Source organism: Equus caballus, chromosome 8, assembly GCF_041296265.1.
Source record: "Equus caballus isolate H_3958 breed thoroughbred chromosome 8, TB-T2T, whole genome shotgun sequence".
In the NCBI taxonomy this organism is placed as follows: Eukaryota; Metazoa; Chordata; class Mammalia; order Perissodactyla; family Equidae; genus Equus; species Equus caballus.
In genome coordinates, this window is record NC_091691.1 from 80,469,812 (window position 1) to 80,522,993 (window position 53,182).

The following is a 53,182-nucleotide window of genomic DNA, read 5'->3' on the forward strand; positions in this document are numbered from 1 at the left end:
AGTGGAACGTGCGCACTTAACCGCTGCGCCACCAGACCGGCCCCTGGAGTTTCCATATTAAGACAGAGTAGGAAGAAGGAACTGGCCCCCCACTTCTAAAAAACTGTCCGTGAAAACCCTATGAATAGCATCTGAACATTGATACAGCACTGTAAGGTGAGAAGGTGAGAGAATGGTGCAAAAAGACCCGGCAGGGTCCTGCTCTGCTGTGTACAGGGTCGCTAGGAGTGGGAATCAACGCGACGGCACTAACAAAAAAAACACATAATATTCTTATAGCATGCATTTTTCTCCTTACACTGTATATTCCTTGTGATCAGGATTGTAACGATAGTGGTTTTGCTGAGCACAGTACTTTTTAGGACTTTAACCTCCATAATTGATAAAGGATTACCATATTGCTTTTATATTTCAAGGGAAAATTTATTAAATTACAAAGAGAAAAATTAAATGACCTGGTTGGAAATCATGGGCTTTCAAATTCTACTATTTCTTGAAATTTGCCTCAGATATAGGAAAACAGATCAATAACAAACTACAGTTGACTTTATCCTTCTTATGTTCAAATGCCCATGATAGTGAGTCAGAGAGGCACACTGGAGGCACAAACTCACATGAAGTGATCTGAGAACTCAATAATTTTCGGTTTTATCATAAATTTATTACCTGTGAAAATGTGTGTCAAATGCTGGATCTGGCCATTCAAACCTTCCCTGAGGACAGTGGACTAACTCTGGTGTGTAGGATTACAGAGGCTTTAGCCCCGACAGACAGTTTGGGGGCCTTCTTAGCTCTAACATTCTGGTACAATTACCCGGAACTTTGTAATTACAGTCTTTTCTCTGATTGAAACTTAGTAATACTTCCTCATATAATTCATTTGAATAGAAAGCTTGAATTAAATAGGGTGCATAGACTTGCTATCAGAACGGTTCAAAAATCTTCTCAGATTTGTGAGCTATGAGCCTTGCCACCTTCTTACTTTTCTTAAATTCTACCAGTGAGATTCTGTTTGAATGGACACACAGTAGATTCAAGCCAATGTCCAAGAGGGTATTCTTCCAACACTCAACAGAACAAACAAATTAATTTGTTGCCTATTTCAGCTACAAATTATGCCAGTATCCTCTTTAATAATTGCAAGTCTAAATTTTTAGACTATTCCTCTACTAACTGTTTAGACTGTGTTAGTGTCTTTGTAATGAAATCAGTTGAAAAATGATGCTTATTGACAGTTTATGTTGGCCATTTATTGGCTGAACTAAGGACTAAACTGTTCAAGCTTAACACAGATCCTAGTTGTTGATGATTTTACAAAACCTGGACCTCAGTGAGCAGGAATGATTTCCTGACAGATATTTCAAATAACGTAAATACAATTTTAAGCCACCTATAATCCTTGTACATTTTCTTTAAATTGTGTCACTCTTTCTAAACTTGTATATTTGTTTATACTCTGCACAAGTGGTGCTTTAAATATATTTGGTTCTTGGAACTGCACTCTTCACAACATCCGATCACACTGCGGGAAGGATAAACGTGAGCAACCTGAGAGGCAGACTCTGTCTAGGAAGACAGGTTGCTGAGATTAAAAAAGCACTGGTTTAGCAACCAGGAAACCTGTTTCTGCCAAACAGCTCAATGACCATGAACAAGTTATTTAATCTTTCTGGTTTTTGTAAACCTCATCTGTAAAATGACCCAGTTCTGAATATTTGAATATATGCTGTTTTAAAATACACTGGCATTTCTTAGAAAGCCCTTTCACATATACTTTATCAGTTTATCCTCAAAAGAATTCCTCAAGTTGACAAGGCAGGTCTTTAGAGAATAGGTCTAGAAATTGGGTGTCATTTTTAGATGCGGTAGCTAAGGTTGTGGGAAATTAAGAGCTCAACAAAGATTATCTATCTGATAAATAGCAGAAGAGGAACAAGAACTCAGGTCTTCTGATCCCAGCAAATATCTGTGTAGGCCACAAAAAGACACAAGAGAAAGCATAACTTCTTGGAGTCATGAATTCTAAGTATGAATTCCTTCTGCTCATGATACTTCCGTTAGTTACTCAAACCACACTAAACTCAAACTACAAGTAAATAACAGAAATAAAAGTAACAAAATGACCAGCGCTCTATTGTGATATGACCATGAGGGTAATTACAAGGGATTGAAAGATAACAACCGAACTCTGGGTGGGTAAATTTGAGGCTGCAGTGTCGAGCAAAGTTATGATTCAGTTATGGCCACTCCTTACCAGAAGTGTAGAGATAAGGTACGGGGGTGGTTGGTGCACAAAGTCATGGGGAAAGACAAGGAATTGGGAAACTCTCACTACTTAGCTAAGTGAAATGAGAAAACTCATAGACTAAAAATATTTGAAAAGCAATAGCATACAAAACACATAAATATCTACCATGTTGGAAAGAATTAAGATTAGGAAAGGAAATAACGTGATCATTAGATTGCAATAAAAAAAAGTTTGTGACTGCAAAATCATATGCCAAAAGGAGTAATAGGATTTCAAAACTACACACTGAAATGTTAAGGGGCAAAGGGCATGATATATGGAAACTACTCCCAAATAGTTCAGAAAAAAAAATAATAATGTGTGTCTACATGTGTGGCAAAATGTTAAAAATTGATGAATCTGAGTAAAGGATATATGAGAATTTTTCCACTATAATATGAGAGTACATTCTACTACTATTTTTACAACTTTTCCGTAGGTCTAAAACTATTTCAAAATTAAAAGTTAACAAAAAAGGACTGATAGGAGCAGTTACTCAGCAATTAAACAATGTGGCGGGACTCAGAGGGGAGAAAGACTTCATATTATATTTCATAAACAGGTTAATAGACCTGAATTATAGTCTACATTTGTCCTCCAAGTGACTATGCCATCTTGGACTACTCTTTGAAAAACTGTGGTTTTGGACTAAATCAAGTGATTTTAAAACTGTTGTGTGGATTCTGGAAAAGTACTCTAAGACCAAAAGAGCAAGGCAGGAGGCACCCCAGACCTGCCTTCCATTCCTGTCCCCATTCAACCAGAGCAGCTCCCCTTTTTTGGGATGTACTGTATAGTCGTATTTGAAGAAAGGGTCCCACTGCTTCAAAACAATTTTTTTCCCAAAGCTACCAAACTAGGTGACCTCTAAGAATGATTTCAATTATGAATTTATGGGCTTCAATTGTTTGGAGGGAACTATGTTATTGCAGAGATGGGCAAAGCAGGACCCACAGACCAAATCTAGCCTGTAGATGGTTTTGGGAGGACCCTCTACCTAAGAATGGTTTTTATAATTTTAAATGGTTGACAAGAAAGAGAGAGATTTTATGCCTCATGAAAATTATATGAAATTCAAATGTCATTGTCCATAAATAAAGTTTGATTGGAACACAGCCACACCCATTTGTGTATATACTGTCCATGGCTGCTTTCACTTACAACGGCAGAGATGAATGGTTGTGACAGACACCAGAGACCTTATGCCAACAGAGCCTAGGTATTTATTATCTGGCCCTTATAGAAAAAGTTTGCTAACTCCTCTGTCTTATAAAAACCAGTATCAATTGTATATTTCAGGGAATCCAGTGACTTCTGTGCAGATACTCAGTTAAAAAGGAAAACGTGTTCTTAGGAAAGCTTGGATTAACTAGGGTAAGCCCTTGAATCCAACTGTGAGGTGACAATGAGCTGTGTTTACTCATTCCTGCATTACAGGCGTCATTACAGGTGTGATTGGTAGTTAATCTTTGCCCCTACCCACAAAATGTGCCTCTTATGCAGTCGACCAAGGAAGCTTCTATTATCAACTCTATAATTTCCCTCAAGGATGTTTGCACTGTAGGAAGAGCTCTACAGGAACCCTTGTCCAGAGGTGGGAAGTTCAGGCATTATGGCGGGACTGTGGAGACTTGGAATGGCATGACGTCCTTGGGCAGTGCCCCTCAGATCTCACCTTTTCCACAAAAGGTCAGCCTTAGCTCTACCTCTCCCTTCATTCGCCAGACAGTCAATTTCTGCACAAACCAGAATAGATACTTTCTGCTTTCTGTTGCTATCTGACACAATTATTACTGACTAGGGAATAAAACCTCACCCAATCCCGTAAGAGTTTGGGTGATCAGCAGAGGTTATAGATGGAAAGTATTAGCAATGTTTCTCTCCTACTATTTGGCTCCATTCTTAAGGGTGACATGCTAAGCTCCTGTCTGGCTCAAGGTTTCTATGAAGATCAAGAGAGTTAATGAATGAGAAAGTACTTCATAATGACAATGAAATAATACAAGGGAAAGCATTCCTGAGTTGTGGCACTATGACTATGATGTATACATAGTTGTTATTAAGTTAAAAGTAATGCAAGGTTAGAACTGAAAAAAATCACCAAATTGGTAGTCTTGTTTTTTAGACTATAAGCACATAACAGACAGTTTAGCTGCCCTAATCCTGATAGATACAGTATCCACTGCTGTTTTCTGTTCTCAGTGACTCATGATGTGTATTAGTTTACTAGGTCTGTAATAACAAAGTATCATAAACTGGGGGGCTTCCAACAGCAATTTATTGTCTTAACAGTTCTGGAGGCTACAAGTCCGAAATCAAAGTGTCAGCAGGGTTAGTTCCTTCTGTGAAGGAAAGATCTGTTCCAGATCTCTCTCTCCTTGCCTCGTAGATGGCCGTCTTCTTCCTGTGTCTCTTCATATCGCCTTCCCTCTATGAGCGTCTGTGTCCAAATTCCTTCTTCTTACAAGGATACAGTCATATTGGATTAAGACCCACCATGGTGACCTCTTTTTAACTTGATTACTTCTGTAAAGATCCTATCTTCAAATAAGGTCACATTCTGAAGTACTGGGGGTTAGGATACAACATATGAATCTTGGGGTGACACAATTCAACCCATAACATGAAAGATAGCTTATTTTGTGAATTTGAGGACAAAGTCCTTTTCCTGAAGACCTCATTCTTTGATGACCCATTGATTTTAGTGAAAGATGCTTCTTTCTTCCTTACTTTCTCAACTTCAAGCAAAGCATGTCTCATTTCAACTGCTAAATCTATCTTGTGGAAATGGTGAAGAATCATAAGCTTGCCGTCTACAATACGGCAAAGAATGGTCAGTAAATTCAAAGATCTACCATGTAGAATTCCAGGCATACCCAACTTGGTGTTCCAGTCTTTCAATACACAGATCTTTCCCTAAGAACATAGGAACAATAGGTGAGAGCACACTTACCAATTTCTGCAAGAGCATAGTAAATGGCAGAGGTGTGGTTGTGGTTGAAGTCAGCCTGCTGGCTTGGCTACAGAATACAGTGTAATTAGAAGCGTCTGAGAATGGGTGTTCACCTGTTTAAAGGGAAATTCAAAAAGAATATTTTTAGAGGAACATATCAGTGATAGAACACTTACAAATACCAGATTTCAATAAGTTCTGTCGGGGAGAACACTTTTTTAAGAGACACAAGGCATTGAAGAAGTCTTTCTTTTTGTGGCTGGAATATCTATAAACCTGAAAATTAGCCTATTTATTTATTTTTATTTTTAAACATTCAACTAAATTTATCTGCTATTTTAATAAAGTCATTCCACCTAAAATATTAAGGGCAGCAGCTGGCCTTTCCACTGTTCCCTGAGTGCACCCCCAAAGTCTAAAATACAGTCTTCATTTTCATTTGTCATGTACTAACATGTACTGCACATCTTAATTCAGGCAGTTACTGAAAATGTCTTTGAGGCAGTAAGACTGGTTCTACCTAATTCTCATCTTCTGACTGTACAGGGTTCAATGATAAACTCTGGAAATGAGAAATAAAAAAAAAAGGAAACCTCAAAAGCTTTTAGAAACTTCCTCCAAATTTTTATTCAAGCAGTGACCAGTTTAGTTATTAGCCGTAGGCCTCCCCTGCTACTAATAACTGCTAAAGAGTAGCAAAAGCTGTGTAGGAAACTGTCAGTTTGTGTCAGTGAGGTACATATAAGAAGCTCCAAAGTAATCCTTAGAAAAGACTGAAAAGTGTGTTGTTGGCTTCATGCCTGAGGTGGTCTGCGGGAACAAAGGCCTGAAGGGGAGGTCCTGAGTAACCTTTTGCAGTAGACTGATTTCCAGCCCATGCATTTCTTTATTCATGAATGCCTTTCCACCGTGCAAGAGCTGAAAGTGTACCGGATGGCCTTAAACCAATAGTAAAAAAATGGTGGTAGGGTTGGCCTAGTGGCATAGTGGTTAAGTTCATGCACTCCGCTTCGGCGACCTTGGGACCATGGGTTCAGATCCTGGGTATAGACCCACACATCAAGCCATGCTGTGGCAGCATCTCACATGCAAAATAGAGGAAGATTGGCACAGATGCTAGCTTAGGGACAATCTTCCCCACTAAAAAAAAAGAAAAGGTAGTGACAATCACTGAGCCCAGCTGAACTGAATTGTTGATGCAACAAATACAATGAGAAGGAAAGAATCTTGCATTTCCTGAACACTTACTCAGTGACTAGGTCAGCACTTCACCAACTTTAATGTGCAAAATGAATCATCCAGAGCATCTTCTTAACAAGCATATTCAGATTCAGCAGGTCTGGGGCAGGGCCTGAGATCCTGCCTTTTTAGCCAGTTCTCAGTGACTGCCTGCTGCTGGTCCTTAGACCACACTTTGTGTAGTAAGAGTCTAGATCCTTCATATTTAATATCTCCAATAAATTTGAGAGACAGATATTATTATTATCTTTTAAAACAGACAGTGAAGGAGAGGTTAAAAAATACATAAATGAGGAAAGCTAAAATTTGACTAATAGCAAAGCTCTTATTCTTTCCAATAATCTCATAACACCCCAGAGGAGTAACAGATGTTTTATTTTATTTTATTTTTTAAAATTTGTATCCCACATATGCCTGATCACTTGTGACATTCCTATAAAATTCAGATCCTCAGGCCCCACCCCAATCTATTAAATTAGAATTTTCAGATGACGTGCCTAGGACAAGGTAATTTAAACTGGTACCTGGATGATTCTTGTGATCAGGGACGTTTAGGAAACAGTGATCATTTAGGTCAAAACACTGCAGTTTTGAAACTTAAGTAAGGAGCTCTGGTATTCTATATTTATAAGAGAGCTTCAAAGAACATCGTCTGCTCAGGCAAAAAAGATCTCGGAATCCCTTTAACGCCTTTCAGCTTCACTGAGAAGGACTAGCAGGGTACATGGAAGGAAACTTGCTGGTTTCACGATGTAAGGGATAGGTTTAAACCTGTATCTTATAACAGGGTGCTAAAGTATAGTATCTAATTATGTCGCTTTTCATTGTAAGGTGAAAGCAACAACAGCCACAAAGTTTTCTTTCCCTCTGTTCCACGTTAAGGATCTTTGTCTACCAATCCAGTTATGGAGCATCTGTACTCTAGAACAGAAGCTCATCAGAATAATATTTCCCATACCCAAAGTCTGTAATTAAATTTTTCAGTAGGAACTCTCAATGGGATGAGAGTCAGGTTGGTTCTTTATCTCTACTTTGAAAGGGTAACTGTGCACCAAGGAGATTACCCATAAATTTTTCACTATAGTTCTGAATGGTAAACAAAGAGCCAAAGAAGAAGACTATTTCAAGTAGACATTGAGTTACTTCTTTTATATCACTGATATTTTTTCTGGCTTTAAAAAAACACATTTAGTGTATTGTAATACTATACATTATTAAAAGGCACTCTAGGATCTTGACATAGTTAAGTTAATGTATTTGTGAGATTATATACTTTATTAACTTAATACATTTTGTTATTAAAAGAACCTAATAACTTAATAACTAGAAGACCTTGGATTTTCTTATATATTTCTATATTTTGAAGGAAATATAATTATATACAACCATTTTCAAACAAAATATCACATTTCCTCTTAAAGTTAACAGGATATTTCAAATACGTCGAAAGACTTGTGTGCTGAACTCTCACTACGACACAATTCACACTAAGGCTAGAATCTGTTGCAGCGTAGGTAAAGCAGTATAAACAGACATTTAGAGACAGCCTATTCTGAGTCTGAAGTCTAAATCAGACCTGTTACTTAACTTTTCTGCGTTTCTATTCTCTCATCTGTAAAACAGATACATTCTCTTGCTGAGTTATGTTTTAGACTAGAGATAGATAAATGGGCAAGTATATGGTAGGCGCTTACTGAATTGTAATTATGAAACAGGGTATAATCGCTGAACTGTCAAAAGGACCTCCTTTTAATGATTATGATTTATAAAGGAATCTCAAAGAACGAATTCCGCCATCGCTCATTTAGCAAAGATCCTGCGTTATTTACTTCCTCCATTGGATTACAGTGAAGTCACATGATATCTACTTTTTACTTATTCAAACTCAACTATATGCCCTTGACAAGAAAGGAAAAAAATGGAAAGAAGAAAGAAATTCCCCAGTTTTAAATTAGGCAATTTAGCCCAATATTCCACTCAATGAGCAAATGCTCTGGCATAAATATAAGATGAGAAATGGGAATATTTCTCTCCACTGGTCTCACTTCCAATGGGGCTCTCAAAGTATGAACATTTTGCTGTACAAAGCATAATTCTAACATCTTCAAATATTTATTTCTGTACAAAATATTCCTAAAGCACAAGCCAACAACTCCACTTTATCTGTTGCTCAACTGAAGAAACAATGCTCTGTTTCAAAGCTGGAGGGAAAACGGGCTCTATTAGAAAAATTGAGAAATATCATGTCTCTCTCTGAGGTAACAACTTCCTGAGGAATTTTCCAATGCAATTTTTAAAAATATTTTTATTTTGAAATAATTTTAGACTTACAGAAGTTGCAAAAAAGTTGCAAAAATAGTTCAGAAAGTAATTGTCTATCTTTTACCCAGTTGGTCTAATGTTAACAACGTACATACCCACAATCTAATGATCAAAAGCAGGAGATAAACATTGGTACAAAACTATTAACTAAATTACAAAGCTTATTCAGATTTTGCCAGTTTTTCCCCAATGTCCTTTTTCTGTCCCAGGACGTGATCTAAGATTCCACTTTTCATTTATTTGTTGCATTTTCTTAGTGCCCTGCAGGCTCTGACAGTTCCTTTGTCTTTCATGACTTTGATCTGCGTCTTCATGAAAGTAAAGAAAACTAAATCAAGTCAACATTTAACAAAATGTCTTAAGTAGGTATTGACTTCTTAGGTAATTCTATGTAATACAAAACCAGGATATTTTCTACAGTGGATTATTTATTAATTTGTCATTACACAATTGAATGTAGCAGATGCCATTATCAGAACGAATATAACTACCCAAGTGATAACAAAAAGCACAAACTGCTCTTGCTCTTAGATAGTTACTATCTTACAGCAGGAGCCACTTCAGACACTGGTGGAAGAATCTGTTGGTAGCGTTCCATTTCTAACACCTCAGATGGATCGGAGATTCAGCAATTTTGACTTCAGGTACTCATTACTCCTGATTTCTTAATAATCTTTCTGGATTTTATTCAAAACAAAAATAAGCTAAAGTTTATAGACATGTAAGAATCCCTCATGTAGAAACTCTTTTTTAAGGAGTGATGATTTTAACAGCAGTAATTATCGGTTTGGTGCCAGTAGGTTTAAAAATATCCTTCAACTGTAAATATTAAATGGGCATTAACTGCAAAGATAATATCTTTTAAGGATTTTAAAGTAGGGAAAATAAGAGTTGAGACCTAGGAGGTTTAAAAATTCTGTAAACATAATTCAAAGAGTCATAGTTATCTATATATGTATATTAACTATCATAAAAAGGCAGAATTTTCATTGCACTTTTGACTATTGTAGCAACATATAAGTATTTCTCTAGAGGACTCTTTTTCCCCAGTTTTATTGGTATAATTGACAAATAAAAATTAAATATACTTCGGGTGTATGATGTGGTGATTCAAGATATGTAGACCTTGTGAAATGATTACCACAATTAAGTTAATTAACACATCCATCGTCTCATGTAGTTACCTTTTTGTGTATGTGTGGTGAGTCTAGAGGACTCACTATTTTCAGGTTTTTGTTCTTTTATTTGTAAAGATTTGAAAAAATATTGTGGTTATTTAGATTCTGTTTTGTGACTACCTACTTTTTTTAAATAAACTTTTTATTTTGGAATAAATGTATGTTTACAGAAAAGTTGCAAAGATAATAAAGAAAGTTCTCATACATTCCTCACCAGTTTCCCCTGTTGCTGACATCTTACATTACTGTGGCATTTTGGTTAAAACTAAAAAACCAGGGGGCTGGCCTGGTGGCTGAGTGCTTAAGTTTGCACGCTCTGCTTCGGTGGCCCAGGGTTTGCCAGTTGGGATCCTGGCCGTGGACCTAGCACTGCTCATCAAGCCATGCTGAGCATCCCATATACAAGAACTAGAAGGACCTACAACTATGTATAGGGGGGCTTTAGAGAGAAAAAAAAAGGAGGAAGATTGGCAACAGATGTTAGCTCAGGGCCAATCTTCCTCAAAAAAAGCCCCCAAAACCTAAGAAACCAACATTGATACATTTTTGTAAACTTGCAATTTTATTTGGTTTTCACCAGTTTTTCCATTAATATTCTCTTTCTGTTCTGGAATCCAATCCAGATTGCCACAGTGCATTTAGTTGTTACGTCTCTTTCACTCTGTGACAGTTCCTTTTACCCTGTCTTTCATGACCTTGACAGTTTTGTAAATACTGGCTAACTGTTTTGTAAAACACCTCTCAATTTGGGTTTGTCTGAGGCTTTCTTATGATTACATTGAGATTATGCCTTTTTGGCGAGAATTCCACAGAGGGATGCTGTGCCCTTCTGAACGCATCCTGTCAGGGTCGTATGATAGCTACTTGATAGTTTTGGTCAAGGTAGTGGCTGTCAAGTTTCTCCACTGTAAATTTACTATTCCTCTCTTCCCATCCTATGTTCTTTGGAAGCAAGTTATTGTCTAGTCCATTTGCAAGAGGGGCAGCTTATCTACATATATTATTTGGATTTCTTCTATAAGGGAGATTTGTCTATACTGGACTTTTAAAATCTGATACTATTAAATTATCCAATTGATGTTGAAATAATGCTATTCATTTATTGCACATATGTTTTTGGTAGATACCAATAAAGTACAAGGCATACTAGGTCCCTGCCCTAACACAATTTATATTCTAGTAGGGAGAGATTAAAAACAAGTAAACAGCAAATAAAAAATTACGTATTTGGATAAGTGTTATAAGTGATACTCAGTATGTCATGAGAGAATGTGGTGATTCTTGGGGAGCCCATCTGAAACAGTGTGGTTTCAAAAGGTCAGTTACAGGTGTTGATATTTGAATTGAGAACTGGAAGCAGAGAATAAGCCAGTTCTGTGAAAAACTTTTCAAAAAATAGAGTGGTCTGGAGGCAGGAAATTGTCCTATAATGGTTAATTTCATGCATCAACTTGACCTGGTCACAAGGGTACCCAGACATTTGGTTAAACACTACTCTGGGTGTGTCCATGAGGATGTTTCTGGATGAGATTAACGTTCAAATTGGTAAACTGAGTAAAGCAGATTGCCCTCCCCAACATGGATGGGCCTCATCCAATCTGTTGAAGGCCTGAATAGTACCAAAAGGCTGAAGGGAATTCACTCTCTCGGCCTGACTGTCTTAGAGCTGGGACACTGGTTTTCTGCTATCAGACTTGGACTCCAACTGGAATTTACACCATCGGCTTTGCTGGTTCTCAGGCCTTCTGGCTCAGACTGAAACTCTATCATCAGCTCTCCTGGGTCTCTAGCTTGTTGACTACAGACTAATACATGTCCCCAGAACAGAAAGGGGGCTGGTGTGGCCCAAGTGCCAGGAAAAATGATAAACCACTATGAGAAGTAGAGAAGAAAAGTGAAGGCTGCCCCAATGGGGCCTTGAGGACCACATGAGAAAGGGGTTTGAATTTTGCTCTAAAGGTTGTAGAAAGCCGTTGAAATGTTCTTGGCAGGAAAATTAATTATTTCATTATTAGAGATCATTCTAGGGCCCACAGATGGTAAAGGGCAGATGTAGGAAGTCACTGCTGTAGGCTAAGCCGGAGATGACTATGTGTGGTCTGGACGAGGAGTGTGCCAGCTCAGATGCAGAGAAGTGGAAGGATTTGAAAGAACATTTGCAAGGAGAACTGACAGGCTTCGTGTATCATGGCATACTTTCATACAGTGTTTCTTAATATAAAAAGATAAAGAAATTCTTATAGAATTTTAGGAGGTTAAATTTGTCCTAGGGAAGGGTGGGATCAAACTCCCGAAGAAGGATACAAAGATAGACACACAAGGATGTTCACTACTGCAAAAAATCAGAAATAAGTGTCCATCAATATGAAACTGGTAAAACAGAGCATCTACCAAAAAAAAGGCAGTAGATTTCTGTGCACAGAAAAGAAGTGATGATCAAGAGATATGAAGTGAAAAAACATGGTGAAGAAGTGTCTGTGTAGTATGATCCCACTCATGTAAATTAGAAATGATGATCACTATGTCTACCCCATATTAAGCATTATAAGAAAAAGTCTGATGAAGCCTATCAATAAATACTGTTAACAGTGCTTAACTCTGTTAACAGTGGCTATCTCAAGGTGCAGTGTGGATAATGGGGGGTTTTCACTTTATGCCTTATACCTTTTTGTTTTACTGGAGTATCTTAAACAATGGATGAGAAGAAAAAAATTTTTTATCAGAAGTATATGCAGTACTTTCAGGATTAACAGGTACTTTAATGAAGTCTTTGAACCAACTTTAAGAAATAAGTCCTATAGGGGCCGGCCTGGTGGCACAGCAGTTAAGTGCGCACATTCCGCTTTGGCAGCCTGGGGTTCACCAGTTCGGATCCCAAGTGTGGACACGGCACCACTTGGCAAGCCATGCTGGGGTAGGCGTCCCACATATAAAGTAGAGGAAGATGGGCATGGATGTGAGCTCAGGGCCAGTCTTCCTCAGCAAAAAGAGGAGGATTGGCAGCAGATGTTAGCTCAGGGCTAATCTTCCTAAAAAAAAAAAAAAACACACAACAAACAACAAACAACAAAAGAAAGAAGTCCTATAAATATTATTTTCCTTTATAGAGAGTTTATATCACACTCAAACCAGGAAAATAGAGATTACTGATTAAATTGAAATTATTAACATTTCCAAGAGGATGTTGCAACCACATTTATTCATTTCCTTCAAATTAACATCAAAAACAAGTAAGTTTATAAAGGTTTTTCTACGTCATTTATTCAGGCAATGACTCTCACAATGGTTTTTGTAGCTTGGTAAAGAAGTAGATACAGAAATTTATTTGTGAAATAAAACAAAACCTTCTTTTTAACTTCTGCTTTATGAAGGACTGTTAAAGCATGGTTATCCCTGAGCAACAAGATTATGGGTTATTTCCATTTTCTTCTTACCTCCTGTCTGTATTTTCCAAGTTCTCGATAATAATCACAAATTACTTTCGCAGTCAGAAAAAGAGGTTAGTTTTTTTAAAATTGTTACATTAAAGATAGGTGTCCATAAATTCAACACAGTATACCTGAACTATGTCAATCTGCTTGCACTTTCTATATGACATCAAGTAGTTCTCCTTTTCTCAATGACTGAACTTTGCAGACTTTATTTACAAACTGGGACCGAATCACTTGCATTGTGATCACATTAGTCCCCACCTCTCTCCATCCAAAATGACAAGGCAAAGTCCATTGAGCACACCCTGACAAGCAACATTTTAAAGGTCATTACTAAAATTACTATGCAGGCTTCAACAGAACCACAAAGAAAGGTCAAAGCAAAGAGACGCTGACTGTTAGAAAAACTCCAGCCTCTTACACCATTTCTTAGCCACAATCTCATGGCATGTAGCAAATATTTTTAGATTACACTGAGAAAGCTTGAAACTGCAGCTTTGGTGTGCAGCGTGATGTGCAAAAAAAGAGAGAGAAGAGGATTTCTTCACAATGTTTGAAGTTTTTATGCAAAGGGTTCAAGATCCTTGGATGAACGTTAGTAAGTAAATACTACATGACATGCACCTGGTACAACAGCATATCATAATTATAGTTTGCTTTCATCCATCTGAAGCCTTTTTGTATTTTCTGGTTTTAGCTTCTAAGCCTTGTAAATTATTTCTGACTCATTAGCCTTTCACCCTAGGGGCAACTCAGAAGCTCCATAAAAGTATGGATATTTTTCTTAAACTTCTTTTCTAGCAAATGCATTCATTTACTCTTTAGCCTCAGAATGTAAATTCCTACAGTGAAAAGCAACTAAATAATACTTGTCTCCCTTTCTTATATCCTCCTGGTTCTAAAAATGTCATATTTATAACTAAAAGCACATATCTGAAGACCAATTCTTTATTACAACTGAGGACCTTCAGCAGAGGAGGGAGTTGGGAGCAGGATGGTGTAAACACTACTAGGCCAGAATGCCCCAACCTTGGCCCAATTGGCTCCTTGGGCTGGATAATTCCTTGTTGTGAAGGGCTATCCTGTGCATTGTAGGATGTTCAGCAATATCCCTGGCCGCTACCCACTAGATGCCAGTAGCACAGAGCTCCAATCCCCCACATATGACCACCAAAAGTGCCTCCAGATATTGCCAAGTATCTCCTAGGGGACAAAATGGACCCCACTTGAGAAGACCAAACAACATACAAAACCAAGCCCTTTGTGCCACTGCCAATTCAAATTGTTCCTTCGACCCCACGATCAACTTCTACCTACCTACCTACCACCAACCTAAAATAGAGACACTCACAAACACCCTCACACTCTTCATGCTGAAGCCCTTGAACATTGTCAAGAGTCCTCCCTCTGAACCATATGTGGTCAACTCAGCCAGGAGGAGAGAAGCAGGCACTGCTGTTTCCCACCTCTCACTGACATGGGTGTTCATGCTTGTCACTTTTAACATATGTAAATTCATAATGTCTTGACTTCTGAAGCACTAAAATATTTCCAGTTTCTTTATCCACTAGCCACACTCTGCAGCCCCACGCTCCCTCATGAATATAGTTTCAACCATAATTTTATTTACTTAAATATGCTTATTCTACCTTGTGTTTTTCTCACTTGGCACTTAAATATAATACTATGATCTAGGCTCAAAATATTTACTTCCTGAAATTATCCTAGATTAGAGTCCCTTAATTAAAATGGGGGGAAAGGATTTATAGAATTAAAAAGAAAAAACAAAAAACAAAAACGCTTTCCCTAATTCATCCCACAACAAAGCAACACAAATTAGCTCATATAATTTTCTTTTGATGCCTCCTAATATATTCGAGGAATGTTTATTCTCCATACTCCAGGTCGTCTGGTGTTTGAAGCACCAAGGAAAATGGGCAGAGGGAGAGATTTCCTCTATGGAAGAAATATTATTAATGAATTCTTCTCTATGGAAAACTCTGAAAAATGAATCTACCATTACTAACTTTGTAATCTTGAATAAGCACCTTAGTCTCTGCTGGCTTGTTTCACCTTTGGTAAAATGAGAATAGTGATTCCTACCCTCTAGGGCACATTGAATGAGATAATCTGTTCTAAACTCTTAGCTCTGTGCCCAACATATAGGTGGTTTAATAAGTCATTTTCCGTGCCACCTCCCTTCTTTGTCCCCAGCACCAGCTAAATAATTTGTGAGGTCCAGTGCAAAATGTAAAGGACGGGTCCTTTATTCAAAATTATTAAGAATTTCAAGACAACAGCACATCATTAGACCACATGTGGGGCCCTTCTAGGTAGCTCTGTTATTGCATAGGTTGTATACACTCATAAAGCCAGCTTGGCTTGTTCCCCTAGGGTTTTCAAAGTTCCATTTGTCTATCCTTTTACTAAATTAAAAGCCACTTTTCAATTTGATAACTGACAGAGAAATAAACGCAACTAGAGAGGGCTCGATTATGTGTTTTGTTTTTCAGTGCTGGCTCACTTTTACTCAAGCTGCTGAGTGTTAATGAGCCCAGGACTCTTAGAAAGGAGCTGTTTTAATTTGCCATGGTATTTTAGAGGTGTGTATCATTCTCAACATGGAGGAATTAAAAAAATACCTTCGTTGTCTACAAGTAATTGAACCCTTGAAGAGAGCCCAAGAGGCACTTAGTGACCAAAGAGGTATTTAATTCAAAAGGTCGAAAGCTCTTTATCTAGACTTATCAAACAGCACTCACAAAGAAAGCAGTATAGTTCTAAATCAGTGTCTTAGATCCTAGACTGGAGACTTTTAAGGAACTGGTCCAGATGTCTAAGGGTAAAATATCCAAAGAGGAAGAACTGGGTCTCCAAACCAGAGCCCCGGCTCTGCTCGTTATTCCTTCTCCTTCATGGACGCATCAACATGTCCTTCAAAGGGTTTCTCAATGTTCTCACATCCTATTTACAAGAGCAGATCCTGTAAAAAACAAAATGTGTGTGAATACATGTATATATGTATACAAACACACCCCTCCCACACCTACACCCAGGCACACAGGCATCTTAACAGAAGGCAAAGAGAACTAACATTTATTAAGCACCTCCTCGGTGCCAGGTGCTTTATATACATTGGAATATTAAAGTACATGTTAGTTTTCATCCATTCATTCATTAAATCTCAAGACACCCAAGACAGCTTTTTTTCTTTTTTTTTTTACAGTGGCGATACTGAGGCTCGGAGCAGTTATGTAACCCGGCCCAGATCACAGTTAGCAAGTTGGACGGTCTGGATTGGGGATTTTATGACCTCAAAGCTCATATACCAAAATCCTATTCAGTTTAAATGATTAAAAATTCAGAGTTCCAATTTGTCACAGTATCTGTGAATCAAACAACAAACAAAATGCAACAAACCTCAACATATTTGCTAATTTTATTAGTTTACATGACCACCTTGCTCTTACCATAATTTCCACCCTTTCCCCGACTCCCATCATTATAAATCATTCAGTTTCTTAGGGCTGGCAATTTTGCTAACGCTGATTGGGAGGCCACGATGGCCTCTCAGAAAAGATTAAAAGGTAACATTTGTGGTGTGGAACTAACACCGAAGCCCTCAAGAAAAACACGAGCAGTTTGGGATGGCAATTCCTCACTTCCGGCCTCGACTCGGCAGGAGGAAACTTCCAAACGTGGGTCGGGACGATTCCCAGTCCGCGATTCCCTCCGGGCAGCTGGCGCGTCAGCCCGGACAGCGCAGGCGCCGGGGCGGTCGGCCCACGGTTTCCCTGGAGACCGGGCGGCCGCGGCCGGAAGCTGCGCGGCGGTTGGCCTCGGCTGGAGGGAGAAGCTGGGGGTGGAGCCGGAGGAGGAAGGCGGCCGCGACCAGGAAGAGGAGGCGGCTCGAGCCATGGAGCGGGCGGAGGCGTGGGCCGGAGACTCGCCGGGGACGCCGGAGCCTGAGGAGCTCGGCGGCCTTCCTTGGTGTAAATGAGAAGGGCGGGGCGGGCGGACACCAGGGCGGCGGCGGTGGCCGTTGGGGTGTGACGGTCCCCGCCCCGCTCGGTTCCTTTCCGTCTTCCTGGCTGCGCCGAGAACCGCCCTGCATGGGTGTTTTGTAGCTGAGAGCAGGAGAGGGATGGCTTCGTCCAGTAGGAATAGGGTGGGTGCGACAGGGTATTCGTCGAGGGTGCATTTGTCATCCTTCCACCCGCCCGCCAGAAGCCTGAGAGGCTCGGGGCGGTTCAAGGTGCAGAAGTGGAGAGCCTTGTCGCCCGCTTGGCACAGGTTGGGGCCTGGCCTCAACCCGGCCTGGAAGGAGAGGCTCGAAGCCGAGGCCGAGGCCCGTCTGCTGGGGCTGCCTCGCCGGTGCCCGCTTCCAGCCTCTGGGCTCTACCTTGTGCCGCCCATCCCCAGCGCGTGGGGCCAGGGCTCTCCTTGCTTGCCCATTTATTATTATTATTAAAGTTAAATTTTGAAATCATTTTACGTTTACAGAAGTTGCAGAGATAGCTTTTCCTAACGCTAATCTCTTACATCGCCGTGATACATTTGTCAAAACTAAGAAATTAACATTGGCATAATATTATTAATTGAAGTGCAAGCTTTATTCCGATTTTACCAGTTTTTTCCACTCAATTTTTTTTTTTTTTACTGTTCCAGGATCCAAACCAGAATGGCACATTGCATTTAGCCTACTTTGTTTTAACTGGTGTTAAGAGCTGTAGTCTCCTGTCTTATCCCTCCCACCCATGGCATGAACTGCTTTTTAAAGTGCAAGAAATATTTACTCATTGTTTCAGTTTAGCGAGTATTCGTTGGTGGTTTGTTAAATGTCAGGCACTGTTCTTGGTACTGGGAATTCAGCACTGAACCAGATAATCCTGCTTTCCTGTGGGCGCTAAATACAGACCACTGGGACCCATAGTTTCTGTCTTCTGCTGTTTTGTATTTCTGATTTTTGTCTTTTAGTTTAGGGACATGCCACTTGGAATAATTTTTGTTGGTTGAAATCAGCGTTTAAACTCGTGTGCCCCCTCTGATTTACTCTAAATTTTACTGTAAACTTCCTAGTGGTAGGATTATCTCTTACAACTTCCGTTATTGATCAATTCCTCAAATTTATTACTATCCTGAGAAAAATACAGCGCACAAAAAAATGCTAGTAACAGGACTGAATACTCTACTGTAGGTGGAGTTTCTCTCATGTTTGTAATTTTTAGATGCTTTGACGCAATACCTCCAGGAAAAATCTTTTAAAGTCACTCTACATTCTTCTTTCTCAGTTACCATGTTTTAAGGAATGTCAGTTGCTCAGGGATGATAAGCAGCCTAAATACGTTTTGTATTTTTTTGCGTATTGTGCATGCAGTTCATGATCAAGTGGTGCCGGCAGGAAGTTCTTCATTCAGAGTCATAGTACACGTGGATCTGGATTGCTTTTACGCACAAGTGGAGATGATCTCAAATCCGGAACTAAAGGGCAAACCTTTAGGTAATTCTGGGCATTGCTAATATTTTCATAGTATGAGAGGATTAGCTACTCATTTATTATGTTTATTATATTCTTATTTATTAACCGTATTAAGAAAGATTTGGAAGCACTTCTTAAAGGTGCTTTATAAACAGTGATCTATGTTTCACTACTAGGTGTGTACTTTATAAGCCTCATTTATTGAATGGTGAGTTTGAGGCAAGTAGTATGGTCAACTGAACAACTGAACAGAGACCGTAAGAAACTTCTAGTCTTTTTCCCAATGTTTGAAATTTTACAATCCTCTTATCTCAAAAACAACCTCTTTACTTTTATTACATTTTGATGGAAGCTTTCAGCTATCTTCCCCTTTTGAAATTAACTCTTAAATTGTGTGATGTCTGACAAAATAGTTGGATTTTGAACAGAACCCTAAATATTAAGGCATATGTGGCAAGCTTTCTGTAAAACACAAGTGTCTTTAAATAAAAGGCAAAGAGAAATTTTACATTGAGGATTTACTTATTAATATGTTGCCTTGTTTTAACATTTTTATTATTTCTTAAAATGGAAAAGTAATTTAAATTTTCAAAAATTTCTTTTACGCGTGTAGTAAGGACTTATCTTTTAGTATAAGCTTAAAGAGCAATTTTGGTTCACCTGCTGCTGCTCTCTTGTGCCTGGTTTGGTTGTGATAAATCCTAGTTCAACCCAGCCTAGTTGATTTACTAAAGAACAAAGAGATGACTAGCTTTTGGTACTCCAAGCTTGGGCTAGGATCTTTCAATTTTCCTAAGGGTGTCAAGAAGTTAGGATTAGGGGGCCTAAGTTTTTTCCTGAATGCATTTCTAATTGGTAGCATTGTCACGCAAGATGTTTTATAGAAAATGCTTGAGGGCCGGCTGCGTGGCCGAGTGGTTAAGTTCGCGCGCGCTCCGCTGTGATGGCACAGGGTTTGGATCCTGGGCGCGGACATGGCACTGCTCGTCAGGCCACGTTGAGGCAGCGTCCCACATCCCACAACTAGAAGGACCTGCAACTAAGATATACAACTATGTACAGGGGGGATTTGGGGAGATATAGCAGGACAAAAAAAAAAAAAGAAAGAAAGAAAATGCTTAATAAAAAGGTATTGTGTAATTAAGACAGGAATGAATGAGTATCCGGAAGTGAGGGATGTGATGATGAAAGTTTCTAGGAGAATGCATAAGTAGACTTTCAGCTATACTCAATAAACATATGACTAAACGTGGGCTGGTGACATATAGTGGTGGTCCATATAATTCAGCATTAAAAGACTGCTCTTTCAGTTGAGGATGTTACCAATCTGACTTTTTATATAGTTCACTGATAAATCTTAAATTACTACTTTTGACCCAATGTTCTGTTTTTGGGCATAATCTGAAATGTCAAAAATCTTTATGTGAAATAATGTTTCTTTGCCTTGTTTATGATATCAAAATTTTAGAAACAAATGTCTTACATTAGGGGAATGGGTGTAACCTTATTTTCCTTCTTCTTGTTTGTGTTTTACGTATTTTAAGTGAACGTTATTTTTATAATGGTAAAAAGTAGTCGACTTGTGTAAAGAGAAGAATAATTTTAGCAATGTTAAGCCACCAGTAAACTAGAATTTGATACATTCTGTAGATGACCATAATTTAATCATTTTTGATAATGAGGAGGGCTTAGAATGCCACCTCACCGTCTGATCTTTTCTGCAGATTACTATGAAGAACAGTCCAATAATTAGAACATTTATTGGGGGGAGATCCCTAATAATTATAATAGAACTTTGTTTCATAGTCATTGCAAAGTTACTCAGAAGGTGAGTTTTTCTAGCAGCAGCCAGTAATTAATTGTACCTAGTTATTTTCATCTGCTGTATGTTTTGGTAAAAAATGGCCTAGAGTTATATACAGAAAAAAATCCTGGAAGGGTTTTATTTATATCTTTTCGCTGAAGATTCCATACAATATATTGATATATGGTAATTTTTGTCAAATTCTACTCCGTAGAATTTTGATGAATGGAGTTGACATTTTTTAATTGAGATAGACCTTTTTATTCTTCTCAAAACAAATTGCATTACAACTTACAATTATAATATGGAATTAATAAATTATATTTTAAGATGTTTCTTCAGTCCTGCTCAATTTTCTCATAAAATGTTTATTTTTTTATAGGAGTTCAGCAAAAATCTTTGATGGTTACCTGCAACTATGAAGCTAGGAAACTTGGAGTTAAGAAATGTATGAATATCAGAGATGCAAAAGAAAAATGTCCACAGCTGGTGTTAGTTAATGGAGAAGACTTGACTCGTTACAGAGAGATGTCATATAAGGTTACAGGTACAGATTATGGACAATATACTTTCAGCATTAATTTTTATATAGGATGCCTAGTCACTACATGAATCTTTTAATAAGTGTAAAATGCCGTCAGTCACTTCCTTTTTGTGAATAACTTTTTATTTTGGGTCTTGCCTGCTTTAAAAAAATTTTTTATGTGAGAGATGACTTTATGTATTAAGAGTAATGTTGACAAAAAGAGTATAGTTGGAAGGAATTTGAATTCTATCATGACTAGTGTTTATATAAATATGAGAAAAAATATAAAACAAAATTTAAAAGTGAGAAAAAGGGAAGCTGTACCAAAGAAAGCCAAAGATTTTTAATTTTAAATGTCAAATTTAAATAAATTATGAAGAAATATGCTGTACTCTAATGCACTAATGGTAATTGGGAGAAGCTTCTGTAATGTTTGATTAACATACCTAAAAAGTGATCTAAGAACTATGAGCAAAAATAATGGGTAAATTAATTTTTTCTTAGATTTGTATATATATTACTAAATATTACAGTGTAGATAAACTCCTCATACTAAGGTTTGAGTTTGAATCTTAGTGTTTTAGTTCATTACAGGAAAAATGAAAATGTATGTACTGGCATATTGCAAATATATATAATTTAAAAATGTATAAGAGGGGCTGGCCTGGTGACATAGTGGTTAAGTTCACGCACTTTGCTTTGGGACCTGGTGTTTTCAGGTTTGGATCCTGGGCACGGACCTAGCACTGTTCTTCAAGCCACACTGTGGCAGCATCCCACATAAAATAGAGGAAGATTGACACAGATGTTAGCTCAGAGCCAATCTTCCTCATCAAAAAAAAAAAACAGTGTAAGAATCAGCCTTTTATTTTTTTGCCATTTTTTATTGTTCTTTTGTTATTTGTAGTAGTTTTCAGATGAAAGGGTTAAATACCATAATATCCAAAAGCTCTTACAAATTAGTAAGAAAAAGAAACTCCAGAAAAATGGACAAAGGATAGGAATAGGGAGTTGACAAAATGAGCAAACCCAATATCCAACAATTCAGTGGAAAAAGAATGCTCAAATTCATTAGTGGCTCAGAAAATTTGAATTAGTAAGATATTATTTTATATCCATCATACCTGCCAAAAAATAATGTGAGAAAAAATAGAAACATAAAATATTACAGGCATTCTAGAAACATTTTTTGAAATTAAAGATATATGTTATATTCTTTAACCCAGTGATATCACTGCTGGGAATTTATCTAATAGAAATAAAATCATAGGGGCTGGCCCGGTGGCACAGCGGTTAAGTGCTCACGTTCCGCTTCTTGGTGGCCCAGGGTTCTTGGGTTCGGATCCCGGGTGCGGACTTGGCACCGCTTGGCAAAAGCCATGCTGTGGCAGGCATCCCACATATAAAGTAGAGGAAGATGGGCATGGATGTTAGTTCAGGGCCAGCCTTCCTCAGCAAAAAGAGGAGGACTGGCAGTAGTTAGCTCAGGGCTAATCTTCCTCAAAAAAAAAAAAAAGTAAAAAAAAAAAAGAAAATCATAAAAACATACGTACAAAAATGTTTATTGTAGCATGGTTCATAATTGATAAAAATATGGAATGAAAACCTGTGCTCATCAGGATGAGAATGACTAAACACGCTAAGGCTTTTATGATGAAATATTATATAGCTATTAAAAAAAATGCATTGGTGCTGTATTGTTTGACCTATAGAAGATATGCCTTGTTGTTGAGTGAGTAAAAGGAAAGTTGCAAAAACTTGTATCACATTTTTCTATATGTGTAAAACAGTGGTCCAAACCCCTCCTCCCACATATATGTATGTGTCTATAGATGATCAAGAAGAGAGACTTGAGAGGATATGTACTAGGTTTCTAACATTGCTTAACTTCTGAAGGGGAAAAGGCAGTGCTGAAATGAGAGGAAGGGGCAAGAAGCGTTAGTCAAGCAAAAAAGAGAAGACTACAGTCCCAAAATATCACTTGTGTTTCTATGCCAAATTGTGTATGTGTCTGAATATTACGAAGTTAATTTTTAGTGTACACAGAAGCGGTTATATAACACATAAAGTTGTGCATTTGGCTTTATTCTTGGTGATCTTTCATATCATTCCTACAGCTCTTGCTCATTCGTTTTAATGCCTTTGCGGTATTCCACTGTATTTTGTTCCATACTTATTTAACCAGGTTTTTAGTGGTAGGAAGACAGTATGTACATTTTATGCCTATTGTCTCTACATAATTATTACTAGCACCTTCCGTCATTCAAAAAATGTCTTGTTTTGGATGATAAATTATATGGTTTCCCTGATAGTGATGGATTATTAGGCTGTTACCAGCTTTTTACTCTTACAAATACATGCTTCCATAGACGTTTTCATATAGAAATTTTGGCATACTTTTATGGGGATATCCATATGGTAAGTTCCTACCTGCTAGATCAAAGGTAATTTGCATTTAAAATTTTGAATACTGCTATATGTTGCACTTGAAGTTGTCCCAACATATTTCTAGTATGTATGAGTGTGTTAGATATTCTCAAATTGTAAAGATTTTGCTTGGTAGGTAAAAGAAACAGTAAAGTCATTGTTTTGACTTGCATTTCTCTATGAGTAAGTTTGAGCATTTTTTCATACATTTTTGGTCGGTTATATGTATTTTTTCTGTGAATGGCCTATTCACTTTGGCCTATTTTTCATTTGGATTGTTCATCTTTTTTCTAACTGGTTTGTGTCATTTTTTTGGAAGTTAAGGAAATTAGCCCTTTGATGGCCATATGTTATAAATATATTTCCAATTTGTATCTCATCGTTTTTATGTTATTTGTGGTATCAGACATACCAATCTTTCTTTTATGACTTCTGTGCCACTGCACCTTTTCACAGTGAAAATATCATACTGAAAATTTAGTGAGTAAATTTGACTTTCTACACTGATTTTATAAAGTATCTTGAAAGAATTAAAAATGCACTAATAGCAAGAAATATTCTAAGCATGATTTGTGCATTGATAAAGTTATTTTGTTAATTTTTCTCATAGTATTTTCTGAATTGATGTAGGCAGATAGCCTATAGTCCCATACTGAATTTATCTTTGATCTATTTATGGTGTATAACCTTATTGTTTATGCTATATTTTTATTCTACAGTATTATACTTTTTTGTCTAGATAGTTTTTTTTCTCTAATTATGAACTCCTCTCTTTGGCCTTGCAAAAGAATATGTAAAAATAAATGCATCTTGTTTATGAAGTTGACAGCGAAAAGGAGATTAACTTCAGGAATGGGATAAGTGATTTATCCCTGTGACCTAGTAATAGAACCGATATAATCAATTGATATTTAGTGGTCCACCAGGCTTGTGCACAATTCTATATTTGACTTGTTTTTCTGTTTAGTACTTAAAACCTTGTCCTTTATTTTTCTTATACAGTATTGTTTTGATATACTATTTTATTTTCTACCTGTTCCTCTTGGGTATCTGGTATATACTTTTGAAAAAAAATTGCAGAAGTTGATGAGGGAAATGCAAAATAATTCTTTTATATGATCAGACATATTGTCAGTCTCTCCTCAGGGTACACAACTCGTTTTTTCCAGGTAGGTCAGAAATGATTTTTGGTGGTCACCAGGTCACATTATTATCTTTGTTGTTTTCTCCTGATAGTATCAATATTGGCATTAATAAAACAGGTATTTTTCATATTTGTGTAAAAAACTGATTGTGGAATGACATAGTCCTTTTATTTCTGAGCTTTCAGATTATAGGACTTTAAGAACCTATGAATTTTTATATAATAAGAGGCTAATAATTTGTTTTCTGCTGTCCAGCTGGTATTAGTAGGTGATTCAGAGACAAGTAAATCTTCTTGATGATTTCAAAGTTTTTATTAGTCTTAATCCTAAAAAGTGAGAATTGACACCTCAAATCTTGGTTCAGTTCAATTTAGTAGACATTTGACTTAAGGATTAGGTATTGTGTTAGATGCCGGACATTCAAATACGTGTAAGTCCTGGTCCATCTCTGCCCTTAAGGAATAAGCTGGAGGATGACTAATCAAAATATTGCATCGTAGTGTATTTTGGAAATTAAGTGACTTTTCTTTTTGTCTCAATAATAATTGGAAATTTTAAATTTTGTTTTATTTTGTCTTTTTAAAACTCTTGTGGAAAGTATAGCTAGACTATGTTATTACTTGTTTTTAGTTTTCTAGGCAGACTATAATTTATTCTTTGATGCACTGGTTCAAGATCATAATTAACTATATTTAATATAGTATTTCATATACTACACCTATAGAAATTGTAGGTATAGGATATTGGACCAAGTATATTGCTATGAGTATCTGCCCAGGGAATGTCATTTTTAGACTTATTTTGTTGGAAAATATTGCTTTTATTCAAAATGTGCAGGAAAAAAAATCTCAGTTAACTGAAGACTTTGTTAAAGATATTGTGGAACTGTGAATATATGTAAAGCCTTTAACAAATATTTGATGTATTTTTTAAGCATAAAAGAGTTAAATTTGTTATAGTTATAATTTTATTTACATCTGTCCTCCAATATTATTTCAACTTAGAGTTGTTGGAAGAATTTAGTCCAGTTGTTGAGAGACTCGGATTTGATGAAAATTTTGTGGACCTAACAGAAATGGTTGAGAAGAGACTACAGCAGCTTCAAAATGATGAACTTTTAGCACTGACTGTGTCAGGTCATGTATACAATAATCAGTGTAAGTAGGTTCTTATTCATTCTATTTAATACCTAAAAGTACATACATTTCTTGATGTTCAGTGAGTTCGGTGAGTTGACTGTGTCTTTCTGAAAGTCTTATGGCTTTTGTTGGAGGGATAGCCATACTTCAGTAATCTGTCTAAGATGACTAAAATTAGGTATTGCTTGCTATTCCATATTAATCAGGCAGAAAATGAGATTTTGATGACATGTAGTTTAATGCACCATGCAGTTTTCAATTCTCTGACACAGTCTTTGTGTTACTGTTTTTAAGAGCTGTACCTCTTTAGGTTATCCTTAAATTATAGGAGTTGGCTTGATAATATGCTTTTTAGAATAATTTTTGATTCTCCTAAAACTATCTTTAAGCAAAACTTTGAGGTAGTCTAAATTTGCTTTTGTTACCTCTTTTGCTTGTTCCTTTCTATCCCCCCAAGGCACCAAGACCCTCATGTTGCCCTCTGACTTCTGGAGTTCCCCCTTGTCGAAGCTTATCCAGGCCTACCTACCATCTTTTGCAAGCTCCTATTTAATTAGGTCAAATAATCGTTGCTAACTCTTAGCAAGAAAGCAAAATGGTTCATCTCCTTCACATAGTAAAGTATAAATGACTGATGGTCTTTCCAGGGATATTTGTATTTGAAAATAAGCTGCAGTCAGCTCCAGTGAATATCCAATTACACTTTCAAACCTCTTGTGACTCTACTGGTGACTTCCACATCTTACCACTTAGAAGACAAGCTACTCTGCTGTTGTGTAAGGCTTGCCCTGACCCTCTTGTTCCTAGGTGTCAGCATGTGCTTCCTCTTATCCCCACTTTTGGAGAGCTGGTGATCAATCTCCAGTCTAGTTCTCTACCTCCTTGATGTTAAAGAAGAAAAGATGTAGAGCTACAGTTCTCTTCTAGAAGAAGACGTGATTCTTTTCATGTGTCTTTTGTATCTGTGCTTTTTTGTCACTTACAAGGGCTGAGTAGCAAGAAGGTTCCAAATGTATTTCTATATAATTTTTGAAGCAAACTTAGACTTTATGGTTAGAACATTTTACAGAGAGCTAGGTTTTATATCCTAAAAAGAAAATGTCTAATTCTTCATGAATTCTTTCTCCTCCCCACAAGATTTTGTTAAAAAATTTTTTCAAACCTACAGAAAAGTTGACAGAATAGTACAATGAGAACACTTATTATGTCCTTCCTTGTAGATACACCCGTTGTTATCATTTTGCCACATTTGCTTTATCTTGCTCTCTATTGATTGACCAGTGAGACATTTGAAAGTAAATTACAGACATCATGACACTTCATCAGTAAATACTCCTGAGGATAAGGACTGTCTCATATAACTCTAGTACCATTTTCATACCTAAGAAAATTTGTTTCTGTATAATTTACATACACTTTTTATAAAAGATCTCTTAAACTATGTACAGATCCAAAATTGTTTTCAGTAGCACATATAGCTAGCGCATAAAGTTTAGATTCAGGCCTTTAAAGCTGTAATGTTAGTTTTCTTATTAATGTAATAGTTTTATTTTTGTGCTTACTTATAGGTAAACATGAGTAAAAGTTTTACTAATGTCAGTAAGAATTTTTTATGAGATCAGTTTTCATGATTGTTAATCATTAAGCACTCCCACTATGCATTCACTGGCACAGGCCCTTAGAATTCACTTGTGGTAGTTGTTTACTTTTCAGAATTCCTATGAAGAACAAAAGAGATTAGTTAAATGGGTGGCATTATGGTGGTGTTGGCAGGGGAGGGGGGTGGGCAGTGGATCAGCCCTGTGTCCTTTTTAAACTCATTTGTAAAGAAGAAAATTAAAAATTTTCGTGGTGACTTTTAACAACCGTGACTGTTTTTGTAGTTGTAAACCTGCATGACGTCTTGCACATCAGACTACTTGTTGGATCTCAGATTGCAGCAGAGATGAGGGAAGCCGTATATAATCGCCTGGGTCTCACTGGCTGTGCTGGAGTGGCTTCTAATAAATTATTGGCAAAATTAGTTTCTGGTGTCTTTAAACCAAATCAACAAACAGTCTTATTACCTGAAAGTTCTCAAGATCTCATTCATAGTTTGAACCACATAAAGGAAATACCTGGTAAGACAAATATATTTAAAAAGTATATGTTGGTTTTATTGTATTGCTTTAATTTTAAAAATTATAGATACACGTAATTAATTCTTAGAGCCTGTGTATTTGGCTCTTGGGAGGAAACCAGAAAACCTAATGTTTTCTAGAGGGAATCTGTATTAGGAAATATATGAAAGTACTTTTCTGGTTTCACCTACTTTTGTATAGTTTGAATATGATCATGAAAGTTATAACCTGGAAACATATGGTCCTTTATTTCCAGTTCCTGGTTCATACTCTTATACTGTACATTGCATCTAGAGAGGGGAGTTCATCTTTTACTAACTCTATTTTGGGATTATATATAAAATATTAGGGCTACAAGGGACTTTCCAAAGCATCTAGGCCAAGTTTTTATTTTAAAGATGAGAAACTTGATTTTCTTGAGGGGTGCAGTGGTCTATTCATGTCGTGGAGTGAATTTGTATCTTTGTAGATCAAATGTGTTTTTATAGACCATCAATAATGGATATGTTAAACTTCATTTCTATAGCATTGTTGGGGAATAAGATGTTATAGTAGAATTCGGTGGAAGTGAATTTCTAAGACAACTGACACTTAACCTTTTGATGTCATAACTTCACCTTTTTAACTTATGTTTGTGTGATTCCAAAATGTGTCATACACTGCCTTGCCTTCCTTAATATAGCAGAATTGTAACTTGAGGTTTTGTGGGTGATTCAGAGTCTGCGTTTTGAAGAACAGTTACTATGCCAGGCTGTAATAAATTAAGAACTGTATGCTGATACATAACTTATTACTCAGCTTTACTTTTTTGAGTTCTTGTATTTGTTTTTCTTACAGGCTTTCTCTTTTCTTGCTTATTGCCAAATTGCCAGCTCTCTTATTTTTCAGCTGTGAAAATATCTGTCACTTCACTTTAATAATTCGCCCTACATACTCAATGCCTTTGATTTACTTCTTTTACTGTACAAGGAAACCAGATAAGTGTAGAATTAACTTATAAAAAATGAGAAGAGTAAAGGGGCACTAAAGTGAGCATTTCTCTGTGATAAAGTATGACTGAGTTTAGTGCAAGAACTTTGTCATAGGAGTTTTGCTAATGAGAAGATTGTTTTGTTTGTTTGCTTTCTGGTTTTTAGTTGTATTTTGGATGGTAAATATTGCCAGATATGACTTGTGGATAAATGTGGGTGTTGTATATAGGAATTGTTTAGGTTGGCTAATAAGCACATGCTAATGAATTTTAATTGCTTTACTGACAGTCTTTCTTTACATGAATAATAACTGTGATTCTTGGACACTTCCATAGTGTTACGTAACAGGTGGTAAAAATTTCATTTTATCAAGACAGCATTTATTGGTTGTCTCTGTATTCATTATATTATACTAAGGTTGTTAGGTTTTCAAAGTGGTTCATATATAGCCATGTACTGCATAATGATGTTTTGGTCAGTGATGGACTGCAAATACGATAGTGGTCCCATAAGATTATGATCGAGTTGAAAAATTCCTATGGCCTAGTGAAGTAGGTGTTGTAAAGTCATAGTGCAACGCTATACTCACATGTCTGTAGTGATGCTGGTGTAAACAAACCCACTGCACTGCCAATCATATAAAAGTATAGCACATACAATTATATACAGTACATAGTACTTGATACTGATAATGAGTGACTATGTTACTGGTTTATGTATTTACTATACTATCTTTTTTGTAGTTATTTTAGAGTGTACTCTTTCTACTTATAAAAAAGGAAAGTTTACTGTAAAACAGTATGCTGTGTTAGGCTAGCAGCAGCCTTGTACATCTTGCATTTACCTCATCTTTTGATTGCATCCTTTTCTCTTGTACTTAACTTAATCTTGTGTTGTTTTATTCATCATGGCCCCGAAGCATACAAAATCCACTGCTAATGTTCCCAGTAAGAATCTGTGTCGAGTACTTGACTTAGAAATGAAATTAGAAGTTATTAAGGACTACTAAGGTGGAAAACCAATGGTGGTTGTTATTGCTCGCTAGTCAGGCACATCCCATTCTGCCACAGCTACAATCTTGAAGAACAAGAAATAGTGATGGAAGCTGTTAAAGGATCCGCTTCATTGAAGGCAATGAGACTAAAAAAAATTTGAGAAGGGCCTATATCAGACATGGAGAGACTTATAATGACTTCGATTGAAGACAAAGCAGAAGCATATCCCTTTCAGCACCATCACGATCATGGCCAAAGAAAAAAGTTTGTTTGCAATGTTGGAAAGAAAAAGTTGGACTCAACTATGATGTTGACTTTACTGCTGGCTGTGGGTGATTTAAACGAGTAAAGAATCATTGTTCGTTACATAATGTGAAAGTGAATGGTGAGTCTGCAAGTGCTGCTGTGAAGGCAGCTGCAGAATTTTTGGAAACTACATGAACTGATTGTGGAGGATAATTGCTTGCTAGAGCAAATATTCAATATGGACGAGACCTCCCTGTTCTGGAAACAGATGCCTCAAAGGACTTTCATTCATAAAGAAGCTAAGTAAAGGCCAGGTTCCAAGGCTTTTAAGGACAGTATAACAGTCTTGCTTTGGAGACAATGTTATAGGCTACAAATTGAAACCCTTTGTGATCTGGCATAGTAAGAACCCCAGGGCCTTCAAGTATATCAGTAGGAACACACTGCCAGTGTACTACAGAAGTGATAAGAAGTCATGAATGACTTGGCTCCTCTTCCAAGATGCCTTCCTGAATTGCTATGCCAGCAAAATAGAGAAGTACTGTTTGGAAAGTAACATACCTTTCAAGATTTTACTTATTGTTGATAACGCTCCCATACGTCCTCCTCTTATTGGTGATCTTCATCCCAATATTAAAGTGGTTTTTCTCCCTCCAAACACCACCTCTTTGATCCAACCACTGGAACGAGGAGTTGCAGCAGCTTGTAAGGGCTTGCTACCTGAGGAGGACCTTTGCCCAGGCTGTGGCTACAACTGCAACTGAGAAGCAGAAGACACTGAGAAGATACTGGTACAATTCTGGAAGGATTATAATGTCTCTGACTGCATCAAGAACCATGCTTGGGCATGGGGTGATGTCATTAAGCAGTGTATGAATGGCGTCTGGAAGAAGATACTCAAGAGATTCATCTGCGATTCAGGATTTGCTAAGGATGAGGAGGTTGCAAAAATCAACAAGGCTATCATTGAGATGGCAAAACAACTTTAACCTGAGTGTGCATGAGGATTACATTGAGTTCCTAGAGGTGGTTCCTGAGGAATTTACTAATTACTTGTTGGAACTGTAACAGGAATGCATAAATGAAGAAGAGGCAAGAGAAAAGGAAACTGCAGGAGAAGTTGTTTGCCCCAAGAAGATTCAGTGAAGGTTTAATAGAAGCTTTTGCAGACCTCAGCAAGCTCCTTAAAAAGTTTGGAAACATGGAGGGGGCTGCCCCGGTTACACTGTGGTTAAGTTTGCACGTTCTGCTTTGGCGGCCTGGGATTCGCCGGTTCGGATTCCAGATGCAGACCTACCCACCGCTTATCAAGCCATGCTGTGGCAGGTGTCCCACGTATAAAGTAGAGGAAGATTGGCATGGATGTTAGCTCAGGGCCAGTCTTCCTCAGCAAAAAAAGAGGAGGATTGGTGGCAGATGTTAGCTCAGGGCTAATCTTCCTCAAAAAAAAAAAATTTGAAAACATGGATTGCCAACACTGAAAGATTTTATTAATAAAGAGGAATATTCACGGTATGTTGTCTGCTTATGAGCAAATCTATGATAAAAAAAGAAACAAACCAAGCAAACCACCATGAACATATTTCTTAAAAAAGTGACACCTCCTCAAGACCCACCTCAGGCAGATCCTTCAGGAGGTATTCCAGAAGAAGGCATTGTTATAGGAGATGACAGCTCCATGCGTGTTATTGTCCCTGAAGACCTTCCAGTGGGACAAGATGTGCAGGTGGAAGACAGTGATACTGATGATCCTGACCCTGTGTAGACCAAGAGAAATGTGTGTGTGTCTTAGTTTTTAACAAAAAGGTTTTAAAAGTAAAACAAATAAATAAATTTTAAAAATAGAAAAAAGCTTACAGTATATAAAGTAAGAAAATATTTTTGTACAGCTATACAATGTTTGTGTTTTAAGATAAGTGTTATTACAAAAGAGTCAAAAAGTAAAAATTAAAAAGTTTATAAAGTAAGAAAGTTACAGTAAGCTAAGGATAATTTATTATTGAAGGAAAAAATATTTTTTAATAAATTTAGTGTAGCTTAGTTGTACAGTGTTTATAAAGTGTACGGTAGTGTACAGGAATGTCCTAGGCCTTCACATTCACTCACCGCTTACTGACCACCCAGAGCATCTTCCAGTCCTGCCCCCTCCATTCATGGTAAGTGACCTATACAAGTGTACCATTTTTTATCTTTTATACTCTATTTTTACTGTACCTTTTCTGTGTTTAGTTATGTTTAGTTACAAAAATACTTATCATTGTGTTACAGTTGCCTGGAGTATTTAGTATAGTAACATGCTGTACAGCCTAGGAGCAATAGGCCATACCATATTGCCTAGGTGTGTAGTGGGCCATGCCATCTAGGTTTGTGGAAGTACACTCTGTGATGTCCACACAGTGACAAAATCGCCTAATGACACATTTTTCAGAACATATCTCCGTTGTTAAGCAACTCGTGACTGCAGCTCAGAGACTGTGAGCAGAACAACTACTACCTGATTTTCAATAAAGTTTGATCATAGCAAAATATTAATTATGGAATTTAAAGATTTGGTTGATATATTTATAATATTTTAATTAGTCTTATTTTAGGAGATAGCACTATGGTAACACGCTGTGCATTTCTTTTTGTTTAGGTATCGGCTATAAAACTGCCAAACGTCTTGAAGCACTGGGTATCAGTAGTGTGCGTGATCTTCAGACCTGCTCATCCAAAATATTAGAAAAGGAATTAGGAATTTCAGTTGCTCAGCGTATCCAGAAGCTCAGTTTTGGAGAGGATAACTCTCCTGTGATGTCTTCAGGACCACCTCAGGTACATAATAGTGATATTTTTATTGAGTACTGGTTGTCGCATGTGAAATAAAGAGTTCTAGTTTTAGTACTATGTTCTTACTGTTCTAGTTTGCTTATTAAGTTAGTACGATCCGTTTCCTATGAGAAGGCTAATTTATTATGTTAGATTGGTATTCCTAAATTGAATCTATTTGTTTCAAGTTAGCCACTTTGATTACATACTACTTAATTTTGGTAGCCTATATTGCATATATGAAGCAAAATATTTTAATTTTTAGAAAGTCTTGTTTTCAGAGTAGTCTTACGACTCAGGCAATGGAGAAAGATAGAGTCAGCCAGCTAACATTGATATTTTTCCTGTGTGACAGGCACTTTACTAAGTGCTTTATATACATTAGCCCATTTAGTTGTCACAACAAACCTTCGAGGTGTAGGTAGTACTATTGTTTGTTCGTACCTTTTTCCCTCCTTTTCTCCCTTTCCCATTCTTTTTTTAAGATGAGGATACTGTACTTTAGAAAGGTTAAATAATTGTGTAAGGTTAAACTGATTCAAGTCCTAGGAGATTGAGCCTTGCCATAAGCATACAATAAGCATACTTGGAGGTGATGCTAGAGCTTTATAATTTTCTTGACTTCCAGTCCACTTTCTAGTAGAGTACAGTACCTTGCAGATAAAAACAGTTAATATAGAAGTGAACTAAATGGCTCAAACTAAGCACAAGAGGTAAGTTAGTAAACAATGTGTTAAATATTTGAAATGTGCACTGATCATTGGATGTGCTTGTTTGAGTTTACAATAATCCTTATTTGTGCTTCTTTGGTAGTCCTTTAGTGAAGAAGATTCATTTAAAAAATGTTCATCAGAAGTTGAAGTTAAAAATAAGATTGAAGAACTACTTGCTAGTCTTTTGAACAGGTGATTTTCCATTTTGCCATATCATCCTATATATTTTGTATATGGTATATAGAAAGAATACTTGATGTTCTATCTTGGAACTTACAGATTAACTGGAGACTAAACGATGTAAGATAGATCATTTGTCACTGAATTTCTCTACATTATAAACTATTACAAAGATAATAACAGATGCTCTTTGTAGTAGTTAATCCATCTACTTCCATTGTTCTTAATTTTAATAAAATTGTGGTTATACCGTGGATCTTAGCTGCTGATAGTTACCTAGGGAGTTTTATGGATATCTCTGTAATCTTTATACCTATAAATTGGTGATGGTTGAGGATAGGAAATAATTAAGAGCAACAGTGATGGAGAAAGCAAAAGAACGCTTATGTCTTCTTTGTCTCAGCCTATGTGAAAGAAAATGGAGTCAGATGAAGTAGTAGTTAACTGGGCCTATGTACGAGCAGTGAGAGTGATTGTGAGTGTGTGCAGGGTTACTAGTCTGTAGGTACATGAGGAGTGTCAGCCGGGATTATGAGTATACAAATAGCGTAGCATAAACTGAATAAGACGTTTAGTTTGCTGATGTTCCTTTGACATCAGATATCTATTTCTCAATTCTCTATAGATGGGTATTGTCTCTTTTCCTTCCATTTCTTTGGCTTCTCAAAATGGGGTCTCAGGGTTCTAACAGTTTTGGGTAGGTGTGCTTTTGTAATGATGCTAGGATGGCTAACAGTGACTAGAGAAAATGGTTTTTGGATGACTCTAAGTCTCAGAAAACTGATAAAGTGAAACTTCATACAGCTCTGCTCTCATATGCAGTGGTTCGCATGTCTTGAGCGGAGACATGCAGCTCATGGTTTGCTGCATGCAGCTGGGTTGGCTATGTGACCCAGCTCCGGTGATATGACTCAGTCTGAGCCTGTGAGTATGCTAGTGAAACTGGGTCATCTGCTTTGCTTCAGCTAAATATAAGACTCCTGTGAAGTGCCTGGCCACTGGAAACAGTTCTGCACATTGAGAAACCACACATATAAGTTTCATAGGTTCTCTTATTTGAAGAATCAACCAGAAATGAGACTGGGTGCTGTCAACCTGTGAAATACCAACTATTAGCCATTTATCCTTATTTTTGCTTACCCTTCCCACCCTGCACCATGGCTTCTTATTTCAGTGACTGAGATATAATACCATCTGAGTGGCAAAAAAATAATTGTGTATGTGTGAATGTGTTTTCCTTCTGGAGTAAATGATGATTAATACTATAAGTATGTAAGGAGTATAAAATCATGTAATGTTTAATCCATCCTCTAGGCATTAGTTTAAGATTGCTTTAAATAAAACCTTTTTCTGGTAGTTATAGGAACCAAATCACACTCTTTGAATTGCATAATGGCTTGATGGAACAAGTTTAACTGGAAGGTATTTAAACTAGTAACATGTTTACAGGAACCATTTAAGATATTTTATTGTCTTATGAAAGCAGCAATCAAGAAATTTTGTGATGATAAAAGAAAAAAATTATTTACTATAAAAATCTAAATTTTCCAATTCAGAATCTTAAATTTGAGTATGTTTAACTGTGCAATATTTGTATTTTGTGTTGGTGATTTTTTTTTGAGGAAGATTAGCCCTGAGCTAACATCTGTGCCCATCTTCCTCTATTTTATATGAGGGACACCTGCCACAGCATGGCTTTAGAAGCGGTATGTAGGTCTGCACCTGGGATCTGAATTGGCAAACCCTGGGCTGCCAAAGTGGAGCACGTGAATTTAACCACTGCGCAAACTTAACCGTTGGGCCACCAGGCCAGCCTGTTTGTGATTTTTTTAATGCATTGCCATACATATAAAAAAGAAAATGTTCTTTAATGACATTTATTTTCTCAAATAATTAGATTTTTAAGTGAATTTTCTATATCATTAAAACTTTTGTTTTCAGTACCACAACCAAGACTATTTTGATGAAGCACTTTTTGAGATGCATGTACGGGTACTTGCCTTCCTAAATATATTATATAATTGATCTTTGAATTTATTGCTCTAATATGTCATGTGATGGTAATAATATTGGCTTCCTTGGATCTATTTGGAGAATGCTCTTTGACCAAAGTAATCTCATTTTTTTTTTTTAAAAGACTACCACCTGAGCTAACAACTGTTGCCAATCCTCTTTTTTTTCCCCTGCTTTTTCTCCCCAAATACCTCCAGTACATAGTTGTATATTTTCAGTTGTGGGTCCTTCTAGTTGTGGCATGAGGGATACCACCTCAACATAGCCTGATGAGCCATGCCATATCTGTGCCCAGGATCCGAACTGGTGAAACCCTGGGCCGCTGAAGCGGGCTGTGCGAACTCAACCACCCACCTGCCATGGGCCCGGCCCCAGTAATCTCATTTTTAAAACCTTTTTTCTTTTTGTAATTTTTAAAAAAAAATATAGGAAAAAATCTTCTGTCATTTTTCATATGTTTGCATCTGGCAGTGAATGATTCTCTGTTTCTTAAATTTCCTGCTGATTTTAATATGTTGCTTTTAGTTATGTTTTAGACTTGGATTATAAAATGGCTTGTTATAATTATATCTTATTTCTGTTCTTTTTCTCATAACACTCAATTCTGAGTGAAGCCTGAGAATCTTACATTAAAAATTTCAGAGGTTTACTGCATAGACTTTGTGAAATTTATTTGGGCTATTAAGGGACCTTTATTGCTTACTGCCTGGTTATCAACTGTATTTATAATTGTTACAGTTGCTAAATCTGGCACCTTTAGATAAATGAAGTGTAAGACCATTTAAAACAATAATTAGGCAATACTTTTTCTAATTCGTTGTTTTTGCTTTCTCTTTATTTTTAGAGTATGCCAAGATGGAAGGAAGCCACATACAATAAGGTTAACAATCCGTCGAAATTCATCTGAAAGTTACTATAGCCGCGAGAGTCGTCAGTGCCCTATTCCATCCCATGTAATTCAGAAGTTAGGGACAGGTATGGGCTAATTTTCTAAAAATTTAATTGGCAGCTATATAACTCTTAAAAAGACAAGTTTTGAATTAAAAATATGATCCAAAGTTGGAGGCTCTTCACAGGGAGTTAAAGAGCTATTAAATACCTTTATTCTATTAGGAATTTTCACTAGAAAACTTTGTTGTTGTTTTTTAGTAAGTAATAAAAGTAAAGACTCAGTTAAGAATGTTTCCCAAGTTCAGAGAAAACAAAACTGTGAAAAGTAATTATACAGCATGAGATAACTTCCTTATGGGCATTTAGATTGTTTCCATTTTTTGGCAATTATGAAAAATGGTGCTATGAACATTTATATGCAAGTCATTGGGCGGATGCATGCTTTCTTTTATCTTGGGTAGATTATGAGGAGTGGAATTGCTGGGTTGTCTGGTAAGTTGAACTCTAGGAAACTGCCAGACTTTTTTCTAAAGTGGGTGTAGCAATTTAGATTTTCACCTCATGTATGAGGGTTCTAGTTGAAGGTTCCAGTTTTCTCAGATCCTCACTGACTTTTACTATTGTCAGTTTCTTTTATTATAGTCATTCTTGTGGCTGTGTAGCAGTATTTCATTGTGTGTTCTTTTCTTTTATGGATAGTGGTTTTGGTGTCATATCTAAAAATTCTTTGCCTAGCCCAAAGATCGCAGATATTTCCTCCTATATTTTCTTTTAGAAGTATTATAGTTTTAAGGTTTACAGTTAGATCCACTTTGAGTTAATTTTTATGTGTGGTGTAAGGTAAGAGTCTTAGTTCATTCTTTTGCACGTGAGTATCCAATTGTTCCAGCAGAATTTCTTGAGAAGACTATTTTTGCCCTGTTGAATCGTCATGGCACATTTGTCAAAAACTGACCATAAAGATAAGGGTTTGTTTCTTGACTTTCTTATTGCATTCATCTATACGTTTGTCCTTATACCAGTTCCACCCTGTCTTGATACTTTGTTGTAAGTTTTTTTTTTTTTAAAGATTTTATTTTTCCCTTTTTCTCCCCAAAGCCCCCCGGTACATAGTTGTGTATTCTTCGTTGTGGGTTCTTCTAGTTGTGGCATGTGGGACGCTGCCTCAGCGTGGTCTGATGAGCAGTGCCATGTCCGCGCCCAGGATTCGAACCGACGAAACACTGGGCCGCCTGCAGCAGAGCGCGCGAACTTAACCACTCGGCCACGGGGCCAGCCCCACTTTGTTGTAAGTTTTGCAATTAGGTAGTAGAAGTTCTCCAGCTTTGTTCTTTTCTGAAATTGCTTTGGCCGTTCGTGGTCCTGGGCTTTTGTTTGTGAGAAGATTTTAAAATAGGCATTTGATTTATTTGTTGTAAGTTATTCAGATTTTCTATTTATTTTGAGTCAGTTTGGGTAATTTGTATCTTCTAGGAAATTGCATCTCATCCAGGTTGTTTAATTTGTTGGCATGAAGTTGTTAATGTTTCCTTATTAATCCTTCTGATTTTTTTAGGGTCTATAGTGATGTTCCCTCTTTCATTCCTGATTTTGGTAATTCGTGTATTGTCTTTTTTTCTTTGTTATTCTAACAAAGGCTTATCAGTTTTGTTGATCTTTTCTAAGATCCAACTTTTGGTGTCATTGATTTCTCTGATGTTTTTCTACTTTCTGTTTCATTTATTTCTGCTCTGATTTTTGATATTTCCTTCCTTTTGTTTGCTTTAGGTTTAATTTGTCTATTCCCTCCTGGTTTCTTAAGGTGGTAGCTTACATTATTTATTTTATACTCACCTTTTTTCTAATAATTCAAGTTTAAAGTTATACATTTCCTTTTAAGCAGTGTTTTAGCTGTATTCCATAAATTTTGTTGTGTTTCTTTTTCATTAAGGTCAAAATAGTTTCTAATATCCCTCGTGATTTCATCTTTGACCTTTATTTAGAAATTTGTTGTTTAATTTCCAAATATTTGATGATTTCCCAAATTTCTTTCTCTTACTGATTTATAATTTAATTTCATGTTGATCAAAGAACATACTTGGAGTAATTTCAGTCCTTTTAAATGTATTGAACCTACGTTTACTGCCTAGCATATGGTCTTTCCTGAAGAATGTTCCCTTTGTGTTTGAAAAGAAGAGTTGAGCAATATTATCAAACAATTCTACTTAACTAAAATTTATGGAATACTCCACCAAAATAGCATCTTTGAATGGCAGTTTGTCAGTATGTATAATTCTTGACTGTTTTTCTTTCCATTCTTTGAATATACCATTCCATTACCTTCTGGTTTCTATTATTTCTGATGAGTCAGCTGTTAATAGTTTTATCAGTCTCCTTCCAATCAGGAGAGAATAACCACATAGAAATTTGAACAGAGAAAGTTTCACAGAATTATTAAACTATGATAGGGGAGTGACTATAAAGGTATAAAGAGAACTCTAAGAGGTACCCAAGGGCTGAGGAAAAGTACCCAAGGAAGGACAAACTTAGAAAGGGTAGTCCCCCTACCCCTAAAGGAGAAGATATGGTACTTAACACTGGATGGTGGAGAAATTCTTTGAGTTACCTCGCCCGAGGCTTGTCCGTAGTTATTGGACAAAGAGAAAACCACCCTCTGATCTGTAAATGAGCTGAGGCTGACTGGTGGGCACACAGGAGGAGTTAGGATGTTGGGAGCTTGCTCATTGTCAGGGCAGTGCATGAGCTGGGGTATGCAGTGTCCACGTTGGGAGGGCTTACGTTAACAAACCTTGAGGATGCAGGCAAGCCAAGGCTAGTGGGTGGTTGTGCTGAAGGAATCTGCATTCTTCTGCTAGCACAAAGGTGGAGGGTATGGTGCCTGTATAGGAAGAACGGGAGGAAACAACCCTTTGGGGTGTAGGCAAGTCAAAGCTGTTTGGTGAGTGTGCAAGAGTCAGGGCACTGTTTACGGGACCAGCCTGGTGTGTGCAGTGTTTGAGTTGGTAGTGCCGTGGTAACATGGTCACTAGGCTTGGGCTGGGGGTGCAGGTTGCTGAGGGACTGAATGCTCCACACCTGTGTGGTGTGGCAGAGCACTACATAGATGTCCACACACACATGTACCACAAACAGACCATGTAACAGGAGCAAAAGAAAGTAAATGACAGTATGTTGGAACTAGGAAGAGACACTCCCTGTCTCTCTTTGTGGTCCTCCGCTGCTCTCTACTGACAAAGCTTAACATTGTGCTCAGTGTAAAAAAATTGTAGAGGGTCCAGCCAGTTATCATAGAGCAGGTAGTGAAGAGTGAATTTGGAGCTGAGAGGAAATAAATTAGTAGACATACTTGTATTGTTGTTCCCCTTTATGTGATGAGTCATTGGTTTCTTTGCGTTTTTCAGCAGTTTGACTATGATGTATGTCTAAGTGTGCAATTGCTTTGTGTTTATCCTTGTTAGGATTTATTAGGCTTCTTGATTCTGTAGAGTAGTTTTTTTTTTTTAGTGAAATTTTGGGAGTTTTTGGCTCTTATTTTTTCAGATATTTTTTTCTTTTTTTTCTCTCCTCTCCTTCTGGGACTCTCACTGCATATATGTTGGTATGCTTCATAATGTCCTACAGGTGTGTGCAGTTCTGTTTATTTTTCTTCAGTCTTTTTTCTCTTCTTTGCTTTTTAGACTGGATAATTTCTGTTGAGCTGTCTTCAAGTTCTCTGATTCATCTGTCATCTCAAAACTGCTATTGCTCATCTAGTGATTTTGTTTGGTTTGATTACTGTACTTTTTAACTCTATAATTTCCATTTATATTTTTGTTTTTATGTTTGATTCTATTTCTTTACTGAGATTCCTCTTTTTTTGATAGTCATTATTATATTTTACTTTAATTCTTTAAAATATTTTAAAAAATTCTTTGAACATGTCTATAATAGCAACTTTGGGTTTTTTTGGTGTTCTTGGTTTTTTTTTTTTGTGGAAGATTAGCCCTGAGCTAACATCTGCTGCCACTCCTCCTCTTTTTGCTGAGGAAGACTGGCCCTGAGCTAACATCCGTGCCCATCTTCCTCTACTTTATATGTGGCACGCCTACCACAGCATGGCTTGCCAAGCGGTGCCATGTCCGCACCCGGGATCCAAACCGCCGAACCCCAGGCCGCCAAAGTGGAACGTGTGAACTTAACTGCTGCGCCACCGAGCTGGCCTGCAACTTTGAAGTCTTTGCCAAATCCAACTCAGAGTCAGTTTCTATGGGCTGCTTTTTCCCCCTAAATACAAATCATGCCCTTCAGGGTTTTTTGCATGTATTGTAATACTTTGTTGAAAACTGGACATTTTAGATAATGTATTGTAGCAACTCTGGATTTCCATTTTTTTCTTGTGAGCTCCCCCCCGCCGCCTTTTGTGGTAACTTACCTGGATTTAAACTGCAGAATCTACCTCCTCTGTGATATGTTGCCCCAGATTTCTCTGCTCAGCTTTCTTTTTTTAATTTAGATGTTTTATTTTGGCTTCCTAGCAGGTTACCCCTGTCTGTATAGTTTAGTGGTTAGCCAGTGATTGGTCAAAGGTTTTGTTCAAATGCTAGAGCCTGGAAGGCTTCCACCTTCTGTCAACAGATAGGTGCATGAGTTGGGGAGTGCATTCAAAATTTAGGCCGTTTTCAAGTCCACCTTGGCTTTTATTTTCTGCTAGGCCGTTTTGCATCTCCCTGGCTGTGCTTTTGCTATTCCAGTCAAGGATGTATGGAGAGCTTGGGACCTCTCTGGCCTCCCCTCCATGTGCATGCAGCTTCCCAGTCAGCTGAGGGTTGAGAGGAGAGCTTATCTAGCCCCTTTATGGTTCTTTCGTTTCCAGATCTCCTGGTTAAAGTTATGGCTGGTCCACTGATCTTTCACTCACCCCACCACAGCTGCAACCCCAAGCTAGAGTGCTGTGGGATTTTCCTGTTTGTTTCCTACCAAGTGTGTTCATTTTACTGGCAACACTACTGGTCAGGTCTGTCCTTTCTGGCAGCAAGGCTGCTGGCTTTCACAGCCAGCCTCACACTGGTAGAACTACTGTACCAACTGAGCTTTGTAAGGGGAGAGGCAAACAGCTCCCACCAGTAAGGCTGCAGTCTCCCACTTTCTTTCTTAAGTTCTAGCAGCTTTTCATAATTCATGCTTTTCACTTTATGTGCCTTTGATTCATTTCGAGATCCTCAAAATGGTTGCTTTTGACAATTTCAGTTTTATTAGAGTTTTATGGGGAGAAGATTTTCTGTCCTCGTCACCCTCGCATAACCAGAAGCGTCCCATAGTTTCAAATCTTTTGAAAACTTTTAACTCATTTGGAGTTTAGTATAAATGTTGAGATGTCTCAGTTTAGTATATAATGTCAAGATGTCCCAATGATATCCATTTAGGATTTTAATTTCTTAATTTAAGCAATATAAATTAGATTAAGCTTTTAATATCAATTATGATATAATATGTTTGGATACTGTCTTCTTAAACATTTTATTTAGGAAATTATGATGTGATGACCCCAATGGTTGAGATACTTATGAAACTTTTTCGAAATATGGTGAATGTGAAGATGCCATTTCATCTTACCCTTTTAAGTGTGTGCTTCTGCAACCTTAAAGCACTAAATACTACTAAGAAAGGGACTATTGATTATTACTTAACACAATCATTATCAACAACTTCACGCTCTGGCAAGCGCGATTTTGTAAGTACACTGTTATTGGATTTGTGTGGTCAAATTACAAATCTAAGTTTGTGTTTGATATAATTCAGAGATTCTTTTGGGTAGTATTGTTTGAATGACTTATATATAGTACCTGTCGTATTACAGTTGCTAGCCTTAAGTACATTGTACTGTGTTCTAAGAAGAAAATATAAGCATCACTGGATAAAAGAGAAAACCATTATGGAGGCCCCCTGTTTTGGAAGTAGGTTAAAACATTTTATGATAGGATATAGGAATGTGATGACTAGCTCATCAATGTGAAAATATTTCCAGATACTGGAAATCAAATCTTTTTATCTGTTAACTTATGCATAAGCTACCAGCATCCCACCCATCTTTTTGTTAAAGTATTTAAATTTTCTTGGTTTTAAAATTATATTGAATTCTGATGGCAGTATTGGTAGAATATAACTGCAGGTATATGCCGCATAACGACATTTTAGTCAGCAGTGTGCCACATATATGACAGCGGTTCCATGAGATTAGTATGATACAGCCTGGGTGTGTAGTAGGCTATACCGTCTATGGTTGTGTATGTATGCTCTATCATGTTCACACAATAATGAAATTGCCTAACGAAGAGTTTCTTAGAACATATCCCCATCATTAAGTGATGTGTGACTGTACTCATTTTACAATTGTAGAAATTATAGTGTGGCATAGAGAGGCAGAGACCAGTCATATTTTCAGATGACTAAAACAAAACCGTATGTATACAGCCATTTGGCAGACTCCTATTTACTAAATGGGGGATGCTTTAAAAAATAATCATCTTTTACTAAATTGTCTGTGCCTACAATTAACTCTTAATTTAAACTGTTTTTATTTTATTTATTGTTGAGTCAGTCAGTATAATTTTAGTAATATTTTCATTTACATTTAAGTTTAAAATGAGAACAGAATGGTATTATGGAAATAATGAATTAGTGCCCTCTTGATTTACTTTTTTTCTGTTACTTTTTTAATCCCATTTATTAACTGAAATTTTAAAAGGTGTTTTACTGTTTAATCAATCTGTAGAATAAAAATTGAAGGTCTTTAATTCACAGTGGTATTAGAGAGGTAAACATTGTACATGTCTGGCACATAGTAGGTGCCCAATAAATACAGTGGCCCAAGTCTCTTCTCCTTTCACTTTTTTGAACTTACTTTTGTGTTCGTTTCCTGAATTATATTTGACTGTGTATATATTTTTATGGTGGTTAAAACTAGAGGGAAAGTTTAAGTGAGAAGCTTTACATAGAAAAATAATGCAAATTAGAATTGAAGTTGTTTTTAAATTTTTATTGTATGTAAATATGAGTGTTATATCTTAATAATGATGTTGGATTTTTACCAGAGAAGTATTTTTTTCTTTCTGTTAAATGTTATACTTCAGAATAGGGATTTTTAGAAAGCCAGCCCTTGATGCTTTGTGCATGTATATACTTTTTAGATAGCCTTAGGTGAGTCGTTTACTTTTCTAGGCCACCATTCTTTTATTCACAGAATTGGAAGTTTTAGTACATGATTGTTAAGATCCTTTCCGGTCTCCAAATACATACCTACCTTCTGGCTCAGTGCTGTCTAGGAAGGAAACCTCTTCCTGGAATAGTGAGCATAAAGATCCGCACAATAGTGTGACTAATTGTGGTAGATTAATCATCTTTAGTTGTTTGGAACTGGCCAAAAGGATTGAAGTTATGGAGTAGGATAGAAATATGTTGGTCAAGTGACAGCTACAGTCACACTTTAGCAGCATGAATATTTAAAAGATATCAGATATCTAAATTATTGTTATCCTTGTGTTCTAGAAAATGAAAGACACTCATATGGAGGATTTTTCTAAAGACAAAGAAACAAATTTGGATTTTCTACCAACTGAAAGAATTGAAAGTGCAAGAACTGGGGAGTCTCCACTGGATACTACAAATTTTTCTAAAGAAAAAGACAGTAATGAATTTCTACGCTGCTCACTTCCTGAGGGTATCGACCAAGAAGTCTTTAAGCAGCTTCCAGTAGATATTCAAGAGGAAATCCTTTCTGGAAAATCTAGAGAAAAAGTTCAAGGGAAAGGAAGTTTGAGTTGTCCATTACGTGCCTCTAGAGGAATATTGTCTTTCTTTTCTGCAAAACAAATGCAAGATAGTCCCTTAAATCCTAGAGATCGTTTATCCAATAGCAAACAGCTGTCCTCTGTATCTCCCTGTGAACCAGGAACTTCAGGCTTAAATAGCAGTAGTTCCTCTTGTGTGTCTAACCGAAAGGATTATTCACATTGTACAGACAGTAGATTAAAAGATGAACGAATGGGCCAAGGACCTAAAGAATCTCAAGGATTCCACTTTTCGAATACAAACCCCACTGCATCTATTTTTCATTCATTTCGAAATTTGCAGAGTGAGCAACTTTTCTCCAAAAACCGAACTACAGATAGCCATAAGCAATCAATAGCAGCAGTCTCTCAGCATGAAGGACTTATGAAAAATAGAGAGCAAGATTGTACTGATAAGAAAGTCACTTTTCCTTCTGACATTGATCCTGAAGTTTTCTATGAACTACCGGAAGAAGTACAAAAAGAATTGTTGGCTGACTGGAAGAGAACAGGATCAGATTTCCATATTGTACATAAATCAGCACGCTCAGAAAAAAGGCCTAAGAAAGCAAGGGAAAGACCACTGTTCTCAGATTAGCACTTTGTTAAGCTCTTCTAAATTAAACACTACATTCAATAATGTAGAAATCCAGTATAAAATGTTCTGGATAAAGCAAGAATAGTTATGGGAAGTAAATTCTGGCACAGCGCATAAAAATATTTATGACAGAAGAAATAATGTAAAATATTACCTTCTCTGATTTCTAAGGCTATTTTATATTGCTTTTCAATAAAAAGAATATCATGGTTAGCAATAGTGCATTTTCCATAAATTGGGGGGAGGATATATATGCTTACATATAAAAAATAGACTAGCCAAATCCCTGCTATGCTATAGCAAAGAAATTTTTTTTTCTATGAAATATGGAATGGCTCAAGAAATTCAGCCCATTAGGAAACAGCCAAATAAGAAATTCTGCTGCCAACTAATCTATTAAAAATGTAGATATCTTTGACTGCAGTACTATGCACCATATAATAAGTTGACTTTTAAAAAAATACCAAAGCAGTCTATATTCAATTAATGCTTCTTAATATACCTAGAACCTATCACAATGCCCGGCACACCAAGGGTACTCAGTAAATATGGAATGAATGAATAGTGTGGCAGGGACCATGTGGGGAGTTGGATGGGGAGTGTGTGTGTTGTAGAGAACTAGAAGAACTCTCCATACAGATAGACTAAGGGAAGGATGGAAACCAGAAATGTAAGGTAATAGGTCTTTAAGAATACTAGATAATGGAAGAAGTCCATTTCCTTCTGGCCATTCTGTAGAGTTTAAAAGCAATGGATTAGATGTTTTTGCATTTTCTCCACATTTTGGAGATAAGATTAAGGACGTCATACTTACAACAAAGTTAACTAAATTAGACAAAGTTACTAAATTGATGTACATTCTCTTTCTCCTGTTGTTACTTTCCCCTTTTGCCTGCCAGATTAAAAGTTGGATGTAAGATTGTGGACATCTTATAATTTACAAGACATAGAAGATGTTTTTAGAACACACTAAAGTATCCCTCAGCGCTGGTTTGGAGGAGTCTTGTTCTCAGGTTTATAAACTCTGCAGATATAATCTAAAGAAAAGATGATGGAAATAACGCAAACATAAATAAAGGATAGCTTAAAAATACTTTCTTCTAGGTAAGAAGTTTTAACTCAGTTTTAGATTTCTTGAAATTTGAAAATTCCCTAATTACCAAGGATTTTTAACAGGGAGTTTGGGGTTATCAAAAACAATATCTTGGAGCAAGAACATCAAAAGTTATTTGCCATGCAAATATTTAGTGCTCTGGATCAAGGACTGTAGAATTTTCTATTTGTAGTGTTCTGGTAGGGTACTTAAACTTGTAAAAGGAGTATATTACTTTTTTAGATAATACATTAAAAAAAATTTTTTTTAATGTGTAAAAAATTTATTTATAATTTTTATTTTTTTCGGATGTACATCATATTTCAAATTCTGTATACATTACATCATGTTCACCACCCGAGCACTAATTATAGTGCATCCCCTCACATGTGACCCTGATCACCCCTTTTGCCCTCCCCCCTCTCTCGTTCCCCAATGGTAACCACCAGTCCAATCTCCAATGCTATGTGATTTTTTTTTTGTCGTTTTTATCTTCTCCTTATGAGTGAGATCATATGGTATTTGACTTTCTCCCTCTGACTTATTTCACTCAGCATAATACCCTCAAGATCCATCCATGTTGTCACAGATGGCCGGATTTCATCATTTCTTATGGCTGAGTAGTAGTCCATCGTGTATAAATACCACATCTTCTTTATCCATTCGTCCCTTGATGGGCACCTAGGTTGCTTCCAAGTCTTGGCTATTGTGTATAATGCCGCAATGAACATAGGGGTGCAAGTATCTTTATGCCTTTGTGTTTTCAAGTTCTTTGGATAAATACCCAGCAGTGGAATAGCTGGATCAAGGGCTGTAGAATTTTCTATTTGTAGTGTTCTGGTAGGGTACTTAAACTTGTAAAAGGAGTATATTACTTTTTAGATAATACATTAAAAAAAATTTCTGATAGTCCTTGTAATTATTTCAGGCAGAAATCATTAGCTAGAAAGATTAAAAGAAATTTTGACAAGTAAACAGTTTTGGCTAGCTTAAAAATAGAACATAAAATAGTAGTTAAAAGTACACTTTCTGAAGTGAGAATGCAGGGGGTATATTATAGCTCCGCTACTTAGTCTGTGCCCTTAAATTAATCTTTAAGGATCTTTGTGCCTCAGCATCTGACTTTTTAGGTTATCTTTTATCTCAGTCTGCTTTTTCTTTCTTTCTTTCTGTTTTTGGAGGAAGATTTGCCGCAAGCTAACATCTGTGCCAATCTGCCTCTTTTTTTTTTTTTTGGCTTGAGGAAGATTCACCCTGAGCTAATATCTGTGCAAGCCCTCCTCTATTTTGTATATGGATCACTGCCACAGCACAGCTGCACCCAAGATCCAAACCCACCCCAAGATCCGAACCCACAAACGCAGGCTGCAGAAGTGGAACATGCTGACCTTAACCACTATGCCACGGGACTGGCCCCAACTGAGCTTTTTCTTATACTCTGTGTATTAAACTCAGTTTCTTAGTCCTGTTTTTATTTTAAACAATCATTTTAATTCTATATTCGGTAATACAAATGTTTGAATTCTTTGGTGGAGGACTAATTCTTTATTTGTTATTTTGCTGACAACTTATTCATGCTGGTCTTTTTCATCATGTGTTCTATGATTTTGGGTGTTGGCTCGCATTTGCTGAGCTTTATTTGTGGGACGCCTGTATGGTCTGGACATGGATATGTGCCTCCAGAAAATACTTGCACTTGCTTCTGCCAGCACCACTTTGGGGAAGCACAAGCTTAGACCATTTTCATTCCTCTTCCGGAAAATTAAACCCCGGATATGGGCAGACTGGGCATGGATTCTCAGGGGCTACTTCCACCCCCTCTCCCCACCCCGTTCGTTTGTCTTTTTATTTTGTGGTTGGCTTATTTTTTCTAGTTCACCATTTTACTGAGAGGACAGTCCTGTGAGGCTCCTGGGCGGTCTCATCCCAGTTACCTGCCCTGTATGGGTCCAAGGTTTGTCTTCTGTCTAGAAACTTAGATTTAATTATTCTGTTTTCTTATTACTACATTTCTCTCTTTGCATACTACTACCACTTGTAAGTAAATTATTGAGTTATGTGGAATTCACTCTAATCCTGTTACCTCACAGTATTTTCTGTACTATCTTTTTCTGGAAGAAGGAGATATGAGCTCTATATGTAACCTTGTTCTGATATAGAGTTGATTCGTGTTAACAATGATGTCTCACTTTTAGTCCACAAAGAGAGGTCTGTTTTTGATAAATAAAGGTGAGGCTCTCATAATTTGGTGATATTTGGGTATCCTGTCTTTCTTCCCTAGATTGTATTTATTATATATTAAATATATTAAAGTTTAAGATATTGAAAAATATTTTTAAAATATGCTAAATCCTTTGAGAAAACTATAAACTTCTTTAAAATGTTTGAAAGTTTCAAATGTTTGAACTTCTGTAAATATTTTAAGCAAGAAGAGATTTAATATAGTGAATTAAATACTTACAAAGTCATTGGGGAGCTGAAGGAGTGGATTCTAGGTTTGGCCTTCAGAAACAAATCTGAGAACTAGACAGAACCAATCCACCAGGTAAGCTGTCTCTTTTGAAGTCATTGGTGGCACTATGAATTTAAGGAGCTGGAATCAATAAGCTGTCACTACTGCCACTGCTTTTTGACATCTAGAAGGCTGGAGAACAGTTACCTACAATTATGACCTAGTGATCAGGAACCAGAATTCAGGAAGCTGCTCCTGCCTCTGTCATTGATGAACCCACTCCATGGCACACAAGAATCTGGCAGGTGTACACACTGAAACACAGAAGAAAAGCCTTGCTTGTCCTTGTCCTTGCTGGCCAGCAGAAAAAACAACAACAGAAGTAGGAAAAAGGGGCTGTGCCTCACTCGTAACTCTGACAAGACTTCATCCAATGGGTGCAACCAGAAGAATAGGTGCAGTCAACCCCTGGGATACATGTTTTTCCTTTTTAGCTTCCTTCCTCTCCAATTAGGAGCTAGGTAGAATGGAGGTGAGCAAGCCAATACACAGAATCTGTCAAATATGTGTGTGTGTGAATGTGTGTGCATGCAGACATATATATGTAAAGAAATTACTATTGAATTTTTTAGAAGTAGTTACTACAATATATTTGTGTCCTGGTGGCAATTTCTTTTTGTCTCATATTAAGAACTTATACTGTAATAAAGTTCAGCCTGCAGTTGATTTATCTCAACCCAACTTATGTGGATACACATATATTGAGATAGAAAAATTTCGGATGTTGATAGAATATTTCATCTTTTGACGTAGCCAGACTATAGTATTCTAGGACAGTGTCATCAACTTTTTTGATATGACATGCTAACAGTGAGAATTGGGAAGGATATACTCCCAATATCTGTGTATTTAATTAGGGATACACCAAAGTTTACCTTTAGCCTTGGTATTCAGTCAAATTCAGTTATTTGGCTTTTAGGTGGCTGAGTAATCAACTGCTTCAGCATCATTTGTGGCATCACTGAAACTGCACATGAAATTATCGCGTGATTATGTAGGTTACCATCATATCTAACTAATGTTAATGATCCCAGCCATAGAAATAAAGTATCACATTTAGAGTTATTATTAGCATCTGAGTATTCACTTTCAAGTATAGGTAAGTGTTCCAGATATAACCAAATAAAATCTCATGAGCTTCCTCTTGTAATTCTGTAAGCCAAAGTATAAATTTGTAATTATTACTGCAAAGTAAAAATGCAGCAATTGATGATTCTGAAAGCTATTAATTTTGTGGAGAAAATTATTAACAATTTTCAAATTATTGAGTAGGGAAAGAGACTGACGATTAATATGAATATTGGGAGAGTGCAAATGCTCAATAACTTTATGATGATAATACGAATATTGGGAGAGTGCAAGTGCTCAGTAACTTTATGATGAACATATATTCTTTTTTTTTTTTAAAAGATTGGCCCTGAGCTAATACCTGTTGACAGTCTTTTTTTTGTTGTTGTTTCTTCTTCTTTCCAAAGCTACCCCTGCACATACTTGTATATTCTAGTTGTAGGTCCTTCTAGTTCTGCTATGTGGGATGCCACCTCAGCATGGCTTGATGAGTTGTGCTAGGGCTGTGCCCAGGATCCAAACTGGTGAGACTCTGGGCTGCCAAAGCGAAGTGCGTGAACTTAACCAGTTAGCCCCAGGGTCAGCCCCTGAACATATATTCTTTTTGAGTCAACGGAAAAGTGTGTGGCTATGTGTTTTGTGACATTATTTTGGCCATAGATAACTGCTACAAAAGCTGGTAGCTAGCCCTTGTAGTCTAGTGGCTAAGATTCAGCACTCTCACCGCTGTGGCCCAGGTTTGTTTCCCAGTCAGGGAACCACGCCACCATCTGTCAGTTGTCACATTGTGTTGGCTGTGTGTTGTTGTGATGCTGAAAGCTATGCTACTGGTATTTCAAATACCAGTAAGGTCACTCATGGTGGACAGGTTTCAGCAGAGCTTCCAGACTAAGACAGATTGGGAAGAAAGATCTGGCCACCCACTTCCAAAAAAAAATTGACCATGAAAACGCCATGAACAGCAGTGGAGCATTTTCTGATAGGTGCCAGAAGATGAGGAGATGGCGCAAAAAGACTGGTCAGGGTTCTGTTCTGCTGTACACAGGGTCACTAGGAGTCAAAATAAATTCAACAGCACTAACAACAAACAAAAGTTCATACCTAGAGGTGGGGTGGGCAGTAGGGAGTTGAGAAAACTGTTAGCAGAGGCCGGGATAATGGTGAGAAAACTGCTTTATTAAGAAGTTGTTATGAAACATTTGATAAAACATCTGACTGTGGTACCTTGGAAGACAGAAAATATACCTAAGGAACCTGTTGGCTTTGGGTAGGGATGTCTCCAGGTAGAATGTAGAAAGCGCCACCTGGTGGCTTCTAGCTGCATAGGCTAAAGTACTGCAAGAAAAAGTTGAACTTCAAAAAAAAAAAAAAAAAGGAGCTAGTTAGGTTTCAAGCAGAAGTTAAAAGTGATATAGAGAGCCAGAGCTATTAAATTGGAAAATAAAACTGTTGTCTTATCTCCAGCTGCCCCAGTTAGCAAAGCCTCAAAGTAAGACATGAGCGCATGTCAAACATCAAATCAAGACTGTGACTATCAGATATTTAGATAAGACTTCTGAGAGTTAAGGTGGTGCTGAGTAGATCTCAAGTGGACAAAAGCTGAAGAGTGTGGTCCCACAGAAGCCTGATCCAAAAGTAGCTTTAAGAAATTCTAGAGAAGCATATGTTGATACCAATTGTAGGTGTGGCTTTTGGGTGTGTAGTGGACTGTAAGCAGACGCAGTAAGCTCAAAGGTTTTAGAGAGAGTGGTACCAGCAAAAATACCAACTGCCTGCGCTAAAAGATGAGTCAAGCCATAACAGTGCCCCTGGGCCTTTGATTTTCTTTGGGTAAGAAGCAGCCTGAGAAAGTTACTCAACTACTAACAAGGATCATTTCTTCAGAAAGAAGAAAGGAGGGTGATGAAAAAAGGGAGGGCATCTCCGATAGTGTAACCAAAAGCTGTGGAGAGCAATGAGTCAGGGAGGAACTCCCAGAGAGCAAGATCGGGCTCTAATCAGGGAATGTTTCCCCACTGCAGGAATGGTGGGCCCAGTGGGATATCAGAATTGTTATGAACCCGTGATTATATGCCTCCCGTTCTTCCCCCTTTTCAATGGGCCTATTTATTGTGGTTATCCTGTTCCTTTTTATTATTGTGTATTGGACATGTGTGTTGAGGCAGAGGGGCAAGTAACTTGTCTTTTTACTTCATAGATCTCTAGTTCAAAAGGAGCTGTCTCTGGACCTGACACATATCACAAAACCCTAGACTTGAAGGCTAATACCGTGATTGTATGAGATCTTTGGGGGTGTTGGGAATGAGTAAGTGTATTTTGCATGTGGAAGGAATGTGACTATGGTGAGACGGTGATCTGGCCATAATTTGCATTAATTCTTCGCCTCTGGTATGTATACATACTCCTTTACCATGTGACTTAACAGTTTCACTAAAAAGGCAGATTCTTTTTCTTTGCTTATCAATCGATTACTAGTTTAGCCATGTCACTTGCTTTGTCAGTGGGATGTTAGACTTGAAAAAGCACTTACAATATGTCCACTTCCTCCCTTGCTCCTTTGCCTCCATCATGAGAACATGCGCAGGCCAGGCTACTGGAGGATGAGACTCGTGAAGCAGAGCTAAGCCACTCCAATTGTTCCAGCCCTGGCCATCCTTTCTGAGATGACCCACAGCCAATGGCCAGGCATGTGCGTGAGCCCAGCTGATCCCAGCTTAAATTACTGATCCACACACTTAAAAGATAAAATTAATTGTTGTATGTCCCTGAGGTTTTGTGATTGTCTATTACACATCATTATTGTGGCAATTGATAGTCATATAATAATTTACATTCATATACATGGTAAATCATCTTATGAAAAAAAGATAAAGTATATGAAGAAAGTGTTAGTGAAAAAAGTGGTAGTGAAAAACAACTCATCTTGTTCTGACCAATTAAATTCCAAAACAACTTTTAAATGGAGGACTAAATTTAAAACAATTTATCAAAATGATTATTGTAGACTGCCATTTTTGACAGTTGAAGACAAAGGATTTTTGAGATTTGCTACAGCTATGAATCCTAAGTCAAAGTTCATTCTGAAACTCATGTAACTGAGAAAGCTTCTCCCAGACTTTATGTCCACAGGAGTTAGTGGTGTTACGTGTGCCGCTTGAACCAGCGTGCTTTATAGCATCAAAGATAGACAATATAGCGTCTGCAGGTATAGTTTAGTAGTGACAATGTGGGGAAATTAT

General features: G+C 37.2%; 1 protein-coding gene across 4 annotated transcripts; it reads left to right on the forward strand.

Annotated features, from left to right (window-relative positions):
• The first annotated feature begins 9,275 nt into the window (after positions 1–9,275).
• On the forward strand, positions 9,276–45,483 carry POLI (DNA polymerase iota). Of its 4 annotated transcripts, none has more exons than XM_005612904.4 (10): positions 17,165–17,578; positions 18,788–18,910; positions 21,076–21,240; positions 25,796–25,948; positions 27,814–28,050; positions 32,898–33,076; positions 33,884–33,975; positions 36,821–36,951; positions 42,372–42,577; positions 44,392–45,483. In XM_005612904.4, exons 2-10 carry the CDS (start codon positions 18,874–18,876, stop codon positions 45,268–45,270), a joined length of 2,079 nt encoding a protein of 692 aa, XP_005612961.2. In that variant the 5' UTR covers positions 17,165–17,578; positions 18,788–18,873; the 3' UTR covers positions 45,271–45,483. The 4 variants fall into 4 exon arrangements, with proteins under 4 accessions (XP_070131767.1, XP_005612961.2, XP_001499840.4 ...); XM_001499790.6 differs by having other exon boundaries at positions 17,166–17,402; XM_070275666.1 differs by lacking the exons at positions 17,165–17,578; positions 18,788–18,910 and adding an exon at positions 9,276–9,445.
• Positions 45,484–53,182: the final 7,699 nt, after the last annotated feature.

Excerpts from the sequence above, each read along its gene's own strand:
- POLI (XM_001499790.6), top strand. The coding sequence starts at position 17,327 with ATGGAGCGGGCGGAGGCGTGGGCCGGAGACTCGCCGGGGACGCCGGAG. Across the intron at positions 25,949-27,813 it reads TCATGTATACAATAATCAGT|TTGTAAACCTGCATGACGTC; the intron begins GTAAGTAGGTTC and ends CTGTTTTTGTAG. Across the intron at positions 36,952-42,371 it reads AATTCAGAAGTTAGGGACAG|GAAATTATGATGTGATGACC; the intron begins GTATGGGCTAAT and ends CATTTTATTTAG.